Below are 72,089 nucleotides of genomic sequence, written 5' to 3'. Positions count from 1 at the left end.
TGTTTATGCTTTTGGAATTTCAACATGGCTAAAAACAACCCATAATGAGACAAAAGATGTTATCTTAGACAAAAGCTGTAATCCAGCGAGTCAGTGAAACTGTTACCAAGATAAGTTGAGAAGAAAATGCCATATGTACCTGTGGTCTTTAGGATCTAACTTTGGCCTGTAAAAACTATGTTCATGCTGATGACAATATTCTTCATCAACCCCAACTTACTCCTGCTGACTGATGGGATTTGTAGTCCCCTTTTGGCGCTGTTTTTTTGGATTTTTGTGAAAATCTGTTCAGCCATTTTTGTGTGATTAGAGCTCAAACAAACAGATATCAAACCAGCTCAAAATTTTATGTATATAAATTACAATATCCTAACATCTGTCAAAATGGAGTGAGCTAACATTAAACATAAAACTTAAGTATATTTATATGCTGATGCATCATTTCCGAATTTTGTGAAAATGTCCTCTAGTATTGTGTGTTCTTACCTTGCTAAAGCCCATAGAGTGCACTTGTTTTATGTTTAGTGTTTTGTGTTTTTTTGTAATGTCTAGTGCTTCATCTTTTTGCATCAGGTTTTGATAGAGATAGATAGATAGATAGATAGATAGATAGATAGATAGATAGATAGATAGATAGATAGATAGATAGATAGATAGATAGATAGATAGATCTCAGCACAAACCAGAATGACTAAAAAGGAAGAAAAGTAAAAGGAAAACGTCTGGCTTAACAATAACTGTCACAATGAGGCATTATGCAGATGTATTGCTGTTGGTATAAAGGAGCTCCATTATAGTTTCTTGACAGTCCTCAGTGTTAGTGTGTTAGAATGTACATTATTGTTCATAATGGCGCTCAGTTTTGTTTTAATTCTCTCCTTCACTACGACCTCTTGAGTGTCTACGGTGCGTCCTATAACTGAGCCAGCACTTTTTAATTAGCTTGATGATTTGGTGGGCCTCTCTTAAAGTGATGTTTCTGGTCTAGCATACCACAGCGTAGAATATCACACTGGCCATCAAAGAGTTGTAGTTGTAGAAGATGTGAAGGACGTCACTATTCACTTTAAAGGAATGTAGTCTGCTCTGCCCATTCTTATATAGTTCCAATGTGTTACAAGACCAGTCCAAACTGTCATTGATGCGGACCCCCAAGTATTTGTAGGAGTGCACCACCTGTAAATTCACTCCCAGAATATTGCTTTTCTTGTGAAATGGTAGTATTTCTGCCTCTCAGCATTTGGCCTTTAGTTAATTTTAAACAAAAGCACCTTCTGTATAGAAACTTTGTGGTTTCTCAGGGTTTGTGAGGATGTTTTCCACATCTCAAAATCAGACAAATCTATGTAATCCGATGTGGGTGTACGCATATACAGTATATGCACTGAGGCATCTCATCCAGTTGTGCACCCATTGCTAGTCCCGTGCCATTTATTCATGACCATAACCAGTAGAAAGTGGGTATAGAAAATACATGAATATAATAACAAAAACCTTAACTCTTAAAATATACTGAAGGGGTTTATGTTGATATTTACTCTATTGTGATCTACTCTGTTCACTGACTTGCAGCTAAAATTGCATGTACTGTATATTGTTCAATATTGTAGTTCTGCCTCAAATGTCTGATTTTAGAACATTAGAATATTAGAACAATCTAGATGAGAACAGGCCATTCGACCCAACAAAGCTCATCAGTCCTATCCACTTATTTCTTACAAAAAAGCATCGAGTCAAGATTTGAAAGTACCTAAAGTCTTACTGTCTACCACACTACTTGATAACTTATTCCATGTGTTTATCTTTCTTTGTGTAAAGAAAAACTTTCTAATGTTTTTGCGAAATTTACCCTTAACAAGTTTCCAACTGTGTCCCCGTGTTCTTGATGAACTAATTTTAAAATAACAGTCTCGATCCACTGGACTAATTCCCTTCATAATTTTAAAGACTTCAATCATGTCACCTCTTAATCTTCTTTTGCTTAAACTGTATAGGCTCAGCTCTTTTAATCTTTCCTCATGATTCAACCCCTGTAGCCCTGGAATCAGCCTAGTCGCTCTTCTCTGGACCTTTTCTAGTGCTGCTATGTCTTTTTTGTAGCCTGGAGACCAAAACTGCACACAGGACTCCAGATGAGGCCTCACCAGTGTGTTATAAATCTTGAGCAGAACCTTCTTGGATGTGTACTCCACACACCGTGCTATATAACCTAACATTCTGTTTGCCTTCTTAATGGCTTCTGAACACTGTCTGATAGCTTAGAGTCCACTATGACTCCTAAATCCTTCTCATAAGGTTTACTCTTGATTTTCTGACCTCCCATTATGTATTCAAACCTAACATTTTTACTTCCTATGTGTAATACTTTACTGACTACTTTACTTTACTGACATTAAAGTTCATCTGTCACAAATCTGCCCAAGCCTGTATGCTATACAAATCCTTCTGTAATGATATAGCAGCCCTAACACTGACCCCTGTGGAACACCACTCTTAACATTGGCCAATTCTGAAGAGGTTCCTTGCACCATCATCCTCTGATTCCTGTGTCTGAGACAATTCTGCACCCATCTAAAATTGAGACAAGCAGAGTAGTTCTAAATAGTATTATCCTGTTGGGCTGCCTTAATACTTAAATAGGGAAAGGGTTTTTGGTGTTCTAAAAATATAAACTAAATTTCTCATTATTGGTTTATTAAAAACAAGCATGCAAAAATAAATTATTAAGCAACAGTTTTCAAGGCTTTCAGACATATTTATATTTCTTCATCTTGAACTGCTTGAAAAGGATGCCAGCTGGTATGTGATTTCCTATCTGTCCTCACATTATGCCATAATCACTGCTTCATCACTGTCATTGGACAACCAAGTAACTATCTATGACAATCCCTCCTAAAAGCATGTATTATTTAAATTGTTATTTCCTTCTGCTATTAAAATGAGTCAATGTACTTGCATGAATTTATTAATATTGTGATATACAGTATATTGACACAAATTTCAAAAAGAATAAGAAGTGCAGCATTGCTTGTGAATGATGTTAGTGAATGTCTTACAGTTAACTGTTAACATTGCGTATCTTCCTGCATTTAATCTCATGATACTGCTATATTCAGCAAACTGCAAATCCGTAGTGTATTTTCAATCTCTTCTCCTAAAGTTATACAGTGACACCTAGTGACTATTTGTACGTTCCCGGGTAACCATGGATTTCTCATTAAAATAGATTTCAAAACAGGTGACTGCATTACTTTGATATGTCTGTAAACAGTTGAGAATGGTTGACAATATTTTTATGTAACAGGCTAAAAAATATTAGCAAATGTTAAATATTTTAAAACAATTTCTTCAGAGTTATAATAATACAAATTATTGTGTCATTATATACATTTTAAACCATTTTACTATATAACATACCATTTTCTGAGCTTGCTTAAGGGTCATGGGGGGCTTGAGCCTATCCCAGAAAGTATAGGGTGCAAGGAAGGAACAATCTCCTGGACAGGACACCAGTCCATTGCCAGGGAATACAGTAGCACATATGCACACACCCACTGCAGACTAATTTAGCATCACCAATCCACCTAACCTGCACGTCTTTGGATTGTGGATGAAAATTAAACACCCAGAAGAAACCCACGCAGACACGAGGAGAACATGTAAACTTCACACAGGGAGGACCCAGTATGCAAACTCTAGTCTCCTTACCTTGAGAGGACCACAGTGCTGCCCCCAGCTAATTAGTATAATTATTATATAAATATTATTATTAGCATAATATAAGTAAACATGCTATTGTGTATAATATTAGGAGATGTGTATAATATTAAGATAAAGTGTGGTTTGTTGAACTTGTAGAAAAAAAAAATGTAATTGATGAAATGTCTTGTCTATTGCGGAAAATGCATTTATTGGTTTAAAAATAAGTAAAACATTCATTTATTAATTTTTTGAACCAGCTTATAATAGCAGTACCAGGCCTACTGTTGGACACACATATCCTCCAAAATGGCCAAATTAGGCTCATCAGTCTACATAACTTGCACATCTTTGGGATATGTGACAAAAACTGAATAACATGGAAAACTTGCACAAACATTGGAGACCTTGCAGACCCCACAAATATATTTGATTGGTGTAAATTAAAACATATTTAAATGTTAAATGATAAAAGGAACTGTTTTTTCAAGACTAACCAGTCATGCTTTAGAGAACCATCCTTTTCACGTGGCATGGCTCCACTGGCCAGGTGTAAATAATGGACACCCATGTTGGACTTCATATATAATGATGGCTGAAGACTCCTCTTTATCTGCTAAGTATTTTCTGCAACAATCCCTTTCCATAGTAATCCATTTAGGTACAGTATATGCTCTTTCATTCACTTCCTAGTAATTTTGGAAGACTGGTACATGCAAATCTCCCCAAACCTTATATCTTTGTAGCAGCAGTTTCTGCTAACATGAATATTTCTTATTCCAAATAAGTCAGGTTTTTGTAATCAGATTTTACTATTATAACTAGCTGTCCTTCGTGGCTCTGCCCGTGTAGTAGTGAAACAGGACAAACTTTAAAAATCAATAAACAAACAGGTATTGTTAGCTAAGCGGAGGCAAGGTAACACAGAGGTAAACTGACTTGAACGGAGGCTTGTATGTGAGTGAGGAGGGTCTTGCTCAGCTCCCCACTCCTGACGTGATGCCCACAGCCTCTGTGTCAGATTAGCACGAATATATCGTTCCTGCAAGTGAACTATGATTCTTAGTGTGATCAGAGAAGTCGCAACCATCAAGTCAACCATAAAATTCAAGCAAATTATAGAAAAAAAACCTGTATTAAATCCATTAAGTAGTTTTCTCATTCGCTAGCTAAGCAGAGGTAAATTATGCCTCAAGGCTGGCGTGTCAGTGAGGAGGGCCCCGCCCCCTTCCCCTTGGCCCACTGTGTCTCTCTCGGATTTGGGCAAATAAATTGGTACCGCAAGCAAACTATGATACATAGCGCGATGAGAGAAGTCGCAAAATCAACTGGAATGTTCAAGCAAATTATAGAAAAAAGACCCTATCTAAATCCGTTTAAGTAGTTCTCTCGTGAAAGCAGACATACATACAGATAAACAGACAGACTGACAGACGTTGGATTTTATATATATATATATATATACAGATTACATTAGCTGATATGTAACCTCAAGAAATGTCTATATGTAAGAAATAACAAACCCAAATTGTGCCCAAGTCATACAGCATACCACAAACAGTGGAGATGCCAATTTAGGGAGCCACAAAATCTCAAATCCATGCCAAGAAAAAAAAAATTACAAGGGAAGTAGCAGAATCACACTGGGCTTATTCATTTGTGGTGCAGGTAGGTCTAGATTAACCAAATTTTAGAAAGGAGACAAGACACCTCGTTATTCAGAGTGATTAGCTTAGAAGTCATCCATTGCAAGGAGCAATTTATCAGCTGTTGTCCCGAAACAGGTGAACCTATGCTTTCACTCCAAGAGACTGAGGCCTGAGAGTTGTATGGAAGTAAGAATTTGTGATAAAAGAGGAATTATAACTGACAGTATCAAAAAAGGTAAGCAAGAAATTATAGGCCAGAAGCTAGAGACAGAAGGCAAAACTGGTTTATGTACATAAATGTTGTGGGAATGCTGAAAGGACAAAGATATGTAAGCAAAGAGGATCTGGACAAAGTTGTTGGTGTACAGGGGGTGAGATAATGCCTATGGACATGTTTAAATTGAGTAAACAGATGGTTAGACTTCATCAAGCATTGGGGTTTCATCCACTAAGGACGCTAGAGCACTATCCTTCCAGTTATTACCAGGAAAAAAAATGAAAATCATAAGCTAACTTAAAAGTAAATACTTATTTTTTATATGATAACTACATTCTGATTATGTCAGTTTGTGCTTTCTGATGTGTTTACAAGAAATTGAGTTTTTTTTTTAAATAAAGAATCCAAGTTATTTATATTTCTGATAGTCAGAATTTGTACTAGTTTACCTGTCGATGCTGTAGGGTGTATTCTAACAGCACCCGAGGGAATCATTTCTGCCTGCCCTGACTTGACTTAATGAACTTTTAATTAAATAATCAGCAGCACTGAAAAGTATTAGTTTAGGATAGTGAAGAGGACACCCTTGTCAAACTGAGTAGCAAAGTTTATTTAAGGATGTTCTGTCAGTATGAGAACAAGTCCTTTATTGCAATGAAACCGTGGCAGAACTGCTGAAAGGACTTCAATTCCCAGCAGCCAGCAGGAGTGCAAATGTGACCTTTGACGTGCAAATTTTCTGCATTCAGCTGAAAGAAAAAATAAGAGTTGTGGCCTTTCACACTCAAAGTCTAAGTGTGCATTTGTCACAAAATATGGAGGCTCCTTTTGATGGTCAGAAGTGCCAGGTAGCATTGCTTTTGTTTGCAGAGTGCACATTCATGTATGATGCAATTCATCTATTTAAGATATGCATATCCCATCTCCGTTGCTGATGTATTGTATTGATGTATTGTATATTCAATAGTTTCAGTATTCTGACAACAATGAGGAGTAATTACCACAGGGCATTTCACACACTGCTTGAAATCCCATAATTGTATGTGTAATAAAGAAAACCATTGGCTGCATATTGCAATACCATTATGACTGACTATATAGTCCCACCTGATGGGAAGATCAAACCATGCCTGTTGTGACTGACCATACCACCCCATTGAATTGAGAATTTTTGTCACACCTATACTCTAAGAAAAAATCTAACATTTTTGAAGACGGTACATTGTTAAACATAGAGTGCTGAAACTGGTTTCCTGTAAAGAGAGGAAGAAACTTATAAAGACAAGAGTGGAAGTGTCAATTAAACCAATATGCATGTCTCAGAAATTTCAGAGAATCAGAGAATCTGACAGACATTTGGGGAATTTTCAAACAGTGGCTGGGCCAAGAACTAATCCTGGGCTTCTGGAGTTCTGAGACTGCAGTATTAACTATCGTGTCACCCATTTTTAAATGTATGAAACATACACACATTTTAATAGAAGAGAAAATAAAGCAGTAGATTGTATAAGCTAGAAAAAATCTATAGTAATTGGTTTATCAATAAATTAATAAATAGACTCCTTTAAACATGTTATATATGCTGTATATACTGTTTTCATTTGTAATAAAAGTGTAGAGCAGCCAAGATAATATGCATTACTAGATCTTTCATTAATGGCCTTTGGCTATTATAATTCACTAGTTGGTTTGGTTAGGGTCACTGAATGATTCCCATAAGTATACCACATGTACATTAAAATTAATATCATAAGTTGGAATACCTCTGCCTGCCAGCTAAAGTGTGATTCAAAGAGTATTGCTTTATAAGGATTGGTTACGGGAGGTACTGTTCCTCAAATAAAAAAAACAGATCTATCCTATAATATTTTCAGTAGGTATCTGAAATCCAAAGAGTAACCTGGCATGAATGTTTATTTCAGAACAATGACATGGAAGGTGAACATTAAATGCCTGGTATGAAATGTAGGCAATTCTTACTTTTAGAATCTGTGGAATTAGAAGATCTGCAGATATTATTTTCTCCTGATGTATTATAATTGCAGTTGGCTGACACCCAGATTTTCTAATCACTGAACTGGAAGCTGTCCACACAGAAAAAGTATTCACTTTATAACAGGCCATGGCAGTATTCAAAGTAATATAGCCTGGCACCACTAAATTGTAATTCACATTAATATGAAGTGAATGGGTGTTCTTTAAACTGCATTTAAGTAAGTAAACTTTAATTCTTAATCAGTTCTTAATTCCTTGTCAGATATTTTAACTTACAGCTACAAAAGGAATATGTACTTTTGTTTCGAGGCTGGAAATTCCAAAAAATATTGTTAATAACAATTCAACATTGACTTACCTGATCCAAGTATAATCCGAAACAATCTACACTTCAATGACAAACACGTTGGACACAAACACTGAAGACCTTGCACAAAGCCAATGTAAAAGTAGCCTGAGTAGCCTAGAAACTGTCAAAATCAAAACAATAATTTGTTTCTTGTATAGCCAAAAATCAAACAAAGAAGGTCTTGGTGCACTTTAACAAGAGCTGTCTTTTGATAATCCCCCAACCTTGAGTCTCTAAGAAGAGAAGAAAAAACTCCTAGGAAAAAAAAAATAGAATGGAAGAAAGCTTGGGAAGGGCAATTCAGGGAGACCCTTTCAGGTAGGTTGGGTGTGCAATGGGTGTCAAAAATTGAGTAATTACAACACCCAAAAAAGAACTCAGGTAATCCTCTTCACAGAGCTAGATGGCCAATCTGTCATTGCCACCTCAGAAACACAATACAACAGTACAAACTACTTTGTTCTTGCATGGTGCTCCTCATCAAGTGCAGGCATAGAACACTGCAACAACTTCCATCCATCCATTTTCCAACCCGCTGAATCCGAACACAGGGTCACGGGGGTCTGCTGGAGCCAATCTCAGCCAACACAGGGCACAAGGCAGGACACACACAAACACACCCACACACCAAGCACACACTAGGGCCAATTTAGAATCGCCAATCCACCTAACCTGCATGTCTTTGGACTGTGGGAGGAAACCGGAGCACCCGGAGGAAACCCACGCAAACACGGGGAGAACATGCAAACTCCACACAGGGAGGACCCAGGAAGTGAACCCAGGTCCCCAGGTCTCCCAACTGCGAGGCAGCACCCACTGCGCCACCGTGCCGCCCACTGCAACGACTTTCAAGGCAAAATTCAAGAATAGATTATACCACCTGCTAAGTATAGAACTATCACATTTAAGGAAACAGATTTGTTAAAATACGTCAAAACTTAAGTAGAAACTAATGAACATAAACGAAAAACAACAATATCTGTCTATCAGTTGATTGTAGAATCATGGCCAGATTTTAGAAAAGGAGTCAGGCAAGCCAGACACTGTCAGAGTCCTGAAGACCTCGGCCAACAAGCTGCCTCCCCTCTACTAGCCATTCTGCAGCTGAGTCAGTGCTGGGCAAGCCAATCTGATGAAAGGACCCTCCTATCCAATGATTCCAGTGCTTCTTTACCTTAGATGACTTTTCCATAGGCAGGCAAACAACTTGGCAGTAGGGCAGTGGCACCAAGTGTCACATGACGATACTGAGAAGAGAAGGAAGGGCTAGTAACAGTTTACAAATATCGTATTGCTTATAGTTTAGTACTAATGACTAACAACAGAGATGGAGCTCGCACAGCTAATCAGCAGCTCCTCTCAGGGTATACTAAACTGAAAAAGTGAGTCTGCAGCCTGGATTTAAAAGCTGATACTGAAAGGGCAACTCTATTAATAGAAGGCAGATCATTCCATAACTTCAGGGCCCTGAAACTAAAAGCCCATCCTCCCACTATTATTTTGTTATTAAAAAAATCTATTGTATTCACTTTAAATTCATCTTCACCTTTCTGAGTTAAACTTGGTGTAGAAGAATTGCTTCTCAGGATTAGGTGGATTAGGATGCCCCCCTAAATTCAAGGTATTTTTTATTTACACAGTGGAGCAGACACATAAAATGATCACCTACACGCTTTTGTTTGCATCCTCCCTTGACCTTCTTTCTAGAGACATCATTTGTCCTTCTCACTGGAGTCACTTTTGTTACCAGGAATAATGCTTCAAAACACTATCATATAACAATGCGCTCTGGTGCTCCAGACATTTTCTTACAGTGTCAGGCATCTGGATATTATTCTGGGCTTCCTATCCTTACTGTGTTTTCTCCCATGGGTCTCTGCTACCCAAAGGTTCAGACTGTGGGGTGCTGAACATAGATGGGATTCTGTCAGTCTAGATACAGATACTAGCTAACTCCCTTTACTGATATGAGTCCAGTTTTTGGGGGCACTTTGCTTTTCTGCCAGTTATCAAAGGCCACCCTTCCTTTTCCTGATCCCTCTCTCTATGTCTGGCCCTTTCCTGTTTTTGTTTATCCTCCTTTTCCATGTTTGACTCCTGACCATGCCTCTTAGCTAGCTCTCTATATAGCTCTATATGTGAAATTAACTAGACTTATATTTATTTGTGGACAGTCCAGAGTTAGTGCATGAACACAGCTGATTTTGAATACGTTTTCCTTTTCTACATTTAATAAAAATCTGTCAAGGTGGTTGTAGTCATGGCCTTCAAATTCACCCATTAATGAGAACCAGGTTTGGGCAATTAAGATTATGCAAGTCATTCTCATTGGCTATTAGGTACTCTGCTGGGCAACACACAGATTGAAGCTTAAACATTAAACTCTTGAGCAGCAGATGGAAGATTACAAGGAATGGAATGGAGAGAATCTAAAACTAAAGGTTTTGCTTCCACTATAAAAAGCACTTGCCAAGGGGTACGAAAAAAACAAAACTATAGTTAGGGGCAGGCAAAAGTTTCAGGAAACAAGGAAGGAATTGTAATACCAAACATCAAAATGAAAAACTCTAGACAAAAAAAGTATATGTTCAGAAACCAAAGTCACATCAAAAAATAATAAAATTGCTTGGCTCAGATTAAAATTTTGAAATGTTTTAATCACAAAACTAAGACACTGCACATCTCATAACTCAATCCTAAATAACCACACTATGGTGATGTTGCACACATAAAGCCAGTTATATGACAGGCAACGGTTCTGACACTTATAAAGAATATGGCATCATCACCTGCCATTCAGGAAATATGGGTGACCATAGAAAAATGAATATGTTTAAAATAGCTGTGTGATGATGTCATTATCATGACAATGATGCAATTAAATTGTAAATATGAAAACATAAATAATATGTCAAACTGGAAAATGGAATTTTAAACCACAGAAAACTTCCGGTCACAACATCTGTCTTCTAAAATTATTTTCTTAAAAAGCTGGTGGGTTTCTTTTTAGTGTTTTCTGTTTGTGGTTTATGTCTGCTGAGAAATTAAGTCCTTTGGATTTTAAGGTGTTTTGCGAGAGCATAATTTTTTATACTTTTTGTAGAGATATCATAGTGGGCAAAGCAAAACAAAATAAAGTAATAATAATAACAGATTTTATTTATGTAGCACCTTTCAAATGCAGTAATCCCTCACTTATCGTGGGTTTTTGGACGATTTTAAACCCTCCCTGTATTGTTTACAACCCACCCTTTACTCTATTAATAACAGGGACAACTGCTAAGCAATATGAAATCGGTAGATAAGTTTACACTTACTGTATAGCGAAGTACACGTAGCTATATATGACGTGATGATGGTGATGAATATGCTGTGCAGTAAAAATGATGACGATGAAGGTGATAATTCCCTGAATGCAGTAGCAAGAGCACGTTAATGCTGAATGAGTGAGATGAGACTTCCTGGTTAATGCAGCGCTCCGTCGCTGAGCCAATCAGCAGCACACAGGAACTTAACTGCGTGCTCTGATTGGGTAGCTTCTCAGCCATCCGCCAATAGCATCTCTTGTATGAAATCAACTGGGCAAACCAACTGAGGAAGCAAATACCAGAAGTAAAAAGACCCATTGTCAGCAGAAACCCGCGAAGCAGCGAAAAATCTGCGTTATATATTTAGATATGCTTACATATAAAATCCGCGAAGTCGTGAATCCGCGAAAAGTGAACCGCGAAGTAGCGAGGGATTACTGTGCTCCCGTGGCAGAGACACACCTATATAAGGGGCAGTTATGGAGTGCAATCTGTGTAAAAAAAGTTAAAAAAGACCCCCCATAAACCTCAGCTCATCTCTCCTCACTACCCCCACCGAAGTGATGTTCATAAGTGATGTTCATAATGTGTCAGTATATATCAAAAATAATTATGTACAAGGATGGAATTAAGAAAAAATAATCTAAAACTTTATATCGGGCCAACTTGACCTTCACTGTAGTACATCAGTGCTTCCCAGACTCTGTCCTGAGGACCCACTGTGGCTGCAGGTTTTTGTTCCAACCAGATTCATAATCCATGACAACACCTGATAACACTGAGTTCATTTAATTAGCTTGTATTTTTTACATTCAGAAAAGCACAGCAGCATAATTTTTACGTTTATAAGACATTTAGAAATATTTCTGCTTTTGCTATAGTTTTAAATGCTTAACTCCCTTTTGTTGATTTCATTATATTTTGCCATTTCTCTATGCAATTTTCCCCCTTTGTTGTATCTTATTAATGGCAATTAAAAACGAGCAGAGCAGACACGCAGGCAAACAACACTGAATAATCAAAGGCTGCAAATACTTTAGTGTCAGACCCAATAATTGGTAAGTAATGGATTAATTAAACAATTAGAAAAGTAGAATGAAAATCAAGATGAAAATATTCTTAAAAAGACAATACATTATTCTCATATAACTGCTTGGTACATTTTAATAAATATATATATTTTTTTTTTAATTTTATTTTTTTATTATTTTTTTTTTAACCAAACTTAGTTTTGTAATTTCTATATTGTTCCCTAAACACAGAACCTGGGAAATAACAGTTCACTTAATTAGCCCAGGAGTCCAATTAAAAAGAAGAAGCTGGTTGGAACAAAAACCTGCAGGCACAATGGGTTCCCAGGACCGTTTTTCATGCACTGTAGTACATTATTGAACTAAAAAGTAAGTTAAGAAATTGATGAGTGCGACCTCACATCTGCAGATAATCAACTTCATCCTGATAGTGCAGTTACACATTAATGAAACATTTTTAAATAGCCTATGACACTATGTGGTTAACATTGATACATGCTGTAACATCTATTTATCTCCTTAACTAGCTTATCCAGGGAAGGATCACAGAATAGCTGGAGCGTATCCCAGCAGTCACAAGGCATAAAGCAAGAACAACCCCTGGACAGGGCACCAGTGAGGGGTCACGTACTGGAACCAAATAAAATAAAACACCGGAAAGAAGATTTCTTGTTTGGGTTTGGTGTTGTTTGGTGAGTCTTATCTGAGGCAGTGGCCTTGTAAATAATGTAAATAGTAAGGTGGAAAATTTTAATATTAAGGTGACAGCTGCTGCTGACATAGCTGCACCTGAAAAGATAGTTAAAAAATCTTCTAGTACTGTTATACCATGGAAGACCCAAAGAGTGTCTGATCTTAAGAGAACATGCCGGAGAGCTGAGCTTAAATGGAGAAAAACTAAACTGACTGTGCATTATGAAGTATTGAAGGTTAAAATAACAGAATACAACAACATAGTCCGTCTTGAGAGGCGCTGTTATTTCTCTAAAATTATAAATAACAATGCTGGTAATCCCAGAGTCTTATTCTCTATGATTGATCATCTACTAAATCCAGGTCACTCAATGGAATGCCTCCAAAAAACGTCCAGTGAAACTTGTGAGGCTTTTGCTGTATTTTTTAATCAAAACATTAATGATATTAGAAATAATATAGTACATCTCCCCAATACTGAACCACTTAAACCCCGGTACTCCATTTTAAACAAATTCAATTCTTTCACCAGGATAGATTTACCTGATTTATATAAAGTCATTTCTCAACTGAGATCTTCCATCTGCATCCTCGACCCAATACCAACAAGTTTTTTCAAAGAAGTATCGGGCGTACTAATTGATAGTATTTTTGACATAGTAAACTCGTCATTAGATACGGGGGTCTTCCCAGACTGTCTTAAGAATGCTGTAGTTAAACCCCTGCTCAAGAAAAATAATCTTGACTCCTCTGCTTTTGAAAATTTTAGACCTATTTCTAACCTGCCTTTCTTAAGTAAAATTCTAGAGAAGGCAGTCATTATGCAGCTTAACGATCACCTCAATAAACATGCTATTCTTGATAAGTTTCAGTTGAGTTTCAAAACAAATCACAGTACAGAAACTACACTCATTAAAGTAGTAAATGACTTGTGTGTAAATGCAGACAGAGGCCATTTATCTGTTCTCATCCTCTTTGATTTGAGTGCCGCATTTGATACCATTGATCACAATATTCTTAGAAATCGCCTTAGTCAATGGGTGGGCCTCTCTGGCGGTGTCTTAAATTGGTTTGAGTCGTACCTGGCAGGTCGAAAATTCTTTGAAAGTTGTGGTAATTCTACTTCAAAGACCCATGCTATTCTATATGGTGTTTCACAAGGCTCTATCCTGGGTCCGCTGCTTTATTCGATTTACATGCTTCTGTTAGGTCAGATTATCTCGGGGCATAACGTGAGCTACCACAGCTATGCTGATGACACGCGACTGTATTTATCAATAGTGCCTGATGACCCAGACTCTCTTGATTCACTGACACAATGTCTTACTTGTGTTTCTGAATGGATGAGTAGTAATTTTCTCAAACTAAATAAAGAGAAAACAGAAATTTTAGTGATTGGCAATAATGGATATAATGAGGTTATTAGAAATAAACTAGATGCATTAGGATTAAAAGTCAAGATGGAGGTAAAGAATTTAGGGGTAACTGTTGACTCTGACCTGAATTTTAAATCACATATTAATCAGATCACTAGGACAGCATTTTTCCACTTAAGAAATATAGCAAAAGTTAGACCTCTTATAACATTGCAAGATGCTGAGAAATTAATCCACGCTTTTGTTTTCAGTCGACAAGATTACTGTAACGCTCTCCTCTCAGGACTACCCAAAAAACAAATAAATCGATTGCAACTAGTGCAGAATGCAGCTATTGAATCTTAACTGTGCTGAAAACACATTACTTGAACATGGCTTTCTCATAGCTTCATCTCAGTTTAATCCTGATGCTCTGTATATTCAATTAATTATCTTTATTATTCATGGTACTCTTATTCAAAATCCGTACTAACCCCTACTTTCTCTTCTGTTCTTTTTCCGGTTTTCTGGGGTGGTGACCTGTGCCGTCATGTCCCTACATTGATGGATTAAAGGCCAGAAGTCCACATGACCGTCATCATCAAGTTCTTCCATGAGAACCCTGAATACAATGAGGACTGATCATTTATGTTAGGTAGAATGCCTAGAGGGGGCTGAGTGGTCTCGTGGCCTGGAACCCCAGCAGATTTTATTTTTTTCTCCAGCTGTTTGGAGATTTTTGTTTTTTCTGTCCTCCCTGGCCATCGGACCTTACTTTTATTCTATGTTGATTAATGTTCCCTTATTTTAATTCTTATTTATTTTGTTTTTTTCTCTTTCTTCATCATGTAAAGCACTTTGAGCTGCATTATTTGTATGAAAATGTGCCATATAAATAAATGTTGTTGTTGTTGTTGTTTATCACATTGTTGTTCACATCTCTATCAGTGTTGTTGGACTCCACAGAACTGGATTGCAGGTTGCTGCCAAAGCAGTTAGAGACAGTCATATTAGCATTTCACTACTGTCTATAAGGTCACTTTCAGCAGTATCAAAAGTATTTATGACAGGTTCAAATTGTTAGTTTGGTTCATTTTTTGAAAATGTCATATATAGCTTTTGGAAAACAGCGTCGTCGGCATCAATCTAATTTTTAAAGTGATCTTTTTACTGCACCAGTAGACTCTTGTTTTGACTGACCATCTATTTTTACAACACACAAACTCATAAAAGTGACCTTTTTAGTCAGCTGCTCCAATCGTGTCTCACCCACCTCAACTAGCCAGTATAGATTTGTAACTGTGAGGATCAAAGTGGGCTAGGGAGGGCTGCTGGACAGTGGATTGCGATGAGTGCCTGTCAGTAAAAATCTGGACTTTTCCTTTAATTGGGCATTTTTTTCTCTAGCATATGTGAAGCCACCCTTTACGAGCAGAGCCCTGGGGTGTTCACCCAAGTCAGCCTGAAGGTAGATCTGTCAATGGGCTGCTTGTAACAAAAGACTTTTTCGAAATCTGTTCTAAAAAAAGTCTTAGAGAAATAATAAGCTGTTATTGATATTGTCTTAATGTGAAACACCATTGGTTTTTTTTATATCAGGTTTCCTTAATTTTAACACCTTTTTTTAGGTGTGTTTAAATGAACTACTTTTGGAAGCTGAGGGTGCTGAATAATAAAACAGAAAAGAGATCATTTGAAATTTTATATTAGAACTGATAGAAGATGGATTAATATGTTTAAATGCCACTGTAAAGTATATTCAGAGTAAATCCTTGTGTGCTTTTGCAAAGCCAGCTCTGGGGTTCATTTATTGAAATTTCAGAAAGTGTTGCTAGGTAACTTGAAAACAACGTTCTCCAGGCTCCAGACGTCAGCTAATTATAGGCAAAGGACAACAGGAGTGTTAAATATAAGAGTCCGTTAATTATGATTATAAGTAACTGATGCTGAAAATTAGGAAATAGGAAACAAACTTGACTAATGGAATTATGGCATTATAAGTTGTTAAAGCAACTACTGAGCTACAGAAAGATCTCATTAACTTTGCCTGCTGGGTAGCTCTGAAATAGAGGTTGACACCAGCTTTGACAGATAAAAGCCATTGTTTTTGATAGACATAACAGCAACATAATATATGAAATTGGCAAAAACTAATACAGACTGTCAGCAAGAAAACTCCAAGTATTCTAATCTGTTCTCACTTTTTGTTTGTATTAGTCCACACATCACATCATTTAAAAGTACCCCTGCAAGCACTAACAGGAATAAAATCATTTTACTGTTTATGTTTAAAGTCACTTTCTTCTTTTGTACACCCACACTGAAAAGTAGTTCTCTCATTTGTCAGTTCTAAAAATCCAGAGAAAAAGAAACAAAAAAAAAATAAATAAATGAAACAAGAATCTATTGCCTAATTTGTATAAAAAAAGATCATAAGACATCCTAAAGCAGCCACAGTTTTACATTTAAATTAGTGATGACCATTCTTTGAAGTGTTTATTCTGTTCTATTCAGTGGCTATTAGTTGGTGCTCCTCTCACCCAGCAGCATTATAATTTGTCAATGTTCTGATCAAAGATATGCAAATTGCAAAACTATATTAGTTAATTATGGGGAAGTGTTGCACAGTCAGGCATCGGGTTGACAAAAGCAAACATCACAATCAGCTAGTAATGCTGGAATGTTGTGGATTGCAATATTATCATTTTGTCTTTATAAATGAATTCTGTCGAGTGAAATGAAAATAAAAGCACAAAATCACACTAATATTTAACAAGCAGAAGGACTGTAAAACTGTGACACATAGGAACTGACAATTCCTACCTTCCCTTATTTTAGTACATCCTCTGTTTTATTAAAATTGCATTTATCCCCAGTATCTGAACTCCTAAATGAACTGCTAGGGCTAAGAGAAAGTGTAATGGTGCATGTCAGTTCCATGCTCCCTCTTCCATTTTGGGAGCCTCTTGAACCTGACACCGTCGATAACGTAACTGGATGAGCCTGGCTAGATGAGGACAAGCACACACTAAGCAAGGGGATGGTGAGAAGTCTTCTACTCCTTTAATTAAAATAAACAAACCAAAACAGTGTTCAAATAGTACAGTGCATCCAAATGTTCCATAAATAAATAAATACTGCATAAAAAAAAGGTGTCTATGTGGAGGTTAAAACCCAGTCAAATAAATATTCCTTTAAAAACCAAGAAGGTTAAAACCAACAGTGCAGGAAACTGTCCCTTGAAACACGTACCCTAGTGCAGTCCATTAAATTCACCGTCTCCTGGGCTTATCCTTATAGACCTTGCAACTGAGGAGCCGCCTGCCCAACAGACTCAGCCATCTTTCTTCTATGGTCTATGGGTCTGGGTCCCTGCTGCTTCCATGGCCCAACACTAGGGCTCCCAATCCTTTCCTAGGCTCGGGTCCTTTCATCCCATGGACTAAGGAAAGGCACACCGTCCAAGCTTCTGTCACTGACTCCCACTGCCTTCCTGGACTTACATGGAAACGCACTCCTCCAGGTCACTTCCACTCCCTTAAGTTTTTCAGCTGAAGCGAACCATCACCATAACCCTGAGTGTTGGCTGCACGCTGTCCTCCTGGGGCTCTCCTTCTCCTGGCTGTCTGCCTCCTCACTTCTGCTCTGGCTCTTCCCTGTTTTCTGCTTTTACCCTCTCTTCTTTAAACTCCATTCTCTTCTCTTTTCTGTTTTTTTTTAATCCTGTAACACTCACAATTCCCTTTTTAAAGTGGGTTGAAGTCCAGCGCTAATTTGGGTCATGGGTGATCCTGCACACATGCACAAAGTGCAAGACCGTCTGCTCCCGCATCATGTGCTGGAGCCGCCCCGACACGCTACCACGCCCCACTTGAAGATGCACCTGAAGTGTCCTTGTTATTTATTGATTTAAAATCCTGCCCTGTTCCACAGACCATTCATCACAGAAAGTTTCTAAAACATGCACACCAAAGGCTCACCTTCCAGGCTCATCTGAGGTAAATACGAAGGGGTGCTGTCACTGACCTTATCATGTCTTCTTTCTTCCACAGTCCTGAGAAACCAGTCAATGAGGGCAGTTGATTCTGCCCTTTCCAGTCCGTCTCATTCTGGAGAAAGCAGACCGCAGGATGGAGCTTCCATCTGAAATACGACCACTCCATGGAGCTTTGAAATATCCTTAACCCAGCTTGGCTAATTTGCCAGTGTTTATTTGTGTTTATTCCAGCCATTTAGAGCCTGTTCTTTTTGACTGTTTGCAAATATTAAAAGGGGTGACCCAGTTGGTGTCCCAGCATTTCCTTATGTGGACATTGTATTCCTTTGGTCGGCGACAGACTGCTTGTGGCTTTGTAACTGTAACCCTATTCATTCATAGCAATGTCCGTTGATGATGCTGTCTCTTCCAATCCTTGCTTCCTCTTTTCAGTTCATCAAATTTCCCTTCTCCATCAAAAAATCTCCTTTGAAATGTTCTGAAGCAACACTACTGCATGACATATCCTTGGCGAGAGCACTCCAAAAGGCTAATGTGGCCTTTGAGGAAAAGATCATTCCAGAAACTTAATTCATCTTTGGACACACGGTCCTTCTTAGTACTAACATTATCAGTCTACAAGATACAACACAGTTTTAAATTAATAATCTAAAATTATATACAATGTGTGTTTTTTCACCTAAATCTATGACGCTGATTGATTAAACTTTATTTTCATACCTCAATCTGACAAATAAAAAAACGTTTCCTCCATCTAAAACACAGACTCAATTGGAAAACGAAAAGAGCCGATCATTGATGTCAGTGGTCTAGTAATGAGATGGAGGATAAACTCAGATCCCAAGAATCATCACCATAGCATGGACTAAGACGTGCATTGCCCGCCTGTTGCCTGACTGCTGCATTGATTCTTGGGCTCTTCAGATCAATACTAGACCAATAATTTCATTGGACTGCTTTTTTTGTGGAATGTTATATGAAAATGACTGCAATGTTCAAGTCATTGATTTTTGCAAAGCTACTACATGACAAAGTACTTTTTGCTGCTGATAAATAGACAATTGTGACTTCTTCCCTTTAATACAGTCATCAAGTTTGCTTACCATCTTTAAATCATCAATGTTTTCTTTGCTGGTAGTTTTATTGATTGTATAATAAAGGACAGCTTTTTTAATGTTGATAAATATGAATTATATTCAGCATTATTATTAAATTACTGTAGGTGGTATGGCAGCACAGGTAGTAGTTTTGATGCCTCATGGATTCAGTGTTCTATGTTCAAATCCTTTTCCCATTTATTGTTCATGTGGGGTCTGTGCATTCTCCATGTCTGCATTGGTTTTTATCCTACATGCCCATATATGTGATGCTCAAGTTGAAATTCTAGATTGTCTACATTGTCTCAGACTATTGTTGCCATGATGGGTTTTAACCACTTTGACTGAGATTTGGATTAAGATAATATTATATTATTTTTATGCCACATTAACACTGTGCAACATTTTAATAATCTCCTAAAGACCCACTTTTTAAATTTGTCTTTTACATAGCCGCATTTTAGTTCTACTTTTAATTGACTACATATGCACAGAATTATCATACTCTTCATTGATTTTCAATATTTATTATTCTCAAGTTTTCTCTGCTTTGTTGTTTTGTTGTGGCGTTCTGCTCCATTCTCACCTGACCAAAGTACTGTGATTTTTCAAAGAAAACAGATACTCCAAACCAACAAGGAATGATTTAAGAACATTTAGTTAGGTAGAATGTCTTTGGGGATTGATTGGTCTTTTGGCCTTGGAACCTGTGAAGAGATTGCTTTTTCTCTAACATCTCACCTCTGGAATTTTAGTAATTTTTTTCTATTCTCCATTTGACCTTATCAGCGGACTCATCTATAAAGACTTTAAAATCAAATGTATAGATAAGGACTCTACTTTTCTATAAATGTTATATCTATGTTAAGTACCATATACAGTATACTTACGTATAAGTCGGGTCTTGAAACCCGAAAAATCGATCATAAAATCAGACCCCGACTTATATGCCCGTTCAAAAATCCATCCATCCATCCATTTTCCAACCCGCTGAATCCGAACACAGGGTCACGGAGGTCTGCTGGAGCCAATCCTAGCCAACACAGGGCACAAGGCAGGAACCAATCCCGGGCAGGGTGCCAACCCACTGCAGGACACACAAACACACCCACACACCAAGCACACACTAGGGCCAATTTAGAATCACCAATCCACCTAACCTGCATGTCTTTGGACTGTGGGAGGAAACCGGAGCGCCCGGAGGAAACCCACGCAGACACGGGGAGAACATGCAAACTCCACGCAGGGAGGACCCGGGAAGCGAACCCAGGTCCCCAGGTCTCCCAACTGCCGTTCAAAAATGCGACACTTAAATTTTTTTTTTTACATCTTCTTGCCTTCTCCAATCTTGCATCAGTTTCTCAGATGCCTCGAATTTTGTTGCAGCAGTGCATTTACCAATTTCTTTCACTACTTCAACAACGTTTAATTTAAAACCAGCTTCATATTTCCTTCTGATCAAGGGATGTAGATAAGGGATGCTCCTACGATAAAGGTGTATGAGGGTGTGAGATACAAAAAACACAAGTCAGTGCAAATGTCACTTCGGAATAGTTTGGGTATAACCGTGTGGTCACGTAGGCACAATAGACAGAGAGAGAGGTTAGGAGCACCCGCTGATACAGCGCATTGCCGCACCCACATAGAAAAAAAAACGCTGTGTGCTCCATGGTTACTCACTTAGGTGGGAGATTGGAATATCATAATCTCTAAGACCAATAGCGTGAGTTTTCTGCATTCGATTTATACGATCGACATTATAAAATACCAGAAATTATACGATAAAATCAAGTCCCGACTTATCCGTGGGAGAACGGCAAGTATATACGGTGTGTATTAATTTATTTCTATCTATTACTTTTTGTATGTTATTTATTCATTTTATTCTTACCTATTTTTAATTTGTATTTCTTTTCTTGCAACATTTTCTTTGACATATTGTGAAGCACTTTGAGCTACATCCTGTGTATAAAACTGAGCAATAGTAATACAGTACATGTTGTTGTTGTAATTAAATTAACTTCTATTTTCAATGCGTTATGCTTACTCTTGCTTTTGTTACTTACCTTTAACAAATAACTGAAATCTTCTATTCTCTGTGATATAATCCTATGATAGAATTTTTACACGTTATAAATTATTGTTAATCATCCATTTACTGAGCCTACTTAATTCAAATTTAGGGTTCCGGGCTCCCACACCCTAACTAAGTTATTTATTTGGTTATTGTCTGTCCAGCTGGCAAGGCGTAGCTAATGAATTAAGGGGTAGTGAACTGGTAGGAAATAGGGGATAGACTTAAGAGGGTCCCACCTTTTTTAACTTTTTTACGATTAACTTACAATCTAATGGACCGAGCAGCTGTTTTCATTTTGGGCAGATTTATTCGTTGAGTTTTATTTTTCAATCATTTAAAGCTAGACTGATTTCTAGCTTGACTGCGGAATAATTTTCACTTTTCACATCAAAACTTAAAACTCATTTGTTTAAGACTGCTTTTTCTCTTTGATTACAATTGCTCTGTCTGATTTAAATTTTTGTTTTGTTTATAATCTGTGTTTTATCTATTGTTCGGTGTCCTTGAGTGTTTAGAAAGGCGTCTACAAATAAATAAAATGTATTATTATTATGAATAAAGAAAACCCTATTGGTAATGAACATTAAAAAGCAGACACTGGTTACAATTTTTAAGGAGTACTTTGTAAGTAATTACTCTGTAGGCAGTAAGTGAAGAAGTCTTAAAAAGCTGACAGTAGGGGACGAGAACTCTCTCATACCGTTCTGTGACGATAGGAGGGTCTCACACATATCAAATGTGCCTCTGCTACTTATTAGGAAGGAAATGCAGAACTGGAGATAACAAATGTGCCAGGTCCTTTAAAGAAACAGTATGGCTTCAGAGTAGAGAGAAACCTGGAATTATCAGTGACAATGCTGGTTGAACAAACCAAGATCTTTTCAGGTTGCTTCTTACCATAGAAGTAATTCTAGGAATTTCCCTGGAAGTAGCTTTTTGATTGAGTTTAAAGACCACTTCTTCCCTGTGCCAGTTTGAGGACAGCATTGCTACTCAGGTTAACTCATTTGCTTGTCTGTTTATGACGGTTTGCTTTCTGAGACCATTCATACTGAGGTTAATAGAATATAATAAGCTGGTTTTGCTCGGGTAGGTGAGGAATTTGTGTGGTGTTTACATGTGACTTGCCTTTCATCTGAGATGCCATTCTGCAGATGAATTATTAGCATTTTAAAATGCTGCTATCTCAGAGAGGTTCTTTTTAAAAAAAAGCACAGTTTAAACTCTAAGTGAGTGTTGTTAATAGCAGCTGTATTATAACATAAAAGTAAGTGAGAGTTTTAGCAGAGTTTAGCTACACTTTAATGTTTTCTCTCTATGCTACTTTTTCTTGAACTTACTGCTGCCTGTTATGCATAGGTCTACTATGCTGTACTTGTGACCTGTAAGTACTATTCTGGTCTTACTGGAGAACTCCATGGAATGTGCTCCTACTTCCCTACATGCATTAGGTCTACATTATTTGATAGCCTTTGTCTCCTGTGTTGATCTTCCAAGTTCATTGCCTCATCTGTTTCTTTTGTAACTGGGTTATTAAACTCTCAAGTATGATTTCATGTTTCCCTTCTATGCAAATGATACTCATCTCAAATGAAGATCAATCCTGGTTAAATATCACACATATTCAGTACATTTTTACGACCCATTTCAATGACATCAGTGCATAGCTGTCTGCTAATGTACAATGCAAAACAGATCTCATAATGTTGCCAGTTCCTCACTAGATCTCAGCTCCTAAAAATGGTTTCCATCATCCATGGTCACTTCCACAGTACTCTGCAGATTTTAAAATTAAGAAATCTTTCAGCCACATAATTTCTAGAGTCCAACTCTTCCTCTCCTCCTCTAATGCAAAAATATCCTGAAATGAATTCATCATCTCTTGATGTGAATACTAAAATTCATCTTTCAATGGCTTTCCTGCTCCAGGCATCAATAATTACATGTTTAAAATGCTGTTGCCTGAGTTCTGATATGGACCAAGCACAATTAACACATCAGTTCTCTGCTGCCTTGACAACACGTTCTTGCCATGTTCAAAGACCTGCTACTGACTTGTAAAGCTGTTAATTTGAACACTCCAGGTTACTTGTCATCACTACCTTCCTCATACCAAACTGTGAGACAGCTTAGATCCTCTGATGCTGGCCTTCTCACCATTCCACAGACTTGTTATCCAGCTCTCAGCAAGCTTTCTGGTTATAGCACTCTCCCTAGGTCATTCTGTGACATTTCATCGGTGATAACATTTAAACTATGTTGAAAGTATAGATCTCCTCTATCTATTATTCTTCAGCTTGAATTCTGGAAACCGTGTGATGCCCCAGGTGCCTGCAGACATAGACCTCTTCTGTCTCCCAGGGCATCGATAGTCATAATTGAGGATAGGCTATGACAATTGAGGAAACAACAGCAGGTTTGGGTGAAAAAAGTACCAAGTGAATATTTACTGAAAAATGACAACAGTGTTACTTTTGTGGTGCATGTAACATTCAGAAGGCATCAGAAGATGTAAGTTGTCTGATGCTGATTTTACTGTTTTGTCATTTCACACTTTTGGTTGGATATGCAAGAAACAGTTTCACTGTACTCTGTAAACGAGACCATACTAATTTTTTAGTAATTAATGTAAGAGCTATTTCATCTATATATATAAAAATTAAAGCCATTTGCATTTATTCTTGTCTTTTTCTTTGTTTGCTAATCACATAAAAATGACTCAACTGATTTTCACAAATGCTGTCAGTCCAACTTAAAATAAGGCTATATGTCGTATGTGGAAGAGGGGTTATAATAGGTAGGGGGCAACACAAAAAACAACAACAACATAGGGACTACAATTTCCACAAGTGCATGAGTGCAAAGACATTGTCATCAGTATGCACAACATTTTGCAGTGTCCAAAACAGAATCTCATCTAAGATGACTAGTATACAGATTTTCTTATTTTACAGCTTTTGCCTAAGAGTACATCTTTTTGTCTCATCGTGAGTTGTGTTTAGCCATGTTGAATTTCCAAAAGACAGTTTTTCACAATTTATTTATATCCAGGTGGATTATTTGTTCTTATGAGTTAGCATGCATATTAATTACAAAAATCATCTTAAACTAACAAAACAAGTCTTGCAGCAATCTGCAATATGGATTAATAATTAAAAAAAACAGCAGCACTGCCTCCTTACATGTGTCTTTGTTGGCAGTACTCGAGTTAGTAATGTTCTCAATCAAGTTGGTTGCCCTTTCCCATTCTATCAAGGCTGATAAATGGTGAGTTAGGAACCTGTTTGTGTAATTAAGTTTGAAGATTGTTTATACTACACTTAATATTTTTGTCTTAAAGTACATGTGAAATGTGAAATGCCACTCCTTATTTAGGAAAAGATCAGTTATGTAAAGTATGACGGCAGCTTCCATCTGCAGCTAAAGTCACTTCAGAACGGGAGCAATTCTCCTCGCTAGTGTTTTGATCTGGCACTGCCATGCTGACAGTGTATATACCGAAAAAGAAGAAGTCTGTCTGCATTCTCAGTACCATTGCTCGCATGCTGAAGTGTCTATAGCTGCAGGTGGAAGCTACCGTCGCACTTTGTCAGCATGCCTATGTCGATCAAACACAGGAAGCTCTGCAGTCTACTTGTGACTTTACGCTGTAGGAAGATAAGTAAATAAATAAAGGTAAACAACATTCGATGTGGCTTTTATGTAAGTAGGCCTACCATATAAATGTTTTTTATATAAAGACCATCAAAAAATATAATCACAAACAGAACTTTGCACGATACCTTGGTGAGCTCTGTAGTTCCTGCTGTTTCATTGCAGGACATATGTGGGCCAGATTCACCAGCAAGATGACACCCAACCTCTTGCTCCATCCAAACGGTGCCTTTACACCTGATGCAGCTGCCTTGTTCTTATTTGTGAGTGGATGTTTTTTGAGGGGAGGGCTTCTGTTTCTCTTTCTCCGAAGTAGAACCCTCATCCTCATCTGAGTTCACCTCTGTTATACCATGTCTTTATTTAAAAAATAACAGTGTCAGATCAGGGGGACCGTGAACGTGACTGAGAGAATAAAACTGAATAATAATAAAAAAAAGCTAACCTTTACAAGTACCATAAATATTCACCTGTTGTTACAGACTCAAATCAAATGTATGTTTTTATTCCATAATAGTAACAACAAGAGCAGCTCACTTCTCAAAGCGGTAAATGCAGGAAGGACTCAGAGTGAAACTCACAGCCTCTTGATTATGAGACCGCAGTTCTTACCTCTGCACCAACCAAGAATCGTCCCCTAACCCAATTTCTTTTTCTTCAGTTATATCCTTGAATAAAAGTGCACTTGTTTTGTTATACTTGTACCTTTCGTGAAAATGTTTGATATTTGGACTTCAGTCTTCACACATTATACACTTCATGTCAACATTTTGTCACTAGTACTATACATCCATCCATCCATTACCCATTATCCTAAGTACAGGGTCACGGGGGTCTGCTGGAGCCAATCCCAGCCAGCACAAGGCACAAGGCAGGAAACAAATCCTGGGCAGGGCACCAGCCCACTGCAGGGCGCGCGCACACACACACACACACACACACACACACACACACACACACACACACACACACATACACACCCACACACCATGCACACACTAATGACAATTTAGAATCGCCAGTGCACCTAATCTGCATGTCTTTGAACTGTGGGAGGAAACTGGAGTACCCGGAGGAAACCCATGCAGACACAGGGAGAACATGCAAACTCCACACATGGAGGACCCGGGAAGCAAACCCGTGTCTCCGAACTGCGAGGCAGCAGCGCTACCACTGCGCCACCATGCCGCCTCACTAGTACTATAACGTGAAAAAAAATTCTGTTTTAGTTATGTGTTCAACATTTCTTGCCTCGCATTTCCTGTCATCCTACATTTACCCAGATCGTTGTAGACACGGAACACACATGAGACTCGAGCTGGGAGAACTTTTTGTCCGACTTGAGCTGCGTCAGTGAGGGATGGGATAGCAGACTAGAAATGCCTTGTAAACAGTAATAAATCTTTTATTATTATTATCTTTTCACAGGATCACATGTATTTTATTTCTTGGGGAGGGGATATGGAAGGTTCCTTTAAGACTTGTTTAGGATTGTAGCTCCAGTACATGGCTAATTATGCATGCAAAATAGCCATGTGTCACTGCCACTGCCAGTGTACAGTAATCAGTATTCTATATCCAGTGGAAGTACTCATAATGTTATTATTATGGTCAGCAAGTGTACTCCTCAAATGAAAATACTCCAAGTTTTATTTATTAATTAATTTATTTATTTTTTACACATACAGGGTGGAAGGTTGGGGTATTGATCAGGTCATGACATCACACATGCCCAAAGCAGCTCAGGAAACATCTTACAGTACATGCATGAAAGCTCTGCGGAATGCTGCTACAGATCTGTAATGTGATAGTAGCCTCACAAAGCATCATGAGACCCTGGGAAAATATGTTTATGTAAGCTAGTCATAAGGTGAATTTACAGGAAGGTATTTGATGAACAAATTCACGATGAAAATCACTTTGAGATATATGCTGTATTTTTATTACCTGTGTCACACACGTGCAAACGTGATTGAAAGTTCACAAGACAAGGGGGTTCTATCTTGTATTAATGCCTCTCTCCTTTTTTCATCAGAATTCACAAAGAAAAAAATGAACAAACTCACTAATGAGTCTCCTGGATTCCGAAAATGGCTCCTCTTCTGATTCATCATTTCCACCTCTGACTCCCAAAGACAACGTCACTTCTTGACGTTCATTGATGACATCACTTCTGGTCCTATCTGATGACGTCACTTCCACATAAATCACATCCGGCCACACCCTGATGACATCACTTCCGGGTTCCTCTTGATGACATCACTTCTGGTCTCACAGTTATGACGTCATGTCCACCAATACTTCCTTCCTGTTGCCATTTTGTATACATTCCACCTTCCACTGTCATGTATTATCAAATGTTATGTTTTTGATCATCCTTTTTTGTAACCTTTTCATTGAAGATCGCTGGACATTATACAGGGACAACTCCCCAACTCTTATTTTTGTCTGGAGTGAGAATTATCTTACACCTGTCAAAGATATTTGGTATTTGACATCTCTTGCCTTTCAGTCACCCTCAGTGTTCCTCCTATGCCTTTCTTTGGTATCCTCATATTTCTCAGACTGTTTTGCTTCGCACTTCCTCTTTCAATCACATTACTGCAAAGCTTGCTTCACAAACTCTGTCATTTTGGTGTGCCTTTTTGATCAAATATGTTCAGTCTTCAATATAATTACCTGTCTGTTTAAGATAATTTGATGTATGCCTATGATATCTTGAAATACAGTTATTTTAGAACATTTCCAAAATTAATTCATAATCCTTAAGTGCTGGTGGGACATCTAGGGAAAAAAAACATCCATTTTCTGATCTCTTTCTCCATTGCAGGGTCATGGAAAGCGAAAGACTCTTTCAGCAGCACTGGTCAGTGGGAAGGAAGTACATCGGAATTGAATTTAATCTAAAACTGATCATGTGAATCATTAGGTTGTGTTAGTAAATTGGAACACTCCAAGAAAATCCATGTGGCATCTGCAATTGATGAACTTAGCAGAATGTAGTATATACAGTATGTAGCCTTCAGTTAATAGGAATAAAAAGTCTTGTTCTCTAAGAGCTGCTCTTAATGGTATAATACAGTGGTCGAGTATGGTATATTTAGCTGCCATATTTGTCCAGTCACTGATACTGTTGATATGTTTAAGGCATGTTTCACAAGTACAGTTAGCTGGAAACACAAAACTTTATAAAATATTTATTAAAAAATAGGCTCTTGAATATAATGGTTTCTGTATATCAGTTAATCAGTTTTTATGTAAATAATGAGAGTATAAACCATCTGAATCAACAACAACAACATTTATTTATATAGCACATTTTCATACAAAAGATGTAGCTCAAAGTGCTTTACAGGATAAAGAAATATAAAATACAGAAATAAATTTAGGCAATATTAATTAACATAGAATAGAAGTAAGGTCTGATGGCCAGGGAGGACAGAAAAAACAAACAAAATCTGCAGGGGTTCTAGGCCACAAGACCGCCCAGTCCCCACTGGCCATTCTACCTAACATAAAAGATCTCAATCAGTCAATCATGGTTTTCAGGCTCCGCGTGGAAAAATTAGACGATGATGGTCATGTAGACCTCTGGCCTTCAATCCATCAATGTAGGGACTGCACAGTGTTTTGATCTTGTGGAGGTGGTGCAGATCGCCGCCACAGAAAACTAGAAAAAGAACAGCAGAGAAAGTAGGGGTTAGTACGGATTTCGGAGCCACCAAGAATGATAATGATAATTAAATGCATATACAAAATATGAATCAGCAAAAGTAAAACAAAAAAAGAAAACTCCTAAATAACACTTGGTTGATCACAGCATTAACCATTGGCAGAATTACTAGAAAACTAGACAAAAAACTATGTAGTTTGTATGCAGTAAACATTAACTGTTGGACAATTACTGTATGTGTTTTGGAGTTTATGTTTCCTTATCATTCCCTTCTGCTCCTACTAGAAAAAAGGGTTTTTAAGTCAGTAAGTGATAATGTCTTGCTCCTACTGACTTTCTCATTGAACTTTGTTGAAACCCCTGATGTGCTCTTGATTGGACCCAGTGCACTTCATGCAAGGAAAAGATATGTTCCCAACAGAGTTTCAGTCATGCCTGTCTTGCCAGGGCTGTTTGTATCCTGCAAATTTTTTTTTTTGCTCTACTAAAATCAGGATCTTATAAAGTACAACTAATAGACTGTCCAAGTTACCACTTAGGTTGTGATTACTTAATTTGTTCTGTCGTCTTTAACACTTTTTACAACAATAACCTCTGGCATGAAAACAGAAATGCACAAATGAAATAAGTTTGCTTTGATTTCTAATCCTTGTAGTTAATTTAGTGTAAATTGCACCCATACATCACACTGCTGACACCATTAAGGAAACCTAAGCATTCAATGTAACTTGTCAGAAAGTAACAAGTTCTTTTGCTCAAGATAATGAAATGTTTTTAAGTTTCTATCTTCATATACGTGCTTATGTAACTAAAAATACTGCATACAGATAACATCTTTCAGACTTTTTTGTTTCATGCAGTGATAGTTCTGTTTAACAGTATACATAATGTAGCATTTAAGGTAGTTTGATCTAATTCATTAGAGTATCATTATGTTTTTTGCAAAATATGAATTTGTTTCCGTTCAAAATAATATGCGATGAATATGCAGTTCATATCCACCTAGGCCTAGCATCAGCTGATCATTTCAGTTGGAATCTACAAAGTGTTAGTTAGTATCTTAGCCCCAGACAAAAGCAGACTCTCCAAGGCCACAAAGTAGTAAAATTAACAGCCATGATGCAGTGCTACCCTTGTTTCATTTAACTGATATAATTTACTTCACATTACACTGTATGTGTGATACTACTAAATTATTAATGTAATTGTCTATCATCTGACAATTGTCTTTTATCTAATGCTTATAACTAAGCTAAGGTTTTATAGCAAAAAAACAGGGGAGAAAACGATAAATGCCACAAGTTTGTTAGCCAGTTTGAAATTGCATACATTCCTGAAGTTAAAATTTTGTGGATCCATAAATGTAGTGAGAAGTCAAGCAAAATGACACCTTTTATTGGCTAACTAAAAAGATTACAATATGCAAGCTTTTGAGGCAACTCAGGCCCCTTCTTCAGGCAAAATGTAATCTCCTTTTTGCATTTCTTTAAGAAGAAGATGTCGCTGTCCATGCGGACATGTAGTAGCGATACATTTCGGTGTCTTGTATGTCTGTAGTACTAGGGTGTTGTACCATGTTAGCCATTATGAATGAAGTGAGAAGTCAAGCAAAATGACACCTTTTATTGGCTAACTAAAAAGATTACAATATGAAAGTTTTTGAGGCAACTCAGGCCTGTTCTTCAGGCAAGATTTAATCCATGAAAAAAGTTTGACACTACACATGCCTGATATTGCAGAATGAGTAGTGCTTTTGCTGTCTGAAGGATTGGATGAAGGAGGTTCTAATAAACAAATCTAATTTTTTAAGACTTACTTTATATAAAATGGGCTAATGTTGAAAAAAATCATACTTTTGGCTCAACATTAGTGATCTCCCACTATAATTTTTCAGCAAACAAAGGAAAAGTCAAACATCATGAAAGGGTCATACTTGGTGACCTTGAAGGATTCTTACATTCTTAAATGATGCGAGTACAGGTAAGTCAGTGGTTCTCAAATTATGGTCCCCAGACTGCCGATGATCCTCAAGTGTGAGTGAAGTGATCCACAAACTGATGGTCATTGGGGGAAATTGACTTTGAAATCTCTCAGATATGTTAATCTGTAGCGTACTTACATAAATGTTTATTTATGACAATCAATAGTGCCAGCTGATATTAGCCATACTTAGCCAATGTACTTAGAGACATATAAATGGTTCCAAAATTACTATCATGAAACACACCTTTTAACTTTCTTGCAGATGTTAACAACTTGCTTCAATTCCTTGCCTTCCTGCTCTGTTCCTCTTTGATTGCTGTGGTTGCCCCTCTCCCTCAAGCTTTCTGTCATATTGTGTTTAATCTTGGTCTGTCTCTAGTTCACCTGATCTCAGTCACTGTGTAGATTTCTGTTCTAAATTCACTTTGTCAACCTGTAGAGCCCACGACTGGTCAAAGTAATCCTTGAATTCAATGCTGCTGGTGACACGAGCATCCATGATAACAGGCTGCCTACTGTTAATCGATCTTCATGGCTAAGGCAATATTATGGCTGCAATGTAAGACTTTGAAATCCAAAACCAGCAATGTTGGATTTAAATCTTAGTGTTTTCACATACAGTGGTATCTCTGGTCACAACGTTAATTTGTTCCAAAACTCTGGACGCGACCAGCAAATTGCCATGAATCTTTCTGGCTTTCTAGCATATGATCGCCTTGCTTACACTATCCCCTGCAAGTTGCTTCTCATTCAACCACACTAGCAATAGTTTTTCCACTTCTTCCAGCACTTGAGGCCTCTGCTTGGTTAACATTGTAGCTCCTTTTGCAACATCAGCTGCTTTATTAGGCCCTGTATACGGAAACAAAAGAAAATGGAGAATGGGAAATCATTGGCGCTTATGAACGTGCATAGGGAAACTGGCCGCCAGTGTTTTTGTTCGCCACCAGAGTGTGTGGTCATGAACAGATGCAAAATTTTGCCAAAATGTTCGGAAACATTCGTGACCAGAGGTTCTACTGTAAATGCTTCTTAGTAAAATGCATTTGAATTATGTAACACAGAATCTTCTGGCAGGTTACTTTCATACTCAAGTGGTCCATTGTTAGACTTGACTTTAGTCAAGCGGTCCTGGGCCCAAAGCACTTTCAACAACACTGTTGTAGATGAGCCATGCATCATTTTAGATTATTAACACTCATTGATTTTCTAAACCAGCTCTTTTCGATAAATTGTTGTGCAGAATTGCATTCTATCCTGAATAGAATTGAGCTTAAGGATTTAATTAACTACAAATTAGCTTCCAGTGCATTACAAGACACATTCATGTTAACAGTCACATTCTCTCAATTTAATTTTACTTAGTCTAACATGTATGGATGAGGAGAAAAACTGATTATGCTTCAAAAACTCGCTTCAACATTGATGTTAACTGAACCCACGTCTCTGGGGTTCGGAGGTGATCACACTTACTGTTGCACCACAATATTAAAAATTGTAAGCTATAACAGAAATTGTTTGTTAAGCTTTACTTTCCTATGAAAAGGATTTTCTTTAATGCACCATTCGAAACATGCAAAATAACCAGTTTTATACACTAGATACATTATATAAATGGATACTTACCGTTCCTAATGTTTGTCCCAAAATATTGGAACTTAAACATGCTGTTCCTTTCGTATCAGCTGTGTCTATCTTTTTATGAGTCTTCTTCAGTTGGGAAAAGAGTCACATCCTTGTGAGGATATTTGGATTCAATTTAAAATGCTTTAAAAGATGGAGTTGTGATACTTGAAGTGGTTACAAACCTCTCCCCTCAGCTGAAAACAGTGTCAATATACAATTTTATAATAGTAATAATCATGAAAGTGTATCTGCACAAGTTGAAGGTGGAGTGGTTGTCAAACTTTTGTAAAGTCAACAATTTGTCTCTTAATGTAGGCAAAACAAAGGAGATAATTTTTTGATGAGAAGGTGATGAGAAGACGACTTCAGGAAGTATAGAATGGCTCATCTCTTGCTCCCCTCTACGACAGGGGGAACAATAAGGAGTACCAAGCTCCTTGGGGTGCTCCTTGCAGGCGACCCCACTTGGACTCTTAACACCTCCTCCCTGGCTTAAAAGGTGCAGAAGCGTCTCTTCTTCCTGTGGTTCCTGAGAAGGGCAAGACCTCCTTCTCCCATTCTCACTTCTTTTCACCGGGCCATCATAGAGAGTTTTTTGACCAGCTGTGTCACTGTCTGGTACAGAAACTGCATGGTGGAAGAGCATGAGACACTGCAGAAGAGAGTGTGTGCTAAAGAGAAAATTATTGGAACCTCTCTGCCCAACATCCAAAATATTTTTCACAAATGCTGTGTCTACATGCCTTCCACCATTTTAGGGGACCATTCCGCACCTTGCTTACAAGCTGTCTTCCTGCCATCTAGCAGAAAATACAATAGTATTCGAACCACTCTGCCAGGTTCTTTGCCCCCTACTCTTAGACTCCTCAACAGCCTTTTTCTGCCATTCTGACTTAACTACATATGTTGCTGCTACTATACTCTAATTTACTATATTACCTTATTTTCTGCAGGTTATATTGTTGTATCTTCTTACCATTTCCTTGTTTGCATTGGGTATATATATGCAGACTCAGTACGGGAGCAGGTGTGCCCATGAAGGTGCCACTCCGGGGTGCAGCGGATCAGTCAGGCTCATTCATGCATCGGAATGGGCAGAGTGTCACACCTGCATCCAATTAAGACAAGATAAAGGAGCCTGCACAACTGAGAAAAAGGGAGAAAATGGAGATAGAGTCAGAGATCAAGCAATGAGGAGATGGAGGTTGAAAGAAGGGAGTATGGAGATGGCAGGAAGTGTGTAAGCCAGTGAAATAGGAATGTGGCAGTGGGAGAAGGATGGCGTGAGGCAAGGTTCAGATTGGGAGGCATGGTTGGTGTCTGTAGACAGCAAGAACTCAATCCTGGATCAGAGGGGTGGCCGTGCGTGTTGGCGGGACGTCTCCATGTGCTGAGGGATCCACAAAGGGTACGCCGGGGAGATGTCTATTTCAAAAGGGAGTCACCAAGGCTTGCACATTTTTAATGAGTTTTTACTTGCCATGGATTTTAGCTTCATTTCACTTAACTTAGTTTTATGAATTGTGGATATTTTAACCTTTGTATTTGCTCAAGTTTTATGAGTTATTTATGTATTTATGGATCGGTGCAGTGCACTGTTTGGATATTATTTTGGAATGATTTTAATAAAAAGCACATGCACTTTATTTAGTGCATGTATTTATGCATAGCCCCTCCTATGTGTAGTATTTGTCCTGTCTTATGTTGTTCCATGGTCCTGAGGTACACATGGCATGCCAATGGGATCTTCATTATTAGGACTCTTAGCTGAACTGGTTATGCAGCAATTTGAAAGCACGGCTCTAACTCAGTTCACACCTAAACTTTGGATTTGCGACATCATTGACACATTCATCATATTAAAAACCAATCAGCTGAATGAATTCCACAGCCACATCAACTCAGTATTCCCTGCAATTCAGTTCACCATGGAAAATTAAATGAATCGATACATTAATTTCCTGGACATCTCTGTTGACACCGCCTTAATTACGAGTGTTTATCACAAGGATTGTTATGCAGACAAAATATTTCACGTTTCTACCAATCACTCCTCATCGCATAAAAGGAGTTGTGTTAAAACTCTGTTCAGAAGGATTCACACTCACCGTAATGCAAATAATACAAGAAAAAAATGAAAAACGTTATTTTTTCCATCTGTTCGCATAAAATGGCTACAACAAAGTGTTTATCAAACACTGTTTACATAGGAGATGCCATAGACCTCAGCAAACAATTGACTCCAACCTGATCTCGCATCCTACTTGGCACACCCTTCCCTATTATAGTGGTGTATCATAAAGTACAGCGAACATCCTTTCCAAATCAAAAATCAAAATAGCCTGTAAACTGGAAAACACGCTCCGGACTGTTCTTTTTAATGCCAAAAGCAAGAAACCTTCATCAGAGACACGGAACGCAGTCTACAGTATTCCATGCAATATGTGACCAGCTGTATATGTGGGACAAACATCCCAAACACTCACAGCACGCATACAAGAACATTGCAATATACGCACATACAAGTTCAACCAGACACACGTTTAACTGGGGCACAGTGCAAATAAGATTCAGGGCTAATATTGAACGTGCCAGAGAACTGGCTGAAATATGGCTCTCAAATGAAAATGTCATTAAGAGATATTTGGACATGAACCCAGCATATGTAGGCTTAAAAACAAGGACACCTAAATAATAAAAAAGACTTTGTGACCAGCTTCCTCTGAACCCCACCTTATTGACCCCACCTTGCACCTCCACCCCCTCATTTTCCTGTAGCTTAGGAATACAATTTTAAGATGTGTGATTCATTTTCTACCTTTGTGGATTACTAGATACAAATACTTATTTATATATGACTAGCCTTCCCCCGCAGCTCTGCCCGCGTAGAAGTGAAACAGGACAATGAGGAGGGCCCTGCCCGGCTCAGCAACAACAACAACAAGAACAACAACATTTATTTATATAGCACATTTTCATACAAATAATGTAGCTCAAAGTGCTTTACATGATGAAGAAAGAGAAAAAAAGACAAAGTAACAATTACAATAAGACGAAACTCATTAACACAGAATAAAAGAAAGGTCCAATGGCCAGGGAGGATAGAAAAAACAAAAAAAAAACTGGAGAAAAAATTAAATCTGCAGGGGTTCCAGACCATGAGACCGCCCAGACCCCTCTGGGCATTCTGCATAACATAAATGATCAGTCCTCATTGTATTTAGGGTTCTCATGGAAGGACCTGATGATGACGGTCACGTGGACTTCTGGCCTTTAATCCATCAATGTAGGGACATCATGGTGCTTTGATTAGGTGGTGGTGGCGCAGGTCGCCACCACAGAAAACCAGGAAAAGAACATAAGAGAGAGTAGGGATTAGAACGGATTTTGGAGCCACCATGAATAGTTATGATAATTAATTGAATATACTGAACATCAGGATTAAACTAAAATGAAGTTACGAGAAAGCCATGTTAAAGTAATGTGTTTTCAGCAGTGCTCCACTGTATTAGCCTGGCAAATTCCTATTGGCAAGCTATTCCAGATTTTAGGTGCATAACAGCAGAAGGCCGCCTCACCACTTCTTTTAAGTTTAGCTCTCTAAGCAGACACTCATTTGAAGATCTAAGGATACGATTTGGAATATAAGGTGTCAGACATTTCGATATATAAGATGGAGTGAGATTACTTAAGGCTTTGTAAACCATAAGCAGTATTTTAAAGTCAATTCTGAATGACACAGGTAACCAATGTAGTGACATCAAAACTGGAGAAATATGCTCGGATTTTCTTTTCCTAGTTAGGATTCTAGCAGCTGCATTCTGCACTAGTTGCAAACAATTTATGTCTTTTTTGGGTAGTCCTGAGAGGAGTGCATTACAGTAATCTTAGTCGACTGAAAACAAAAGCGTGAACTAATTTCTCAGCATCTTTCAATGATATAAGAGGTCTAACTTTTACTATATTTCTTAAGTTAAAAAATGCTGTCCTAGTGATCTGATTAATATGCGATTTAAAATTCAGGTTACAGTCAACAGTTACCCTTAAATTCTTTACCTCCGTCTTGACTTTTAATCCTAATGCATCAAGTTTATTTCTAATAACCTCATTATATCCATTATTGCCAATCACTAAAATTTCTGTTTTCTCTTTATTTAGCTTGAGAAAATTACTATTCAAACATTTAGAAACACAAGAAAGACATTGTGTTAGTAAAACAACAGAGTTGGGGTCATCAGGAGCTATTGACCAATACAGCTGCGTGTCATCAGCATAGCTGTGGTAGCTCACGTTATGCCCCGAGATAATCTGACCTAACAGAAGCATGTAAATCGAATAAAGCAGCGGACCCAGGATAGAGCCTTGTGGAACACCATATAGAATATCATGCGCTTTGATTTATAATTACCACAACTAACAAAGAATTTTCTAACTGTCAGGTAGGATTCAATCCAATTTAAGACGCTGCCAGAGAGGCCCACCCATTGACTAAGGCGATTTCTAAGAATATTGTGATCAATGGCATCAAATACGGCACTCAAATCAAAGAGGATGAGAACAGATAAATGGCCTCGGTCTACATTTACCCGCAAGTTATTTACTAGTGCAGATTCTGTGCTGTGATTTGCTCTGAAACTCGACTGAAACTTATCAAGAATAGCATGTTTATTGAGGTGGTCATTTAGCTGCATAATGACTGCCTTCTCTAGAATTTAACTTAAGAAAGGCAGGTTAGAAATGGGTCTAAAATTTTCAAAAGCAGAGGGGTCAAGATTATTTCTCTTCAGTAGGGGTTTAACTACAGCAGTCTTAAGACAGTCTGGGAAGACCCCCATATCTAATGACGAGTTTACTATGTTAAGAATGCTATCAATTAACATGCACGATACTTCTTTGAAGGATGCAGGTGGAGGGTCTCAGCTGAGAAATTATTTTATACAAATCAGGTAAATCTATCCTGGTGAAAGAATTTAATTTTCTTAAAATGGAATACCGGGGATTAAGAGGATCAGTATTGTACTATATTATTTCAAATATCATTAATTTTTTCATTGAAAAATACAGCAATAGCCTCACAAGTTTCACTGGAAGTATTTTGAAGGCATTCCATTGAGTGACCTGGATTTAGTAGACGATCAATCGTAGAGAATAAGACACTGGGATTACTAACATTGTTATTTATAATTCTAGAGAAATAGCAGCGCCTCTCAAGACGGACCGTGTTGTTGTATTCTGTTATTTTAACCTTCAATATCTCATAGTGGATAGTTAGTTTAGTTTTTCTCCATTTACGCTCAGCTCTCCGGCATGTTCGGTTTAAATCAGACACTCTTTGGGTCTTCCATGGTATAGCAATGCTAGAAGATTTTTTAACTGTCTTTTCAGGTGTAACTATGTCAGCAGCAGCTCTCACCTTAGTATTACATTTTTCTACTTTACTATTTACATTATCCTCGCTATTGTAGTTAGCACTATAAACGGACTGGTTGCTTAGAATATTTGTAAGTTTTGAAGCTGCAGATGAATCAAAGAAGCGTTTTTTAACAATATGCTTCTCGTGAATGTTTTGTATTGTTATTTCTATATTAAATAGTAAAAGAAAATGGTCTGATAGACCAATATCAATGATCTGCTTCACATCAACTTTTAGTCCTCCTAACTCCTAACTTCACACTTCCCCCTCCCCTCGCCCACAGCCTCTGTCTTGGATTAGCGTGAATATATCGCTCCTGCAAGTGAACTACGAGTCTTAGTGCTAAGAGAGAGGTCGCAGTCAACCGGAATGTTCAAGCAAATTGTAGAAAAAAAACAATCTAAATCCATTAAAGAGTTCTTTCGTGAAAAGCGAACAGACAGACAGACGTTGGATATTATATATATAGAGATATGATAAGACTTGGATGTAGCACAAATTGGAAATCTGAAATTCTTAAGATTTCAATTTTTAATTTTGAACAAACTTAAGGCATTCCGTTATTTTGATGTGAAGTTCAGACAGAGTGCTTCCACAACTTTTTTCCCAAAATAAGATGTTAACTTAGGTCTGAGGTTAGGGATCTATGCTGGTTTGAGTTGCAAACCTATCTATCTGTCTATGCAGTTTGAATCTCATAAATGCCAGAAGTGACTCTTCTCTGATGCACCCTTGAGCAAGGCCCTTAACCTGCAATTGCTTCATCCTGGGTATGACGTTAATCTGCATCCAGCCCTGCAAGCAGGTCCTTCAACTTACATGGAAAACTTGGGGGTTGGTGGCAGGATTGGCACCCCAGCAACCGTAAAAAAACTCACACTGTTCCATTGTGGTGCTGGAGGTGTCACCTGCTGCTTTCGGGTCCCAATCCAGTTGGTTCTCTGTGTGGTGGGTGTGCCAACACGCTATCAGCACATGCTCCCAACCACTCCTCTGCACCATCTCATATTGGTTCATATGCAATATTATAACTGCAGCCAAGAAAGGTTGTAAAATAAAGCTTACGTATGCTGTGGGAGCAACCTGATTGAACTACTTTTAGTGAGTTAATGGTAGCTCAAAATAAACTGGAATCACTGGGAAGATGTGTTTAGCTTTTCTCATGCAAAAAGATAAGCCTGAATGATATGTCTTGGGTCTGAGCACACCATATATTGCATATACACAATATATTACAAAATTTATTTGTTACAATATATTAAAGGAAATATGTTTCCTTACATTTTAGAAGTGTTATAATATATTAAAAGATAGAAGGGATGTCTTGTGGAAGTTTGAGCTTACCTTGGATGGAAGTGGTGCTGCACAATGCTGTTTTAGGTTTTTCAATGTAGTCTCCCTGAAGGTGAACCAGACACACCAGCTGGGGCAACAGTTTAAGTTGCATTTTTGCAATTTTTCCAATGTCATGGGCAGTCTGTGTTGTGGGGCATTTTCGTGATGAAAAGAGGACTCTGAGGGACACATTTTTAGGATGTTTTTCAACAAAGGTTAGGCAGAAAAAACAGTTGCTGGGTTGAAAGCTGGAGGGAACTTCAAATGAGGTCTGGTGTACTTAAGAAAAAAAAATAACATGCCTGACATTACTCCTTCATAGGTAGGCTCACTTCCCATTAGACACTCTTTGTATGTTGTGTATATTGAATAATATTTTGTTTTTGTATGGGCATAGTCGATACATCTATGCAGAATGTCTGATTTTCATGGTTCAACTCCTTATATTTCATTGATAATAAAAGGTTAGGTATTACAGTCAATGTACATGCACATTATAAATGCCTATTATGGGACCATGTATATCCATCCATCCATCCATTTTCCAACCCGCTGAATCCGAACACAGGGTCACGGGGGTCTGCTGGAGCCAATCCCAGCCAACACAGGGCACAAGGCAAGAACCAATCCTGGGCAGGGTGCCAACCCACCGCAGGACACACACACACACACACACCAAGCACAAACTAGGGCCAATTTAGAATCACCAATCCACCTAACCTGCATGTCTTTGGACTGTAGGAGGAAACCGGAGCGCCCGGAGGAAACCAACGCAGACACGGGGAGAACATGCAAACTCCAAGCAGGGAGGACCTGGGAAACGAACCCAGGTCCCCAGGTCTCCCAACTGCGAGGCAGCAGCGCTACCCACTGTGCCACCATGCCGCCCGGACCATGTATATAATTAACTAATTCATGTTAACCACAAAAGCAACACACTTTATTAAACATCTTCTCTGCTCCATTCTATTGTGAAATAAAGCTTCTGCAGTTCTGTTCATCTTTTCTGCACTTAAAGTGCTGTACATTTTCCACAGCTTTAAATGGCACATTCTGCTGCATGACTCATGATGGCAATGCAGTTTCCAAAATCATTTCCTTATTAGCAAGAATCTGTATTTTCACACTGCATATTGCAAAACACTAAGTGCAATGACTTACAGCTCTTCAGCTCAGTTGCAGCCATGTATAATCATGGGAGCCAAAAAAGTTCCACAAGATGTTACTTGCTACTTTGATTATTCTGCTATATGAAAGTGCATACTGCAAGTGCTGTGAATTATGACATATGGTAGATTCCACAAATAATAAATGCCTACCTAATCTAATAGTTTTACTACAAATCACCCCATTATACTTACATACAGTACTTTCTAAAACCTACTTAATTCAGTTCAAAAATACTTCAGTGTTTACTAAAGTTAACTGCTTCTGTTTATAAAAGAAGCGAAAGATACCATACCATATCATTTTCTAAGCCCGCCCAATCTTGTGCAAGGTCACGGGGGGCTGGAGCCTATCCCAGCAAGCATAGGGCACAAGGCAGGATCAATCCATTGTGGAAACCAGGGGTGCTCCAGCTGCCCCCAACCCCAACGCAGACATGCAGAGACATGAGTTCAGCACAACGCACGTTTATTTTCACACATGGAGTGCGTCTCCCTCGCTCCCCACAACAGCACAGTACATAAGCACCAAATACAGTCCTTCTTCTTCTCTCTTTGTCGTCCGCCTCCACTTTGTCCCTGTTCCTCCCAACTCCGGCTCACTGAGTGGAGTGAGGTGGCTGCTTTTATGTTGGCTCTAGGAGTGTTCCAGGTGGCTCATTTATCAGACCCGGAATCACTCCCCGGTGTGGTGAAATCCCAAAGCAGGGCTCCGCAGAACCCCCCCAAATCCCCCCCCCCCGAACCCAACAGGGCTGTGCCACACTCCAACTCTCAGCATGCCCTGCGGGAATCCGTGGTGCCATAGCCGCCCAGGAGGGCGGCCCTTTAGCACAGGGAAGGTAGTACCTTACAGGTGCCCTCTCCCCCGGTCCTTCCATCTAGCTGGGCTGGGTACTGGCTGTGGCCACCTTTCACACCATGGACACGGCTCCAGTCCATCACAGGGAGAACAAACACATAGAAACACAGAGCAAAAGCCAATCTGGCATTGCCAATCAACATAACCTACAAACTGTGGACTATGGGAGGAATCCAGAGCACCCGGAAAAAACACATGCAGACTCCACGCAGCGAGAACTGGGGACATGAACCCTGGATTCCTTACTGTGAGGAAGCAGCCACTGCACCTTCATTCTACCCCTGTAGCTAAAGATATTCCGTAAAATGCTCAAACACAACAGACGTCACTACCCACTATAGTGTGGGTTTCATGGACAATCTAAACCAGATGCAGAAAATGTTGATTGGAGCCTGAATTCAGGAAGCTAAGATAGAATGAAACTGACATCCATCCATTCCTTCACTTATTTAGTCTAGTTAGGGGCACAGGAAGTTAAGGATAGAGCTGCTAGGCAAGAGGAAAAAAGGAAGGCCTAAGAGAAGGTTTATGGATGTGGTGAAAGAGGACAAGCAAGTGATGGGTGTCACAGAGCAAGATGCAGAGGATGGGGGCAGCCAAGAAAAGAAGAATGGGCACAAGGGCAGAAGCCTAACCCAGGAACATCGGAATTGAAGTACCCCAGGCCATCACAGGGCAAAATTCAGTCACTCATATGGGGCAAATTTAATGTTTCCTATTAACTTAAGAAATGTGCATTTGAAATATGGGAGAAACCCTAATCACAATACAGCATCTGTTATACCAACTCAAGTTCCAAAAGAATTACCATCCATACACAGCATTCTAGTCCTTTAATGAAAATACAGTGGCATAAAATATTAACATAGACTTTGAATTTCTTTTCCACACTCTATCAGTTTCCTGATTTGCTCAGACCACTGGGTTAGATGTTTACTGTGAAAATGAACAGCATTAGTTGTGGTGATCAGTTTAGTTTTAATGCTGTTAGTCAGCAATTGAAATGTAGTGAAGTGGAAACACTGATCAATAAAATGTTAAATAAAACAAAAATAAGTATAAATGCCCTTTTCTGTTGTAGAATTTCTATCTTGAAAGGATTAAGACTGTCTGCTTGTTAAATGGCTATGGCCTGCAATGTGCAATGGAACCCTCTATTTGGCCAGATTGCTTTGCTTTGTTTTTAAACTGCAAATTGTGATTAAAATGATGATAGGTCACATTTCTTACTCTTTTATATCCTTCATGAAGCAGCTCTAAATCTCAAAATATTGATAAAGTGGATCATAGTTTAATGGCTTTGTCGAAATTGGAGCCATAACCTAGAAAATTAAAGCGATGTATTTAGTGTGTTCAAGTTTTATCAGTTTTACAGTAAGTCTAATTATGTTGTAAGATGCAAAAAGAAAAATAATGTTATTCTACAAATCATTCCATTCTCAGTGTTAAACTGCTGAGAACCTACTTTCTGGATGCAAATACATTACTTTTAGCCTCATGGTGAAAATAATCAGCAGTAGTAACATTGGCTTTTGCTTGAACTGCACCATAAGCATCAAATAAAAATGTAATGTTGTTGCAAATAACATGATTATAACCTGTGATCAATGCACACACTTATTGAGTGCCTATAGCACTTATAGGGGAAATCGACAAATGCTGTGTTTGCAGAGTTTAATTTGTAGAGTCCAGGCTATTTGAGCTACATAGCATATGCATTCACTGTTAAAAATGCTAAATATCTTTTTCATTAAATCAAATAAATCTTAAATTTATGTCTGTCTTTCTGTCACTCTTAAGAGCCATTTTTGTGTAACAAAAAGGAACAAAACATATTGAAAAGGCTCGAGTTCCCAAAGTAAAACTATTTAACTGCCAACAAGAAAAACGGTTTAACACTTGAATCCCTGAAGCCTATGAAAAAACTCATAATCCCAGGCAACCTTAAATTCCTTTGCACCTCTCCATTAGCGTCTTTTGTTTTGCAAATGCGTCGATCAGCACAAGCAGCAAGCAGCTTGCTATCCCATGTCCCTTGTTTTGTCTTGGTAGAGTAATATATATTGCTCTACTTTCCCCTATTGTATTATTAATATGTAGAATTAGAATGCCTAATCTCACAGACTTACCACTGTTTATAAGGTATTATTGTATATAACTTATCCCCACCTTCCCTTCTATATCTATAACCTCAGGCAATTAGATGTAGTAAAAAGACAAGCAGAAGTTAAGTTACAGTTTAAACAATGTATTATTGATAATATTCATAAATGATAACAAAATGCAAAGTACATTTGAATATTGGCAACCATACAACCTGATTTAATGGTGATATGTAGTTCAGGCGGTACACAGACTTGTAGTTACTTAAATGTCTCTAGTTAAGGCATCATTGGTGCTCAGCTTTCAGCCACATGTCTGTTCAAAATGGCTGCTGAGCTGTGCTCTTCATTGTGTTGTCTTCATCATCACAGGTTAGCAAGAGAGATGCTTCTCTCAGATGTTGGTTAGTAAGAGAGAGAGAATGTGGTTAAACAAGCAAATTTATAAATTCTCTGTCGAACCCCTACAGCCAATAGGACATCATGATACTTAAAGGCCTCTGACACAAGCCAATTCCAAACAGCCATACCTCAGACCAATGGGGGAATAGAACATCTTAACACCTGCCCCCAAACCATATGTTAAAGTACACCTTAGCCTTCTTGTGGGGGTAGAAATGACTTTAGCAAAGAAACACTCGCCAAACTGGTTTAAGACACATCCCCCAAATCCTGTCGTAAAATTCAAACAGACCCATTCCTAAAGGGGAGGGGGAGTAAACACTAAATTACATTGCTTTGCCTAAATTACAAATAAAGACATACAAAATATTTATCAAGTTATATGTAAAATCTCACATCACAACACCCCCGACGGACCCCTAGTCCCACCCCCACACCCCAATGGAGCTGAACTCGGGCAAATGGTTCTCCCAGCTGAAATCTTATTTATCTGGGTGTGAGTTGCCTGGAGTTGTATAAGGTAAATAATATATCATAGTTTGGAACACATGCATTTCATGTATGTTCTGTGTCTACAACAATCTATGTAAATGTAGGATGACAGAAAATGGGAGAAATGCAAAAAATGTTGAACGCATAGCTAAAACAGAAACTGTTTTCATGTTATAGTACTAATGACAAAATTTTGACATGAAGTGTACATAATATGTGAAGACTGAAGTCCAAATATCAAATAAAAACTTTCACAAAAGGTACACGTATAACAAAACAAGCATGCTTTTCAATAATATAACCAAAGAAAAAGAAATAGGGTTTGGGTACGACACTGACATGACCATTTGGTTTGGGTGGTGTAGCGATAAGAACTGCTGACTCATAATCAAGAGTTTGCGGGTTCAATTCTGGCCACTTCCCAGAATTACTGTTTTGAGTAGTGAGCTGCTCTTATTGTTAGTATTATACAATAAAAACATACATTTAATTTGAGTCTATAACAGCTGGTGTAAAACTATGGTATTTGTAAAGGTTAGCGTTTTTTTTTTTTTTATTCAGTTTTATTTTATATCAAGCTGCCGCGGATCTGACACTGCTGTTTTCAAATAAAGACGTGCTATAACAGTGGTGAACTCAGATGACGATGAGGGTTCTACATTGGAGAAGAGAACAGAAGAAACATCCACTCACATATAACAACAACGCAGCTGCACCAGGCATAAAGGCGAAAGATGGCACCGTTTGGATGCAGCAAGAGGACAGGCGTCGTCCTGCCAGTGGATATTATTGATCAATCTGCTACGCATGTCCTTCAACGAAACAGCAGGGCATGCCATGCTCGCCAAGGTATCGTGCAAAGTTCTGTTTGTGATTATGTTCTGTGATAGTCTTTATATAAAAAAAACATTTATATGTTACTTATATAAAAGCCACATCGAATGTTATTTACATATGTTTATTTACTTATCTTCCTTTGTCAGCATGCCCATGTCCATCAAACACAGGAAACACACGCAGTCTACTTGTGATTTTACACTGTAGGAAGATAGGTATATTTTATATATTGTCACAAACTTGACTCAGAGTCATCGAAAGGTTTGGGGCAGCCACCCGTATAATTGGTTTCCTGGCTGCAAAGTCATAAAGTAGATACAGCACTGATGTGCACAAAATCGAGTTCAAAACAGAACTGAGGGAATAGAGAAAAGGTGGAGGCTTTTAAAGGTGAAAACAGGAAGTGAGATCAAATGGGCCGGGCTCATGAATGTCTTCAGCCCAGACGTGACATCACAGGGGCCGGAGCCGGCAAGGACTCCTTCCATAGGCTCGGTCCCGGAAGTTACATCAAGAGGACCAGGTGAAATCTCCCATGAATGGTCTGCAGGAAAGGGAGAAAAAGAGTTAGTGCACTCTGCCACATCCCGGTATGATTCGGGACTGCCCTTACTCAAGCCCTTTAGCTGCCTCCCATGCGCACGTGTGTGAGAATATATATATATATGGAAAGAAGGTCTGTGATACGGTTTGCATATTTGCAGCTGCAGATCCACAAAGGGAGAAAAAATGAATCACGTATCATAAACTAGTTTTTATTCCTGAGCTTTCAATGCCTGCCAGGGGTCTTCATCAGAGGATAATGCTTAGACTTACAAGAATCAAAAGCAATATATTGCAAAAAATTACGTGGGGCGGGGGGCGGTGTACATAGGACAAACTTCAAAAAGAATCGCAACACGTATACAGGAACATCGCAATGCCGTCAGAAGAAAGGACTCACTATCATTGATCTATACGCATACTAAATCAGCAGGACATACATTTAACTGGGACAATGTACAAGTAAAATTCAAGGCCAGTAAGTGCTAGAGAGCTGGCCGAATCCTGGTTATAAAATGAGAACGCCATCAACAGACACTTGGACATAAATCTAGCATATGCAAACTTAAGAAGAACATATTCATAATAAACAAGACTTTACACCCAATACCCCTCTCCTCCTGACCACACTGACATAGCCACCTCCACCCACATAATTTTTTGCTATATATTACCTTTGATTCTTGTAAGTCTAAGCATTATCCTCAGATGAAGACCCCTCGCAGGGGTTGAAAGCTCAGGAATAAAAACTACTTTATGATACATGATTCATTTTTTCTCCCTTTGTGGATCTCCAGCTGCAAATATATATATAAATATATATATATACTGTATATATATATATATATATATATATATATATATATATATATATATATATATATATATATATATAAATATACACTATATATAATATATTTATCTTGGGGCACCTGGACAGCTCCAGAGTCTGGACATGTAGCACTTCCGCCACACCCAGAAGTGCTGCCAGAAGAGGAGCGGGGTTCCTATGCAGCACTTCTGCCACACCCGGAAGTTCTGCCGGATGTTAATCAAGAAATACCTGAAGCACTTCCAGGTGCACTATAAAGAAGGCCGCCTCACTCCATTCAGTAGCCAGAGTCGGGAGGAGAAGGTCGAATCTTAAGAAGAAAGGAGTAGAGGCACCAAAAGGAAAAGAAGGACAGAGTATTGTGTCTATTGGAGCACTGTGTTGTGTGCGGGACAGTTGTAGAAATAAACGTGTGTTATTTTGGACATTCTGAGTCTGTGTCTGTCTGTGTCCAGACCAGTGTATAAGTATATAATATACTTATCTTCCTACTTACGATATATTATTTACCCTATACAACTCCAGGCACCTCACACCCAGATGAACAAGACTTGAGCTGGAAGAACTTTTTGACCGTGTTGAGCTCTGTCAGGGAGTGGGTGGGATAGCAGGCTGCTTGCTGCTTGTACTAATCAACACATTTGCAAAACAAAATATGCTTATGGAGAGGTGTGAAGGAATTTAAGGTGGCCCAGGATTATGAGTTTTTTTGTAGGCTTCAGGGATTCTAGTGTTAAAACAAGCAGTAAAATTAGTGGCACTTTCTGGTAGTATCAACAAAATACCTGATTCAATCACACTGGTGTGCTGTCTTCAGTTGCTGGTCCAACTGACAGTCAATAACAGTGTCTTTGCGGCTAAATGTTCTTGAGACCTGAAAGAGAGGTGTAGGACAGGAGGCTGAGGAGAACTTCTGAGTTGGCAGTGTAGCAGTGAGAAAATAAACAAAATCAAGTAGTGTTGGTGCACTCCCCAAAATCTCCCCCTTGTTGCCTTTAAATTAGACTCAGTAAAGCTCCCAGTATTCTCTTGTACGTGGCACTGGACAATGATAATATTACATTTCCCACTAGGATAGATTCCTCAGAAGAATTATAAATACATTTATAAAGAGTGGTACAGTGGCACACCAGTTCAGATTGTGTTTTTCTTGCAGATATATGGACACCAGTTTATTTCTCAGTCCAAATGCCATTTGCATGGAGGTTACTTAATGACACCAAATAGACTCTGAGTAGGTGTGGGCATAAGTGAACTTCATTATGAGCTGGTATACTATCTAGGATTAACTATTACCCAATGTCTGATATTTCTTGGACCATTATTATTTAACACAAAAATGGGTTCAGAAAATGGTTCGATAGTAATCTATTTCTTTTTTGAGAAGTCTTCTAAAGCTATAACTGATTATTTTTGAACATCAGATGCATTGCAAGTTATAATTGTCTGTTCACAGTTGTTTTTCAATTGAATTCGTATTTCACAAAGGCTAATAAGAAAATGATATTATATATTACAGGTGATCTTCAACTTATCTTTCTATTAAAAAAGAAAAAAAAGACATTATACAGTAACTGGGATCCTAATTCTCACATTAGTTTTTCTGAAGTAGTGTGGCACAGTGGTCAGCTGTGCTTCCTTATCACTCCAGGAGACCAGTTTCAAATCCCATCCAAGTCACAGTCTCTGTGGAGTTTGGATGCTATCTCTACTTCTGCAGTTTTATTCTCTGGGCATGTCTGTTTTCATCTAGAAACATGTATTTTAGGCTAATAGCCACTTTAAATTGTCCCCATATGGAAACATATTTCTTGTGCTTTTGTGGCATCCTGTCCAGGGGTGGTTCATGTCTAGCTCGTAATGCATCGTGGTCAGGCTCTGGCACCCTGAGAATCTGAAATGGATGAATAGAATTTGAAATGAATAGATAATAAAAACCTCATCCCCTGCTGCGCTCACACTAATGTTGCAATGTTGTAATATTATAATATACAGCAAAATGAGTATCGTTGCTAAGTAAAGGAAATAAATGGCACGCCAACTTTACATAAACCTTTTCAAAACCTTAGGATAATATCTAGTGGAAGCACACAGCTGAGTCCTCAAAGCTATCAACGGCAACACAAAAATGTTAATTTTTCTTAGTTGAATATGAATTTCTGTATATTCATTCTGACAGTTACATTATACACCAATGTTACAGTGGATTTAGAAAATATTCAGACCCCTTCACTTTCTGCACACTTAATTGTGTTGCTGATTTCATTTTAAATGCATACATCTGGCATTTTTGCCTATCAATCCACACTCAATAACCCATAATGACAAAGTGAAAGTATGTTTTCAGAAAGGTCTGCAATTTATTAAAAACAATAAACTGAAATCTCTCATTCAAATAAATATTCAGACTCTTAATTCGGTCTTTTTGTAGAACACATTTTGGCAGCAAGTATAGCTTTAAGTCTTCTTGAGTAAATCTGTGCAAACTTTGCACACCTGGATTTAGGCAGTTTATCCTATTTTTCCTGGTAGATCCTCTCAGGCTTTGTTAGATTGGATGGGAAGAGTCTGTAAATGTCCATCTTCAGGTATCTCCACAGATGTTCTATGGGGTTTAAGTGTGGGCTTTTTCTGGGCCACTCAATCAGAGTCAGAGAATTGTCATGAAGATAATTCCTTTCCTATATTTCCTTTGCTATATGTTTCAGGTTATTTTTCATGCAGAAAGGTGAATCATCTCCCTAGTCTGAGATTGCGTGCACTCTGGACCAGGTTTTCTTCAATCTTTTCTGCTGAGATGCATCCCTATACAAAGAAATACCATACAGGGAAGGTGTTAAGCAGCTGATGAGTAGTGCCCGATCTTTGCCAGACATAGTGCTTGGTGTTCTTCCCAAAGAATTCATTTTGTCTCATCAGACCAAAGAACTTTATTCCTCATACCTTCAGAGTCTGATAAAAATGCCAAAAAGTTGCTTCCATCTTGCCACTCTACCATAAACACTTGGTTGATGTAGTGCTACTAAGATGGTCATTCTTCCAACAGGCTCTCCCATTTAAGCAAAGAACTTTTGAAGCTCTGTTAGAGTGACCATTGGGTTGTTGGACACCTCCCTGTCCAAGGCCCTTCTTGCCTGGTGTCACATGTGTGTGACCCGGGCTTGACTGAGGTTAGCAAAATCACTTGGGAAGAGAATGGGCACTGACACTGCTGGTATCTTCTCTTTCTGCCACAGTGTTGAGAAAACACCCAATGAGGGCTCCTAACCACGACAGTGACGCTTTGAACAAGCCCTGCCACTTTTAGTTGGGGCACCATAAAAAGTGATGATCTCTTATTTGTGACCTAGACTTGATTCCCAATGAGCCCCTGAGTACCTGGAGAACTCAAACTTTGCAGAGAACCCTGCATTAACTGATTTTTGGTCAGCATCCTTGTTTTTATGCCACTGTGCACCCTTTTGTTTGTATCAGTTAAATGGAGATCTCTGGGTTTGAGCCCTTAACAATTTTTGTTGATACAAACTGGTTCAGTACCACCGGTCGCATCAGTTACTCAGTTTGGCAGAAAAGCCAACTCTAGGAAGTGTCCTGGTGGCTCCAAACTTCTTCCATTTTAACAACAAGATCTGCAGAGAGTTCCTTTGACTTCCTTGGGTTTTTGTCCTGACGTGCAGTGGGAAAATGTGGGACCTTTTATAAACAGGTGTGTGCTTTTTTAAATTTTGTCCAATCAGTGTGCCACAGGTAAGCTCTAGTCAAATTCTGGACACATCTCAAGGATAATTAAATCAAACAGGATGCATCTGACCACAATTTGTTGTGCCACAGCAGAGGGTCTGAATACTTACAGTATATGAATGAAATATTTCAGTTTTTGATTTTTAATACATTTGTAAGCCTTAATGAAAACATGTTTTCACTTTGTCAGCATTGTTTATTGAGTTTAAATTGATGGGCAAAAATGGCAAATTTATTCATTTAAAATTAAATCTATAATACGATAAAGCGTGCATAAAGTGAAGGGATCAGAATATTTTCAAACCCACAGTATTTACTGTAGTATTTTAGAGTTAAAAATATCAGAATTACTTTGTTTTGATTTTTTGTTGTTGAAAACATATAGGAAGGCATTTATAAATGGCCTCCTGTCAGGGCCAGCACTATGCTCTGATCTAACAGGGCCTGCCACAGCAAAATATTTTTTTTCCTTTCTTCAGAGAGAGAGAGAGAAAAGGGTCATCTGTAGGATAAATAATCTTGATATTGTATTTGAGGACATGTTTTATTCAATAGCTTGTCACGCATGTGCACTCTGGGGATCACCTTCAGGGCTCAACCAAGGTAAACAATACGCAATGGACCAAGAGGAGGCAAATTCTTGACCTAAACTTCCAAATGGATGGAGCTCCTGAGCTACCTGAAGCTTTAACCTGTGTGTAGTATCTGTAAAGTTTGGATTGGCGTGTTTTCAGGCCTATGGTTTTGATTTGTTTAAATTAAATGGGATTGCCAGTTTGGTTCCACAACTCTCACTGTGGGCTCCTTTTGTCCTTCAGGATATTATAAACCATATTAGTTTTGTATGTTTTAAAAAAAAACTTAGTGTTCTATTGGAAGTCACTGCTGTGCAAGTGATGTTTAGATAATTTTTTTAGATTTTTATAAGATGCGTTCCATGCAAACTAGGAGACCACTATTGGTTAATCAATCACTGCATGACCTGATGCCCTTGTGAGACTGAATAACATACCTCCTTACCTTGTAGTTGCTGTATTCTTGTTATTGTGCAGCAGTTGGAGAAGACAATACAAAAATGCATGTCAGGTACTGAGAAATGCAAAGACCAGAAGATAATTAGAAAATACTGGTAACAGACACTGAAGAGGTGAAGGTTGAGTTGTTATTCTGTGCAAGGCACTATGAACAATTGTAATATGAATGATTTTGAGAATGGATATACAGTAGTGAAAGCAAGCATTTGCAAATCAAAGATGTTAAATTCCTGGAAGTCGTTTAACAAGGTGCCTTCAGCCAATGGACGCTGACCCCTATTAGAGCATCTTGTAATACATGGCAGAGATGGACCATTAGCGAGTCAGGAAACAGACATGACTCTTCAGTGCAAAAAGTGAACAGTATTTATTAAAGAATATCATTCAATAAATAAATCTCGTTTAAAATCATGACTATGAAAACCAGAGTGTCTTCAGGAGTGCAAATCCAAATATATTTAAAAACCACTTTCCCACTGCAAGGACACTGGAACAAATATCCACTACAAAGACCTCAGCAACTTCTAAGCAGCCTGGGTTACTGTTGCCATATCACCTCTCCCGACAAAGACTTCAGCAACTTCCAATACTTCGACTTTGACAGCAATGTTGCTAGAATACCCCTGATTTTACCCAACCTTAGTTTCCCAGTCCTGCAATGTCCCAGCATTTTCTTCTGCTCTCTGAAATCCACACAATCAGCAGAGTTTAATACTGCTGCTTTATGAAACTTGTCAATAGTCACTGGTCCTGCTCCCTATATAAGGTCAATGCTGTCTATCCTGATCAATCTTCCCGGTAAGGTCCATATCCTTAAACTAATCGACCGACCAATCTTCTCTTTTGTTTGTTTTTTTTTCTCCACTTTTAGCACTTTTAGCTTCCAAAATATATCTGCTTAAGCTCAGCTGATGCTCATTCACAGAAATTAACTGTAGCAATCGCACATGCTCACGTGCAAGATGTATGTTAGTGATTGTTAAGCCGTTGGCAGATGTTTAAAAACTACCCAAATCAATCAATAATTTAACATTTTAAAACACTGTAGCACAATCTGTCACAGAAGGGTTCTCAACACTGGGCCTAGACTATGGCTAGTCAATTCCAAGTCTAAAGAAGTCTTTTTTCTTTTCTGGAAAGTCATTCAAGATGGAGAAAAGGGGTCTTTACTCAGAGCTCTGCTAAAAGCATGGTGATTCAAGTTGTAAAGTAAGCCAATTTTTTTTAAATAACTTGTAGCCTAATAAGAATTAAGGTAATAATATTAACACTTATAAATTTTCCTATTTTTGTGTGTGGGCACTGGCACATTGCTGGGCGGTGTCAGTTTGGGACTTTTTGCCTACATGCATACAACCCATGCCAAGGGGAAGCAGCTGTTTCTTTGGCCACTCATTATTTATATTATATACAGTACATACTGTATGATCTTGTTCTGGCATTGCAACAGAAAGTGCAATAAAACCTACAGATAAATAACAAGAACAACATTTATTTATATTTCACATTTTCATACAAAGGATGTAGCTCAAAGTGCTTTACAAAATGTCAAAGAAATTGGACAGAAAAAAATCTGAAAAACTCCATTTAAACTGGAGAAAAAATAAATCTGCACGGTTCCAGGCTAAAAGACCACCCAGCCCTATCCGGGGCATGCTGCCAAACATAAATGTCCTTAAATAGTTCTTTTGGTTTATTTTAAGGCTTCGTCTTAGGAGGATTTGGAATCTTGTGCCAGGTGCAAATATCCACTTTCATTAAAACATCACAGGCACCTGCACAGGACTTTGATCAGGTGGTGGTGGCACAGAATGCCAACACAGAAGGACCTGTAAAGAAAAAAGAGAAAAGCAAAGATTAATAAAGACTGCAGTTTCATTGAACAGTATGACCATTTTATGCATATCTAGTTTATTAACATTAGAATTACCAAAGCCTACGAAAAAACTAGTAAATCTGGCCCACCTTAAATCCCTTCGCACCTCTCCGTCAGCGTCTTTTGTCTTGTAAATGTGCCGATCAAGACAAACAGCAAGCAGCCTACTATTCCATCCCACCACTGCCGCAGAACGGGCACAAAGTTCTCCTAGCCTTGATTATCTGGGAGTCAGGTACCTAGAGTTGTATAGGGAAATAATAGATTATTATTTGGAACACATGCATTTCATGTGTGTTCCGTTTCTACAATAATCTGTGTAAACACATCATTAAAACAGAAATGTTTTTCAGATTTTTGTAATAAATGACAAAATGTAGACATAAACTATGTAATGTGTGAAGCCTGAACTCCAAAGATCAAATAAACACTTTTCTTTTAAATTGTATTTATAATTTTATTGTAATAATTCATACAAATCAATAAATTTTTTACAAATAATAGTATTGAAAAAAAAAAGAAAACAAGTCGACCCCCACCCCAGAGAGAGAGAGCATGGCCAACAGAGTAAAACTTAAGGCTTGTAGACATACCTAAATTGATGAGTTTAATAGGCCAATAGAGATGAATGGATTGGAAAAAGAGAGGCGGAGATAATTGCTTCCTCGGTGCTTTAAGTGGCAATTTTATTGATTATATCCTGCCAGGTTTTTAAAAAAATTCTGTACAGAATCTCTTAACTGTATATTTGATTTTTTCCAATTTCAAATAGTATAAAACATTGGTTACCCACTGACTTAAAAGAGGAGAGTTAGGATTCTTCCAGTTCAGCAAAATAAGTCTGCGTGCCAAAAGTGTAGTGAATGCAATCACGGTTTGATTTGTCCTTCTCCACTTTAAAACCATCTGGAAGAACACCAAACATAGCTGTTAAAGGGTTATGAGGGATTGTGACATCTAGGCTGTCTGAAAGGCACTTAAAAATTTTGATGTTAATCAAAATGTTAATTTGGTGCAGACCCAGAGCATGTGACCCAGTGAGGCTGGGACTTGACTGCAGTGTTCGCAGGTTGGATCTTGCCCTGGAAACATTTTGGAGAGTTTTAGGCGAGACAGATGTGCTCGATATATAATTTTGAGTTGTATAATTGTATGCTTTGCGCAAATGGAGCTCAAGTGAAGTCTCTGCATTGCTGTTTTCCATTCCTTTTCTGATATATTGATTAAGAGATCTTTTTCCCATTGTCCTCTTGGATCTTTGAAAGGGAGGGACTGTAAAATAATTTTATATATTGCAGAGATGGTGTCTAAGTCCCTGAAATTGAGCAGTATTTTTTCCAGTGTGGACGAGGGTGCAAGATGAGGAAAGTCGGGCAGGTTCTGTTTAACAAAGTTCCTAATTTGAAGATAGTAAAAGAAATGTGTAGCTGGAAAGTTAAATTTGGAATGTAATTGTTCGTAGGATGCAAAGATTTTGTCTATATAAAGATCATTAAGCAATTTAATCCCAAATCTTTTCCAGATATTAAAAACTGCATAGATCAGAGATCTTATGAAATTCTGTAAGTGCTGGTAAGACTGCAGGCACAGAATTTTGTGGGTCTGATATATACAGTACCATATCATCTGCATATAGCGAAATTTTTGTTCCAGTCCTTCTCTGATAATTCCATCTATCTGATCTGCATTTTGACAGTGAACCGCCAGTGGTTCAATAGCGATTGCAAATAGCAGTGGTGACAAGGGGCATTCTTGTCTGGTACCACGTTCTAATTTAAAGTAGTCTGAACAAATATTGTTAATACAAACTGAGGCTTCTGGATTGGTATACAGTAGTTTGATCCATGCACAAATGTCGGGCCAAACCCAAATTTCTCTAATGTAGTGAAAAGGTATTTCCTTTCAATCATGTCAAATGCTTTTTCTGCATCCAATGATAATAATATTTCTGGGGTGTTTGACTTTGTTGGTGAGTATATTACATTAAACAGGCGTCGAAGATTGGTGGATAAGTGTCGACCCTTGATAAATCCAGTTTGATCTTGTGATATTACCAAAGGCAGCACTTTCTTCATCCTTCTAGCTATGATTTTTGAGAGTATCTTAACATCATTATTTAGAAGTGAAATTGGTCTGTATGATGCACATTGTAATAAGTCCATATTTTGTTTAGGGAAGACGGTGATTAATGCTTGGCGAAAAGTTTGAGGTAGAATTTGATTGTCTCTAGCTTCTGTAAATGTTGCTAATAGGAGGGGAGCTAGCTGAGAGGAGAATTTCTTATAAAATTCTGCAGGGTAGCCAGCAGGGCCTGCTGCTTTCACGCCTTGAAGTGACTTTATAGCATCTAGTAATTCTGATAGCGCCAGAGGTTTATCCAGTTCCTCCGCATTAAAAGTATCTACTTGTGGTAACTGTAATGTATCCAGAAATGCATTAGATTGTGTGTTGTCTTCTTTGAACTCAGTAGAATATAAGGATTTATAGTAGTCTCTAAATGTGTACATTATATTTTTATGGTCAATGATTTTGTCTCCGTTCGTGTTGGTGATTACAGGGATTGCATTGCGAACTTCTTGCTTATGGATTTGTTGAGCTAAAAGCTTATTAGCTTTCTCTCCGTGTTCATAGTAATGATGTCTGGATTTATAAATTAGTTGTTCAGTTTCTTTAGTTGTCTTTAGAGTTCTGAATGTAGAGCCTGCCTTTTCCTATGTAGAGCCTCGCTTGGAAGCCTGGCATGTTCTTCATCTATTCTAGTAATTTCGCTTTTTAGTTCTGATACTTTCTTGGTTTCTAATTTATTCCTGTGGGAAAGATATGAAATAATCTGTCCTCTTAAGAAGGCCTTTAGAGTTTCCCAGCGTATTCCTGCAGAAACCTCTGAGGATGTGTTTGTTTCTAGAAAGAAACTGGTTTGTTTGGATATAAATTCTGTACAGTTCTCATCTGCTAATAGAAGCGGGTTAAGACGCCATCTACGAGGTGAGTGTATGGGGTATAGTAATTTTAGTTCCAAGATCAGAGGTGCATGGTCGGAAATAATAATAGCATCGTACTTGCAAGATTTATTCGTAGGCAAGAAATTATTATCTATAAAGAAATAATCTATTCTTGAGTAGCAATGATGTACTGGTGAGTAGAAAGAATATGTTCTTGAGTTTTGGTTTAGAAACCTCCAGGGGTCTGATAAGTTGTGGTCAGTTACAAACTGTGTAATTATCTTTGCAGTGTTAGATGTCGTCCTCAATGTGACAGGAGTCCTATCTAAGAGTGGATTAAAAACACAATTAAATTCCCCGGCCATTATAATTTTATGAGTGTTCACATTGGGGATGGATGCAAATATGTTTTGTATGAATTCCTTATCATCGACATTAGGTCCATAATCATCATTTATCAAGATCATCATTTATCAAGATCATTTTACCGTTAAATAAGTTGCCCATGACCATGTATTGAGAAAAGCGCTATATAAATGTAATGAATTATTATTATTATTATTATCACATATTTCCCTTCCGGATCAGATACTACATCTGATGTTACAAATGGGACTGTTCTATGTACGAGAATTCCCACCCCTCTAGTTTTCTTTGTAAAGCTAGAATGGAACATTTGGCCAGTCCAGTCCTTTTGCAGACGGAAATGATCCTTGCTTACTAAATGGGTCTCCTGTAAAAATACTATTTTAGCGTTTAAACCTGTTAGGTGAAAGAGTACTGTCTTTCTCTTTAATTCATGATTCAGGCCTTTAACATTCCAGCTCACAAAGTTGACTGTCCCATCATGGAGATATTGATTCTGAGTTTTTGATGTCATTTTATAGTCTTAACTGGTATAATTATAAGGATTAAAAGGATTGATTAGATATAGCCTGCTCTCTTTCTAGCCCCCCCCCCATCCCCCCACTACACCCTTTTGCCTCCCCACGTGAGGCTGGACCCCACTTCACAAAGTCTCGGTACTCTGACATACCTTGAGATAGAACATGTCCAAAGCAAAACAAGCCCCCACGCAGCGGTGTTCTAGGATTAAAAAAGTAGAGATATCTATTGCCAATATAGTCTAAATACTATATGCCTAAAATATAATCATTAACAAATTATGATTATATATAATCATTAACAAACTATAAGCATAAAATATATAATATAACGTTCAGCAGTCTTAAAGTAATAAGATAATAAACCCAGGGGATGGTGTTAGAAAGTGGTCCAGGATAAGCACAATAAGTCTTAATACAATAATAACAATAAACCAAGGGTATGATGTTAAACAGTCTCCTTTAGGGTAGTAAGAAAAAAGAAAGGGTTAATTTCTTCCACACACACACGTCTATAACTGTAATTAAAACATAAACAGAAAACGTCCAAGTAATGAAAGGATGTATAATTATAATACCCATATCATTACAAGTGGATCAGATAGCAGGTGATATCTCCTTGCCATGACATGACAGGATGTGACTCACTTTTGTGTTTCAGAATAGTGTCGGGATCAGCTTTCTTAATACCTTTTCTGCTTCCTCCTTGCTTGAAAAGACGTGATATTGGCCTTGAACATCCACTGTCAGTTTGGCAGGGTACAAAAGGCTGTATTTGATATTGGCTTGCCATAACCGCTGTTTAATGTTGTAGAAGGCTGCGCGTTTAGCAGCTGTTGCGGGAGAGAAATCAGGGAAAATACGAATGTGGTTATTTTCAAATATAATCTCTTGCTTGCGTCTGAGGAGTGCCATCACTTCTATCTTACATAATAATCTCTCGAAGCGGATAATAAAAGACCTAGGTCTAAAGGTATTTGATCCGCGTATGCGATAAGCTGCTGCTGTCTCGTTGTCAGACTTAAAGTCCTCTCCAATTATTTTAGAAAATAGTTCAGCTGCGAATTTCACTGGGTATACAATAAACACATACATTTGGCTTGCATCTGTAACAGTCGGTGTACATTTATAGCACTTGTAAAAGTTAGCCTTTTTTTTTTTCACTTTTATTCTCTCAGTCAGGGTCACTATACATACTACCGCCTCCCCCAGGGATCTGACGCTGTTAGTTTTTATTTGAAACTGGGAATAATTGTAGATGTGAGCAGTGTTTTGAGACAATGGAACTGGAAATTCTGTGATCTGGATGGATAAAAGCTGACACACAAACGCTGGTGAATCGGCCTTCTTCCTGTCTCATTGTCACTTGATTTTTTTTTATTCAGTTTTATTGAGTGTTCTTGCTTACGCTGAATTAGTATGCACTTTATGGTCCATGATGTTAAAGCCACACTGACAAAAAAAACTGAGACATAGGTATATATGATATTTGTAATTAATAATTTTATGACCTGTATAATACATTTCAGAAAACATTGTGGCACGGATGCAACATTATTCATAGTATTCATATTCATTCGCATACCATTATGCGATTGTAATCAGCGGCCGCATGTTTTTTTTTATTCCGATCTTGCCCAGTCTCCACATTTTGGTGCATGGTGGTGTTTTTTTTTTTGTACTCCAGGACATGCAGAGGAAAGACTAGTACAGAGAGGTCAGTTCTGCGCTATATGCAATCATCAAATTCAAATGTTAACAGTTCCCACACACCCAAGGACCGTCCTTCCTACGTTTACTACGTGTACCTGTTGCAATGTACACACTTCCCTCTGTGCTGTCGTTCCTATTACATTGAAGGGGCATCTGACATTGACTCAGTTTGCTTTCCTGGGGGAACGGCTGTCTTGGAACAGAAGTTTGTTGATGTTGCATCCTCCTTTTCTTTTTCCATCGCCTTTTCTTGTAAGAAGTGACGATGAAGTTCCTCTGCAAGGTGAGCAATGAACACTCTTCTTTTCTCAGTGGACCCCATACATGCCTTGTACAGTACATGTGCGTTGATCGCCGCCAGGTCAAACTTGTTATAGCACACAGCAACCTGCCACCTGCATGTTCCTGATCGCACTGAATAAGCTCACGCCTTCGGATCCATGATGTCAACTCTGGTTTTTTTTGTCAGTTTGGCTTTGACGTCATGGACCAGGTGCATACTAATTCAGCATGAGCAGGAACACTCAATAAAACTGAATTAAAAAAAATCAAGTGACAATGAGATAGGAAGAAGGCAGATTCACCAGAGTTTGTGTGTCAGCTTTTATCCATCCAGATCAGAGAATTTCCAGTTTGATTGTCTCAAAACACCACTCACATCTACAGTTATTCCCAGTTTCAAATAAAAACCTATCATCGTCAGATCCCTGGGTTTATGGGGGTGGTAGTATGTATCGGGATCATGACTGAGAAAATAAAAGTGAAAAAAAAAGGCTAACTTTTACAAGTACAATAAATGTACACCGACTGTTACAGATGCAAACCAAATGTATGTGTTTATTGTATAATATTAACAATAAGAGCAGCTCACTACTCAAAACGGTAAATATACGAGGCAGTCAGGATCAAACCGGGGGACTCTTGATTGCAAATCAGCAATTCTTACCGCTGCGCAACAGAAGCTGTTGTATCATCCTTGAACCTTTTGTGAAAGTGTTTATTTGATCTTTGGACTTCAGGCTTCACACATTACATAGTTTATGTCTACATTTTGTCATTTATTACTAAAATATGAAAAACATTTCTGTTTTAACAATGTGTTTACACAGATTATTGTAGAAACGGAACACACATGAAATGCATGTGTTCCAAATCATGATCTGTTATTTCCCTATACAACTCTAAGGACCCTGACTCCCAGATAATCAAGGTTGGGAGAACTTTGTGCCCGTTCTGCGGCGGTGGGGGGATGGAATAGTAGGCTGCTTGCTGCTTGTCTTGATCAGCACATTTACAGGACAAAAGATGCTGACGGAGAGGTGCAAAGGGATTTAAGGTGAGCCAGATTTAAGTTTTTTCGTAGGCTTTGGTAATTCTAGTGTTAGCGGTAGAACTAAAATGTAGCTATAAAAAGTTAAAAGAAAAACTGGGTTTTATGAGTTTTTTTAAATGATCTATAGGGTTAGCCTGATGTATTTTTATTGTTAAAAAATTCCATATTTTTAGTTCATAACAGCAAAAGGAATAACTTACTGGAGATCACACAATGAGACAGTGTATCATGGAATATAACAACATCCATTCATTTCCTAAACCTGCTTAGTTCAAACTTTTATCAGGGGTTTTTGGAACCCTTAAGGCCAATATTGTGCAAATGGCAGTAACTATTCCTATATTAGGCACCAAACAATCTAATTCAGGGCCATAGAAGCTGGAGTCTAACCTGGAAGCCCTGGAGTGGAAATCAGGATTCAGCGTTACACAGGACGCCACACCATCACAGGGCATATTCATTCACACACCCACACTCGCACAAACTCTGGGCCAGTGTAGAGTCCTAATATGTACATCTTTGAGATGAGGGAGTAACAATGCACTACGGAAAGAAAAAACCCATGCGGACACAGAGAGAATGTGCAAACGCCACACAGACAGCAGCAGGAGTGGGATTTAAATTCTGTCTCCTTACTACTCATTATTACTCCAACACTGTGCCAAACATCTGTTTTCAGCATCTGCTTTTTATGTTCTACTGAGCTGTACCAATTTCAATGTCATGCTTCAAAGGTTATATGACTATAATATTTTAATAGGCCTAATTTCATTGAAATTATTAAAATAAAGACAGACAGTTTATGAATGTCACATAAATTTTAAATATGCTTATATATTCATGACCTCCAAAGGTCGTGTAAAAAGACAATTTCCCCTTAGGGATTAATACTGTGTGGCATTATACCAAAAATATTTTCCAAGCAGGTTATGGAAATTGTTTATAACCAGAGCTATTGAGCGTAATGATTGCACACACACCTTGACACGGATTAGTTTCTGTTCTGTTTTTAGTAAGTTCATATCTACCTGTATCCACCCACAAAATTGGCTGTGATTATGAAGACAGGGTCAATCAACTTTAGTGAAATATTGCATTTGGTCTCATGCAGAATCACATAATGTTGCTGTAGTTTCAGTAAAGACAGTCTGGCTTCTTTTTCATTGAGCATAGGGATGTTATTTAAAGAATCGACATCCACCATTAATTTGGTCATTTTTATTTGAGTCTAAAACAAGCTGCTTTGAAAAGATACAGATGGGTACAACAATGTCACCACACAATCAAACAATAAGTGAGCTCAAGAATTCAACTCAGCATTCTTAGTTTCTGCAAGAGTTTTCCTTCAGATACTCTGCTTTTCCTTCCTCAAAGACATGCAGGTTAGGTTAATAAGCAATTCCAATGTTGGCCTAGTTTTAGTGTCTGTGTGTGTGTGTGTGTGTCCTATAAACAACTCGCACCCTGTTCTTGGCTGTCTACTGCATTGTGCCTAGTGCTGTTGGGATAGGCTCTGGCTCTATTCTACCCTGATTCAGATTAAGCAGGTTTAACAATGTTATATTTTTTATTGCAATAATCCCACATTCCTCAATTTCCAGCCTTAACACTTTGAATGCAAGGTACGAGTAAACTTCTGTCTCATTGAGCCTGTCAAAATGCGACATATGAGAGAACTTGTATCACAGTGTACTGCTACCATACAGTAGACACAACCAATTTGCTGGCGAGTTTGCTGCTACTTCTCAGTTACCTATCATAGCACTGCCATCTAGTGGATAACCATAGAATTTTTTTTTTGATGGACAGTTTGAAGTTATGTCATCGTGAAAAATGTATAAAGTTGCTGATGTTTTGAAACAGCTATATTTATTGCAAGAAGAATATTTTGATTAGAATGATAGTGATCGAGATAGTGACAATTTGTATGATGTGGAACCTGTAGGCTCTGACACTTAAGTGGATAGCTTCTCTGACAGTGTTTCTTAATCCCAGTGTATGACTTGTCACGGCTGTCAGTACAGTAGTGCATGGACATGCTGCCACCCGCTGAGTGTAAACAGTCACCACCTACCAAATGTGTTGTATGCAAAAAGCTTGGACAGCGAAAAGAAATGATATGTGGGGTATACAGTATGTACTTATAAGCCTACAATCACATGCAGACTTTTTGTCAAGTTGCTGGTGAAAATAAAGCAATGAACTTTTTTTTTAACATTTTTGACAGTTACTGCAGAAAATATAACCATTGCTTTCTAAAACATTCCTTTACATTTTTTATGAGTTTTGAATGATGTCATTATTTATCTGATAGGTATGGACCAATACTACAGGGTTCTGGTAATAAATAGTCCAGCAGTGAATGTGTCAAAGGAATAGTCAACCCGAAAATTATAATTTTTATATGATACTTATATGATACTTACGGCATGTAATTCTTAATCTCATGTTTTTATGTAAAGTGAGAGAAAAACATTTATGATATAATAGACAACAATCGTGCCTAATGCTGTACATTGGCAAATAATGCAATGTAAATAATGTTGCGTAATCCACATGTTAGTCAAAACATATGCATTTTTAGTTAAAATATTATAAAATATATATTTCCCAGAATTATCAGTAAAAATGCATTCCCATAATACTGTGCTTTTGAATTGAAGACCACACTCTTAACCAATAAATGAGGGGAAGAGGCAGATCTTTAATTCATTTTTGGGTGGAGCATTCCTTTAAGTTCTACTTGAATACTCTTGCTGGTACAAGAAAGTAAAGGTGTAAAGTCTTTAAATATGTTGCCACACATGTCCGAGTAGGAGGAAGCTGAGTGGACCAAGTGGACGTAGTTACCCGCCAGGCTAGGGGGTGGCAGGGTACACTAATCTTACTTCTGTTATCTCTGCAGACCAGATATGGGAAAACCTACCAGACGTGCCATCAATGATGTCACTTCCATTTTTTCTGGAGCCATGGATAACGTCACTTCCAGTTCAGGCCACGGACGACGTCACTTATGGTTTTGGCCTTTAAAGCTGCCATCATTTCACTATCCAGACAGTTCAGTTCAGGACTCAAACCAATGCACATGAGTGCGTCAAAAAAAACCCATTGTAGCCAGGGACAATATGTGGGTGGCTGCCCCAAACCTTTTTGGGTGTGTCGAGGCTGTTCATTTCACAGTGTAATTAATTGATGACACATATGGAGTGACATTCTGGCAGGGATGAATGATGTTTCCTTTTTTGGGTGGAATTTTGGTTCCCCCAGTACACAGGGTGGCAACATTCCTCTGGTGCAGCTGCTGTTTGGACACCCGCAATGCTACATGTTGTTGTCCTGGCAGCCCTGTTTGCTGTCCTTCGGGGCTACTGGGACGAGACTCGCCCGTCAAAGGTTAGTTCTGTCTGACTCAGAAGTTCTTTCTAGTCAGAACTGTGGTGCACTAAATGTACTCTGAGGTACAGATTGAAAAGGAACCACTCTGCCTCCCCCACATAAGTTTGAGTCATAAGAGAAGGTAGAACAAATCTTGTTTGTGAAGAGTAGGGGAGAAAAAAGAGCAGAATTGTGGTTGTGGCTATTGTGGATGAAAAGAAACCTTTCGACTAGGTATTCCTTTAAGTTACATGGTTTTGTGAACCCGGGTCTTGTGTCATGGTCAGTTGAGTCTAGTGTTTGGGGTGTCAGGTGCCTGCTACAGTATGATTTTTTAAATAACAAAATAGCTCTGCCATATACTGTACTAATGGAACTACAGCATGTAAAAATATACAATCACATGCTACCATTATTACAGCATGGGATGATGGTAGTAGGTACACTAAATGGTATATAAAATACAACTGTAGAATTTCTGTTTATTATAGTTTCGCACATGTCAGTTAAGATGTAAGATTGATTGAGCAGGGCCATTAAACACAATCTTGATGATGTTATATAGGAATAAGAGATCAGACGCAATAAATAATTGGGTTCAGTGTTTTTGTGAAGGAATTGGATAGGACTTACTGTTAATGAGATTTGTTAAACACACTCTTTCAGGTTCCTTAAAGGCAATTAGAAGTGAGTCTGTTTGCTGCAAATAATATGTCTAATGCAAAAAAGATTCTGTCATCTAGTGCACAGAAGGTACAAATATAAATGTCACCTTTTTCTTTATAGTTCAGCAGCTACATCTTACCTACATTTTAATTGGATTGAGCATCTCAAAAAAGCAAAGCTTTGGGAAAAGCTTGACCTTAATAATTTTTATAAGATCCTGATAATTGAATGATGTCACAAATTATGAACAGAAATATTTATTCAACATTCAGTCTGCTCTCCTGCCTCCTGTGCAATATCGTATCTGTCCCACATAGAGTGGCCAGCTAATTAGGTACACCTAAGAAGCAGTGAGCAAATATCCATGGAGCCTCTGCAGAGGTGTTCATTCATGGAGGCATTTATTCTATAAAGTTGTCTGTGTGTATTACATGGATGCTTTCTCAGTCAGATTGTTTGCCCGAATTTCTCAAGCGATTTGGCTCTCAACAGGTAGCTCTCAGTGTAGATTATCCTCAAAAGCTAAGTCAGTTCTGATCTTGTGATTTACTATGCCTCTGTAACAGAGAAAATTCTGTCTTTGTCTCGTAATATTACTTTGCAGAATGTAACTGTTACATGACAGAAAGTGATGGATCTGGTCATTAATAATGCTTAGGTAGGAAATGGCAGTCAAAGTTTGGTTCACCCCGGAAAATGACATATCACCATCACCAACTCACAGGGTCAACAACTGACACTTGGGCTGCTTTGACTTGTGCTCTGCCATCAGCATGTACCAACTAGAACCATCCACCCACCCACTTTCTAAATTGCTTTCTCCTTCAAGATTTGCCGAGACCAGACATTGAACTCACGACTCTAATTAACCACTGTTCATTCACCCAATCCATATAAATAATAGCTGCTTTTGAAAAAGTGCACTATTGGGCAGCAGAACGATTAGGGTTTCAGCTTCACTATTTCAAAGTTCTTGCTTCAAATCGAAACCCAAAAACTGTGTGTACAATTAGGTTTCAAGTGGGTTCTCAGATTTACTTACAAATTTCAAAGATATGTAGCTCAGGTTGATTGGTGAATCAAAATTGGTCTAGTCTCAGTATGTGTGGAAGTGTCTGAAAATGTGTTCTGTAATATACCAGTGCTCTGTCCATTGTCGACTCTTACCTCAGGTCTGATCATGGAATAAGCAGAATTAGAAAGTGAATAAGTGCATTAATAAGTGATGAACAGGAACCTGGAATGAATAACAAGAAAAGATTTTGCTTTTCAGAACCAGTGTTGCTAATGCAGTGTTAGCATATAGTATCTGAATATCATACCTGAAGAATTAACAAAAAATGTGTTTCATTAGAAACAGGCAATTATGAGACACCTGAGCCGCCGATGGTCCAAGTGTTTTGACATATAAATGCAGAAGAGTTGAGCTTTAAACATACCAGTTAACCAAAGTTCAGAAACCTCCTGCATGTCATCTGTATTGCTTTTTATTATTATAGTAAAATTTTACCAAGTGGCCATGGATGTTATGGATTCTGTGGAGACAGTTCCCAAGCTGTTAGGTTTTACAACTGATTGGCAGCTTTTTTTTAAGTTTGTACATTTTTAATGATGTTTTTGCTTTTTGTTTTGCTGATTTTTGTTTGTTATTTTTTTTACAAACCCAAGTTGGCAAGACATTAAGGGCATGGTAACATGACATACGAGGCATTGCCTGATGTTAGACATTTGATATCATATGTATTGACTTGCAAGAGACCATAAAAGGAAACATGAAAAATGACCTGGATAAGCATAGCCAGTAAATGAGTGAAAGGTCAAAACCGGGGGTCAACACAACTGAGCATCAAAACCAAAACAGGTACTAAAAAGTAGAGATTTAGTAACCAAGAACAGTAAAAGTAAATATACTTTATCAAAGTGAAACACAGAATTTATCCTTCAAATTCGGATACCTTTGCACTGCAGGGGATGACCTATAAACATTCAATCTGATGGTGCCACAAGTAAGCATGTTGCAGTGTATTCTGGGAAACATTGCTGAAGAAATGGCAAATATAAAAAGTTCTAAAATCAGAGCACCCATATGGAAAACAAAATGGCTTTGTGTCAAAATGTAAACAAAATAGATGCTTCTAATTAAGCCACTTCTGAGCAAACATTCGAAAACTTTGCATATGAAAACCTCAGATTTCACATATTGATTGCCAGTAATATACAGTAATCAGAAAAGACATAATGAATTTATGAAAATGAAGTGTGATCACTTGTTGTTAGTGGCTGTTGTGGGATACCACTGTATAAAAGAATGTACAGTCTGTCTATTCTTTCTGACTTTGTATTAATATTTTTATAAAATTGTCGGAGACCTTATGTTTCTATTTCTTTGAAGCATCCTTTTTATTTATTAATGTTCTTGAACTATTGTAAATTTTATTGTATTTTTAATCAGGTGTGTTTTTTTTCAAAATTTTTTATTGTACTTCTGTTGCCTTTTCAATTTTTTTCAGTATTGATGTGTGCTGCTGTTCTTAGTTAGGAGCTACTTACTGTAGGCAGGTGCTCACAAAGGCTGCATTAAATTCAATGGTGAAGCAAGCTCTTGTGAATTCAACATAGTATAACTGTTAAGCTTCTTATTTTTTCTGGCTAGTTATAGGCCCTGTAAAAGTTTTTTTGTGTTACATGCTGTTTCCTTCATTTTGTCTGAATGTTGCTTCTACAATTCATTGGACTCAGCTGTATTTAAAAAAAATCTTTATTTTTATGTGCTATTCAGTCATGACAGTAACGTTTATTTCTTAAAGAAAGCAGATCATAGTAAAAAAAAAATGTACTGCAGAAAACCTTTCTGCAAAGAAGTGAGATTCCTATCATGATTTAGCTGAAGCTCAGCCACTAGCCAGTCAATCCTTTTGCCTGAATTCTACCCTAGCTTTCCCTATGCAACATTAATCATGCTGTAGTCTCACAATGGAAGGGGCACTAGCAAAAAAAATAGAAGGTGAAGTAAAGATTTTTGCTGCAGCACTCTGCCACCTACTGCTAGAAAGATCACTAGTCAAGTGCTCCCAAGTTTTTCTTTTTTGGTTTAAGAGTTTGTATTTCCTTTCCTTTTGTTTTGACCTTTGCATTACTCTTTTGATTTTTAGATTTGGCCTGGCACTCTTGGTTAGAGGTTAGGAGCATGCACTGATACAGAATGTTGCTGCACCCACCACACGACAAACCACCTCAAGATCCCAAATTAGGACCCGAGTACAGCCATGCAATGTGTGACACCTCAGCACTACACTAGTTGAAATGGGATGGAACAGTATGATTTTTTTTAAAGTGGCTGGAATGCCAATCCTATCACCAACCCCCAGGTTTTCCCTGCAAGTTGGTGGACCTGGATGCAGGTTTACGTCATACCCAGGACAGAGCAACTGGAGGTTAGGGAGTGGAATCACTTCTGGCATCTTAAAGGATTCGAACTGGGAATCTTCTGATTGCTGGCTCAAACCCCTAGCCTCAGAGCTACCACTCCAACTAGCCACCACGTTGTGCCTATAATCTTTCGCTCTTATTCTGACCTCTAGCCTGCCTTCCTGGATATTGTTTTTGGATTAGGGGCTAACATTTATTTTACATTTATATGCTTGTTTTATTGTTGGCTTATCCTGATCTGTATTCTGCTTTTCAGCTTGTCGTGCTTCACTGAACAACATATCCGGTACTGCCAGACAGCTTGGCTTGTCCTCTCAGAGGGCCAGCAGTTTGAGGCTGTTTTACAGGCTCTGGGCCATTTCTGTGAGCATGTCCGGTTGGCACTTACCTAACAATTCCTGGCTCGTGGTGCACTTCTAATTTTCAGAGAAATGTTGGTATTTTACTATATGAATTGAATTTTGTGTGCAAAACAGTTGATACAATGTCATGAATTGTATATCCTTAGAATATGGTCCATGGCTTTACCTGATTGCAGGTGCATTTTAGGTGCATTTGGTTTTCTCAGTTTAACTACTTATAATTTGTTTAGATCTTCTATCTTATTTCTGTCCTTTTTTTGTTCAAGACATTTTTCATCTATAAAGCTTCCAATCCAAATGAACCTTATTTCAAACTAGGATTTCTTCAGCTACATCACAATCCTCCATTTTATACAGATCTAAAAAATGTAATGAAAACGAGCAATAAAGGGTCAAATTTACTTTTATAGGTAAAGATATTCAAAAATTGCAACTAAAGCTTCTTTCAGATAGTTTGGCTTTTAAACTTTATGTTAACTTTGTCTTTTTCCTGCACATCCTTTTAATTCTATTTGCATCACTAATTTACAATAGCAATTTAATGCTTCTACACAAATCTGTGATAACCATATTTTAAGAGGACTGTTGCCAGATGCTAAACTTCAGTTCACATTATCTTTCAGTGATGCAAACATTAATTGTTTTGCTGCATTAATCTGAAACATTGCTTTCTGGCTTGCAGCTCTGTTCCCTGGACAATAACCACTGAATTTGTCACTGTGTAGGATCAGCCAAGCTTTAATTAGTTGAAAGGTGTAGTGACTGAAGCAGCAGGACAGCTGAAAGATTCACTGTGATGTTCAGAAGTGGTCTTTTTATGCAATTATTTTAATTAATAATGTTTTTTATTGAGAAACAGAAATGAAAAATAATTGAAAGAAAGGATGCTTTAATTATTTTCACATTACCTTTTAAGAGGCATTCATCAATTAAATGTAAACTAAACAATTAAACTGCACTATTTAAACCTGGAGAAGTGTTATTCCTATATTGCAAGTTTTAAACATTTGTTTTGATTTATTTTCACTACAGTAAATCCAGTCACCAGGATGCATCTTTGAATGGTCCACTCAGATGATGCCTTTAAACATTACAGCTCAGTTGTGTTCTTCAGTATTACAGCCTGAGGTAGCATTTCTTTTAGTCTGGCAGAATATGCCTCCTGAGCCTCTTCTGATTGTGGTTCCTTGGGTCCATCCTTGGTTCCTTGTACCTGTAGGTACCTGTAGCTGCCTGTCCAGATTGTCTTTCTTGTTCAGGTCTCAAATGTGCGCTTTCACTTGCAAGAAATGTGTTTACCATTGTTGCTTTTACAAAAACTCCTTTACATATATAGCTAGTTGTCTTATAGGTAGAAAATCTTTCAGATTTTACTTTTTTCTGCTACATCTAAGTTTAGCGGGAATATAAAGTATATGAATTTAGAATGTGCAGTTCCACATCTATGAATATACAGTGCCAATCAAAGGTATTCACCATGGTGGAAATTTTTACATTTTATTTTATACAACATTGAACAACATTGGATTTAATTTGACTTTTTTGACACTGATCAAAACTGTTTAATGTCAATACCAAAATGAAAACAGATCTCTGCAAAGTGGTCTAAATTAATTATAAGTATAACGCACAAAATAATGGATTGCATAAGTATAAGTGAATATGTAGATAGATAGATAGATAGATATGAATGACACTATATAATAGATAGATAGATAGATTGTTCCTGGGAGGAAATCTGGCTTTTTATAGCAGATGATTAAATAAATTACATATGTATAATTGTCCATCAAGGGAAGGAAAAGTCAGTCAGTCATTGTCCAACCCGCTATAACCTAACACAGGGTGACGGGGGTCTTCTGGAGCCAATCCCAGCCAGCACAGGAACAAACCCTGGGCAGGGCAACAACCCACCGCAGGGGAAGGAAAAGTCTCGATAGAAATGTTGGGTTGCCAGCTGGGCCACCCTGTTTAACTGCAAAGCAAAAAAGAATTGAAATTAACAGGCACATGATAGCACAAAGGGTTAACAAAACAGTTGAGCAGTCCAGTCATAGACTCGGAGCTCAGTAAACCGGTTAACTCAATTCCTGAATGAGACAGTGCCTTTCAGGACTGCCTTGCTTTTATATCTTCCAAACCTGAAGAGGCATAGTCAGTTGCCCTCACTGGGTGTCTTCTCTGAGCTGGGGGGTTGATAAGAGAGGTATGAGAGTTAGTGATCACACCCCCTGGTGCCCCGAAGTGGTAGTGTTTACCTGTGACAAACCTGGAAGGTGACCCTCTGAAGCACCTAAATTACTATGTATATAATCTAGCCATGTGATCAGTCATTTTAAGATGGATTCTAGTTACAATGTCCTCCAGCTCCTTAAGGCCTAAACCACCATCCTTATTTTTGGCATATAGTACCCCACTGCATACACACACAGGCAGTCGGAACAACAATTTTACCACTTTTCTAAGTCTGATTTTTCTGAGTTCCTAAGATTTTACTGAGAGTTTAGTTTTCCTGAGTGGCTTGGTGTTAATAGCCATGTGCTTGTGGAATAGCAGATCCGCACTGTGTTAGTCCACTACTGACAATTATGCTAGAATTCTTTTCATTGACTTCAATTCACCCCTCCTCGAACCGCCACCTTATCGTGGTGGAGGGGCTTGCGTGTCCCAATGATCCTAGGAGCTCTGTTGTTCGGGGCTTTATGCCCCTGGTAGGGCCACCCAAGGCAAACTGGTCCTAGGTGAGGGATGAGACAAAGTGCGGTTCAAAACAACCTTCTATGATGAATAAAAACTTTGGATGACGTTTTCCCTTGCCCGGACGGGGGTCACCGGGGCCCCCCTCTGGAGCCAGGCCTGGAGGTGGAGCTCGATGGCGAGCGCCTGGTGGCCGGGCTTGCACCCATGGGGCTCGGCCGGGCACAGCCCGAAGAGGCAACGTGGGTCCCCCTTCCCATGGGCTCACCACCTATGGGAGGGGCCAAGGAGGTCAGGTGCAGTGTGAGTTGGCTAGTGGCCAAAGGTGGGTACCTTGGCGGTCCGATCCTCGGCTACAGAAGCTGGCTCTTGGGACGTGGAATGTCACCTCTCTGAAGGGGAAGGAGCCTGAGCTTGTGCGCGAGGTTGAGAGGTTCCGACTAGATATAGTCGAGCTCACCTCGATGCACAGGTTGGACTCTGGAACCAATCTCCTTGAGAGGGGCTGGACTCTCTACCACTCTGGAGTTGCCCCCGGTGAGAGGCGCCAAGCGGGTGTGGGCATACTTATTGCCCCCCGACTTGGAGCCTGCACATTGGGGGGACGGGTCCTAATTGTTGTTTGTGCGTATGCACCGAACAGCAGTTCGGAGTACCCACCCTTTCTGGAGTCCCTAGAGGGGGTGCTAGAGAGCATACCTTCTCTTGACTCCCTCATACTGCTGGGAGACTTCAATGCTCACGTGGGCAATAACAGTGAAACCTGGAAGGGTGTGATTGGGAAGAATGTCCCCCCCCCCGATCTGAACCCAAGTGGTGTTTTGTTATTGGACTTCTGTGCTCGTCACGGATTGTCCATAACGAACACCATGTTCAAGCATAGGGGTGTTCATATGTGCACTTGGCACCAGGACACCCTAGGCCTCAGTTCGATGATCGACTTTGTGGTTGTGTCGTCGGACTTGCGGTCACATATCTTGGACACTCGGGTGAAGAGAGGGGCGGAGCTGTCAACTGATCACCACCTGGTGGTGAGTTGGCTTCGATGGTGGGGGAGGATGCCGGTTAGGCCTGGTAGGCCCAAATGTGTTGTGAGGGTCTGCTGGGAACGTCTGGCAGAGCCCCCTGTTAAAAGTAGCTTCAACTCCCACCTCCGGCAGAACTTCGACCATGTCCCGAGGGAGGTGGGGGACATTGAGTCCGAATGGGCCATGTTCCGTGCCTCTATTGTTGAGGCGGCTGACCGGAGCTGTGGCCGTAAGGTGGTCGGTGCCTGTCATGGCGGCAATCCCCAAACCCGTTGGTGGACACCGGTGGTGAGGGATGCTGTCAAGCTGAAGAAGGAGTCCTATCAGTCCCTTTTGTCCTGTGGGACTCTGGAGGCAGCTAATAGGTACCGGCAGGCCAAGCAGAATGCGGCTTCGGTGGTTGCTGAGGCAAAAACTTGGGCATGGGAGGAGTTTGGGGAGGCTATGGAGAACGACTTTCGGACGGCTTCGAGGAGATTCTAGTCCACCGTCCGGCGTCTCAGGAGGGGGAAGCAGTGCAGTGTCAACACTGTATATGGTGGGGATGGTGCGCTACTGACCTCGACTCGGGACGTTGTGGGTCGGTGGGGGGAGTACTTTGAAGATCTCCTCAACCCCACTA

This window comes from Erpetoichthys calabaricus, chromosome 15, assembly GCF_900747795.2.
Source record: "Erpetoichthys calabaricus chromosome 15, fErpCal1.3, whole genome shotgun sequence".
Taxonomy (NCBI): domain Eukaryota; kingdom Metazoa; phylum Chordata; class Cladistia; order Polypteriformes; family Polypteridae; genus Erpetoichthys; species Erpetoichthys calabaricus.
Note: the sequence above shows the minus strand (reverse complement) of the source record.